General features: G+C 33.7%; 2 protein-coding genes across 7 annotated transcripts; both read left to right on the top strand.

Moving 5' to 3' along the window:
- Window positions 1-8,443: 8,443 nt before the first annotated feature.
- On the top strand, window positions 8,444-47,707 carry LOC121410607 (high mobility group-T protein-like). 6 transcript variants are annotated; one of them, XM_041602810.1, is made up of 9 exons: window positions 8,444-8,639; window positions 10,780-10,842; window positions 17,726-17,791; window positions 20,145-20,213; window positions 32,416-32,574; window positions 32,713-32,897; window positions 37,357-37,467; window positions 38,278-38,523; window positions 40,716-47,707. In XM_041602810.1, exons 1-9 carry the CDS (start codon window positions 8,621-8,623, stop codon window positions 40,983-40,985), a joined length of 1,188 nt encoding a protein of 395 aa, XP_041458744.1. In that variant the 5' UTR covers window positions 8,444-8,620; the 3' UTR covers window positions 40,986-47,707. The 6 variants fall into 6 exon arrangements, with proteins under 6 accessions (XP_041458744.1, XP_041458742.1, XP_041458745.1 ...); XM_041602808.1 differs by having other exon boundaries at window positions 32,695-32,897; XM_041602809.1 differs by lacking the exon at window positions 8,444-8,639 and adding an exon at window positions 9,096-9,117 and having other exon boundaries at window positions 32,695-32,897.
- Window positions 47,708-54,295: 6,588 nt separating this feature from the next.
- On the top strand, window positions 54,296-57,339 carry LOC121410606. Its single transcript, XM_041602807.1, has 3 exons — window positions 54,296-54,384; window positions 54,505-55,287; window positions 57,199-57,339. The coding sequence occupies exons 2-3, from the start codon at window positions 54,582-54,584 to the stop codon at window positions 57,207-57,209; spliced, it is 717 nt and encodes a 238-aa protein (XP_041458741.1). The 5' UTR covers window positions 54,296-54,384; window positions 54,505-54,581; the 3' UTR covers window positions 57,210-57,339.
- Window positions 57,340-59,725: the final 2,386 nt, after the last annotated feature.

The raw sequence follows: 59,725 nt of genomic DNA, 5'->3' as shown, positions 1-59,725 counted from the left end.
GGACCTATATATAAGATTTTCTTATTTCAAAGTCTTCCCTCACAGGGGTCTAGTTGCATAAATGTTACCATTATGGTAACTATGCCATCGAATGGTATCTACCATGGTAACGCTGATCAACAGCCAATCAAAATCAAGGACACCATGCAAGTTGGATGGCAAATTTACCATGATGGTAACAATTATGCAACAGGGCCCTGATTGTACTCACCCATCTTCTCCAGGTTTCCTCTTCTTTTTATCCAGTCCTTTCCCTTTTTTCTTTCTTTCTTTCTGTCTGTATTTCTTTCTTTCTGTCTGTCTTTCTTTCTTTCCTCTTTTTATGCCGCCAATAGGGGGGGGGGGCGGCCCCTTGAGCCCCCTGGATCTAATCTGCTGTGCAAATCCTTTACTCTACTTTGGGGTCTGAATCTTCAGCCTAAGTGCCTTGCGTACTGAAGGCCCCGTCGATCAGGATCGAAACAGCAAGTTTTGTATGTGCTAGTCTTTGCGTGGAAACCCATTTGTTGATCAGAGTTTCAGTCAGGATCTGTGCATGCACACTACCCTTAATCCGCCTATGACATCACAGATTTGCATTGTCAATGTGAAGATTAGTGGTTTCGATATCCAACTGATGCTCCTAACTTGTCTTGTCTTCTTATCGCACACAATCATGCAAGTTGACTATTGCAAATTCAAAAGCGTATAAAAAGAGTCACAAAAATAGATTGGCCCACACCGACGAACTTTTTCATTCTAATAGAATTTTGAAAATGAATGACCTATATCACCTTCCTCTTCGCTGTTTTATGTATCAATTATCAACCCTAACCCCTATGCCAACAGTGGCGTAGCTACGGGGGGGGGCCTGGGGGGGCATGTGCCCCCCCCCCCTGAGATGTGGTGTGTCCCCCCCAGGTGCCCCCCCAGAAAAAATTGGCAGAGCAACAAAAAAAGGAGAAAGAGGAAAAGAAAAAAAGGGAAAAGAAGAAGAAAGACAGAAGAAAAAAGAAGAGGAAAATAAGAGGAGGAAGACGAGTGAATGAAATAATGTTAGGGGACGATTGGCAAAAAAAAATCTTTCATGTTACTATATACAATTTTTGCTTGCGCTTCGCGCCAGAATTGCCTGTTCGATGAGATTCATATCTTGCTCAATATATGGAGCAAGTTTTGAAGTCAATATACAAAACATATTTTAGCTCGGACATCGAGCTTTCAATATTTTTTTATTCATTTACAAATTTAAGTGCTCTGTAAAATATCCGTTTTATGGTCTACATATCAGCATTTTAAGCTCACGCTGCGTGGTCACATTGTGTTTGATTTGCCAAGTTCATATTGTCTATGTGAATTCCATTCAACGAATGTTCCATTAAACGAATGTATTCAGAATGCCCAGATTCTAGGTCTAAATCTAAAACATGCGCGATAGCCTGCATGTTCTTTATTTAAAGTGTACTTAAATTATCCAGTTTCACATCAGAATATCAATAATTGTCTGCTCACGCTTCACGATCGCATTATTAATGATACCCAATTAACTATATCATATTTTATGATTTACAAAATATGAATAGAGTGTCCTGTTTTTAGGTCTAAAATCTCAATTTTCTTCCTCTCGCGCTTCGCGCTCGCATCAATTGTTTAGTTACATACCTATCCCATTTATTAATGCAAAAAGTGCTTAGAATTACCATTTTTTAGGTTGGAATGTAAAAAAAATTTGCTCGCGCTTCGCGCTCGCATTATTGAAACAAATACGTCTTCGTGGGTAACTGTAGGCAATCCTTAACAGGTCCCTTTTCGATATTGCTAGAATAATTAATACAAATTTCTGCTCATGCTTGGCATTCCCAGTAACCATCTAGTTACGTACAAATCTTGTTCAGGATCACATATAACATTGCCCAGAATATTAAATTTTCAGGACAAAATACATGAAAGTAAAAAAAAATCGCTCGCGCTTCGCGCTCACACTTTTTATGAGGCTTATGAGATTATTTCATGTTTATGTTGTTTTATAAGAATAAAACTAAAAAATGACTGATCGGGGAAAATATAGGTGAAGATAATTTCGGGCCCCGTCCCTTATTGGCAAAGTCGGATCCGCCCTTGTGACACATACACACACACCGGAAAAAATGGCCGGTGCCCCCCCTGAAAAAGCAAGGACCCCTTAGTGCCCCCCCAGGAAAAAAATCCTAGCTACGCCACTGTATGCCAACCCTACTAGGTTTATTATCTAAAAAAAAATCATTTCCATAGCTATCCCACAAGACATTTCACCTTCTTTTGTTGAGAAAATTATTTAAACAGAAAACTATCAATTACACTGGTCCTCATTTATTCAATTCTTTGGATGAGTCTTTTAAGCACTCATTTACTTTCAAACGCAAACTCAAACGTAACCAAATTAATCGTTACAATGTAAAATCTTGACTGAAGGATATTTAGTTGTCTTTCTCAAGTGTTGTCCTGTTCCTTGTTGTTTTGTATAGTGTATCCTTTGTTATCATTCTTTATATTTTAATGTACACAGGCGGATCCAAGTAACCCGAGGGGCTCGCTCCCCCCCCCCCCCCATTGGCGGAGCAAAAAAAAGAAAAAAGGGGAAAGAACAAAAGAAAGAAAAAAGGGAAAAGAAAGGAAAAGGAGAGAGAAAAAAAGAAGGGGAAACATAAGAGGAGGAAGACGAGTGAATAGAATAAAATGAGGGGAAGACTTTTAAAATGATTTTTTTAATATTTCATGTCACTATATTTTAGCTCGCGCTTCGCATTGCCTTTTAGATGAAAAATATCAAATTTAGAATATACAAAACATATTTCAGCTCGGTAATCGAACTTCCATTATTTTCTTTGATTTGATTTATGGTCTGAATATTAATATTTAGGATTACAAACATTGCCTAGAATGTTTAAATTTTAGGACGCAATATATTGTTTTAAGAAGTCTTGCTTTGCAAGCGTTTGCACTATTTAAATAGGGCTTAAAAGATTAGCATATTTATGCTGATTTAAAAGAATAAAGCTTAGAAGTGACTATATAGGACTACCCCTTTAAAGAAACGAACAAAAATCAACTTCGAGCAGCCGATCGGGGAAAATGTGGCTGAAAAAATTCCGGACCCCCCCCCCCCCATTGACGAAGGCTGGATCTGCCCCTGCTTATATAGACGTGACTATTAGGACTACCTCTTTAAAGAAAAAAAAATCAACTTCGAGCGGCCGATCGGGGAAAATGTGGCTGAAAAAATTCCGGACCCCCTATTGGCGAAGGCTGGATCCGCCCATGATGTAAATTATCAAAAACAACGATATCATTATCTATGCTAAAGCATGTAAAGAGGACCTGCTTCACAAGCTTTGCTTTCACACGTTGTCCTCCACATAACAGCTTTTATTAAGTTATTATTTATCTGCTTTCACGAATGTATTGTTCTATTTATCTCAATGTAATTTAAATTGCATCTTTTCCATAATGATTTTCAGATGTACTAAATGTATTTACTTTTCTATTATTTAGGAAATAGTAATTATGAAATGAATTATTATGGCAAGATGAATAAGAAAGATCAGTTAACAATATACCTGTCCTGCAAAGTTTCAAACCAGAGATCTAGTATCACCCCCTCTGCTTACTTTCTTTCTTTTTTCTTCCCCCCTTTTTTGTCTATCGCCACTACACTTGCAAACTCTCGATACACATATGTCAAGACAAGTTGTCGCCATCACAGCTTTCATGTTCATCCAATGGTTTGTAAAACATTATATTTACATGTCATATTATACATTTTTCAATTTGTCAAACTTAAAAAAAAATGGGGCGATCGTCCCCTTGTTCCCCAGGATCGTCGCCTGTGCATGCCCTCCTCTCATATTCGTCACTTTTCTTCTTTCTTTCATTTTTTGTTCATGCTTTTATTTAAAACAGTTTGATTCGCTTCAGTTTCAAATATTGTAATACACTAACATCAGATTTTGCAAAATGACAGTGTTATTCTATTTTTTTATTTGTTTATTTTATTTTATTTTTTGGGGGGGGTCTTGCGTCTCCCAAAGTACACCCCTCCCTTAGAACCATGCACGCCTCTGTAGCTTTTGTATGACAAACTTGAACAAAGAAATTGACGGCGAAAATTAATGCATAAAATGGGAAATACAATGAGAATGAACTCACCCCCCCCCCCTCTTTTGTCATGTGGGAGATAAATATTTGGGAACTTATGAATTTCACTATTTTTCTATAGAAAGAAGACGATGCGTATAATTCTAGTCACTATGGGGACATGTTCGGCTAATGTGTGTCACAGTTATTATTAATTGCTGGATAGGAATGCATCCAGTGAGTGCACAAAAAGAAAATTAACTTGACAGATATTATCAAAATTTAACAGAAAGGAGTCGTCTTATTGACGAATTGATTCAAACTTACTGTAAAGTTATTTCGAATATATTCCCTATTCTTTTCTCACAATATTTTTGCCTCTTTCCCCTCCGTTTTTACACGTTTAGATCCTCTAAAATTTGGATAAAAATCACCTATCATCTTAATTTTGGAGAGAAACCCATTTTTTCTTTCGATTTTTTTTAAACCAGCACCCCTCTTAAAAAATAATTCACTGGCTCCTTCCTCTCTCTCTCCCTCTCATGTAAATATCACACATGAAATTAAGCTAATTGTATAATTCCGTAACTTTTGAACATTCGACTTAATGAAGTTTTTAGTCTAATGTCTTCTTATCTACATAATGTTATTAAAATCTAAGTGCTGTTGGATTGAACATGACAATTGAAATGAAGTTTCAATGTGAAATTACATGTTCAAATATCCTCACTTTGGTGAAATGTAACTAAAATAATCTGAAACTTTTAAAAGAAAATGATAATCAAGCATGAATCTTAAAAAATTATTTGTATTTATAAAACACGAGAGCAAACATTGGAGGAAAATATACTGCCTCAAAAGAAAAGGCAAGAAAATAAAAGCAGCAGGGTATATGGATTTATTTTGTTTTGTGCAGTTTCTGTATTATAAATTCCTCAGATTTAACCGTCCATATATCGTAAGAAAATTAGATTGATTTTAAATGGCTTGTAGAGCTTATTTTTCACTACAATATTTAGGAAGAAAATTATTCATGACAAAATCATAAAATATGCATATGCTTTTTCTTCTCCTTTTTTTATCCTTTCGAATATGATCAACGAATACCAAATCCTGTGCCCAAATTCATAATTTACGTTTGCAATAAATCCCTCCATTTCTCTGTGCCCACGTATTATCTCATATCAAAATCATAATGAAGCTAAGTATACATTATGATTTCTGATTTTTTTTTTTTTACAAGGGTTTTTTTTACATTAAGGGTAGGTGTAGCTATAACTTAAAGGAGAATGAAACCATTGGTACAAGATAGCTTGTGTGAAAACAGAAAAATCAAAGAAACAGATCAACGAAAGTTTGAGAAAAATCGGACAAATAATGAGAAAGTTACGAGCATTTGAATATTGCGATCACTAATGCTATGGAGATAGCAAATTGGCAATGCGACAAAGATGTGTGATGTCACTAGTGAACAACTCTCCCCATTACTTTAGTATATATTTCACTAGAAAGCCTCTTTTATCACATCTATCCATAAATCATGTGTTCTGTCTACATGAGGGCATGTGATACATATTTTTTAAGAATACATCATGGATAAGGAGTTTGTATCATCATAAGAAAAAGCAAAAAGAGACATTTTGAGGGTATTTTATAGTCCACCAAAGGGAAAGTTGTTCATCAGTGACATCACACATCCTTGTCGCATTGCCAATGTGAGGATCTCCATAGCATTTGTGATTGCAATATTCAGATGCTCATAACTTTCTCACTATTTGTCCGATTTTTCTCAAACTTTCTTTATTCTTATTCTTTGATTTTTCTGTTTCTACACAAGCCTATTTGTTCCAAAGGTTTCATTCCCCTTTAAGAAATAGTGTGTTTTTATCATAAATTATACAATGCATCATTGCTCGTATGAAATGATATTTTTTAAAAGTAGTGTGGAGAATATTCTTTATATTTTCTGCTTGCGTAGGAGTTTTAATGAGGTGAAATGCAGTCATCTATATTCGTATTAGGATTATCACTAATCTTCTTTCCATGCTTATGAAGTGGTATGTGAATGAAGTGGAGAGGAGGTAATTCTGTAGTGATATCGGGTGACGTTCGTTATCCGAAGGTTCGTTATTCCGAAGTTTCGTAATTCCGATGGGATCGTTATTCCGATGGTTCGTTAATCCGAAAACGTAAAAGGGTTCGTTAATCCGAACATTTGTGGCGTTATTATTCCGAAGGTTTGATAATCCGAAAACGAAATAAGGTTCGTTGTTCCGAAAGTTCGTTAATCCAAAAACGAAATGAGGTTTGTTGTTCCGAGGGTTCGTAAGTCCGAAAACGAAATAAGGTTCGTTAATCATTTCGTTTTCGGAAATACGAACCTTCGGAAATACGAACCTTCGGAATAACAAACCATTGGAATATGCGAACCTTCGGAATTACGAATGTATGCGTTTCTTAGGTACCATTCTATTATTTTTACCTCAGCCATTTTACCTCTGCCATTATTACCGCTGCTGTTTATTCCTCTGCCATTTTTACGTTTGCCATATTTACCTCTGCCATTTTTACCGCTGCTGTTTATTCCTCTGCCATTTTTACGTTTGCCATATTTACCTCTGCCATTTTTACCTTTGCCATTTTTACCTCTGCCATTTTTTTTACCTCTGCCATTATTACCGCTGCTGTTTATTCCTCTGCTATTTTTACGTTTGCCATATTTAACTCTGCCATTTTTACCACTGCCATTTTTACCTCTGCCATTTTTACCTTTGCCATTTTTACCTCTGCCATTTTTACCTCTGCCATTTTTACACCGAGCCGGGTAATGATAATCAAATATTTCTCTCCATACTAAGGTTCATTGAACGATTTTATGCCGGTATCTTTATACTAAAAACGTATGGCGGATGATTAACGATAACGCAGTACCAATAATTGTGATGATGACCCGGGGGCCATGCACTTCCATTCACGAGTGGATACCATGCCCGACCGTGGGGTCTCGAAAAGCACCCTAAACACGTTTTTTCCATATATTGAAAATGCACCCCTTAACAAGTATTGTCGTGTAAAACCCTACCCTTAACAAGTATTGGAAACAAAACGATATTCTTAGCATGAAATGAACCCCTAAACAAGAACAGCCATATTTTATTGTTATGTCACGGGTCCTTCGGTCGTCGGTTTTACCTGTACACATCATTTGGCTTATAGTACGACCCCACCTTCTACACCTCGCGCAAATCGGACTCTAAACACGTAGTGTTGGGGCAAAAGGACATCCTTTATAAAACATTTTAACTTTGTTTGATCATCCCCACAATTTGACCCTAAGTACGTAACTTTCCTAGCGAAATGGATACCCTTTTTTCATTATTTTCGTGTTTTTGACACCCTCATCACGTTACGTACGTAACGTGCCCTATCTTGAAAAAGACATCATTTTTACGTGGTTTTTTGGTCGCTCATGGTATCCACTCGTCAATGTAAGTGCCATGCCCCCCCCCCCCCGGATGATAGAGAAGATGATGATAACAGTAATAATAACGGTGATGCAAGATAAATATAAATGATAATAATCATAACAACAATCGAATAATAATAATAATAAATAATGCAGGATTTGTATAGCACACCTACCTTGCTATATGTGTTCAAGGCGCTCCTATATTACCCTGGCCAAGCTATAATCTACCGATTCTGGTGCACACAGCTTTTTTTAGGAATTACTTCCTGCCGGTACCCATTTACCTCACCTGGGTCGAGTTCAGCAGAGTGTGAATACATTTCTTGCTGAAGGAAAACACGTCATGGCTAGGATTCGAACTCACGACCCTCTTTTTGAATGGCGAGAGTCACTAGACTACGAGGCCCCCACACAATGAATATATATTATTAATGATCACAAAGAAATTATAATGAATTATGATAATAGTTTTATATACGAATGAAGATGAAATATGACGCTGTTACAGTTTGGAAGTATAGTAGAAGAAGAAGAAAAAAAGAAAAAAGAAGGGAAAAAATGAAGAAGAAGAATAAGATATATAGAGAAGTAGAATAATGACCTCTTGACCTACCTTGGGTAAGAAAAATATTGAGCAGAATAAAAAGAATTAAGTAGAATGAAAAGAACATGAACAGGAAGAAGACAGAAGAAGGACGGGGATGATGAGAGTTTAAAAGAAATTGCATAGGGGCAGAAAAAATAATGTTCGGTAGAAAGAGAAAACGTAGAAAAAGTACATTACACAGTATACAGTCTCGACCCGCAACAAAGAGGAAGAACAAAAGAAATATTGTGTCCATCGCCTGCGGGCGGGCTTTCAAAATCTCAATTTTTTTTACCGGAAGACGCACAGTTCCAGCGGAATGTTTTGTTGAAGCTTCACGATTGCTGAGACCTGCCAAACGTACCTGGATATAAAAGTGAACATTTCGCTTTTCAGAGGAGGCTGAAAAGCACTCCATTACCATAAGAACATTTTGATTGACTACAGAGGCTCATATTGCAGATATTTTCAAGATGTCAAGCTTGCCAATGGGTGAGTTTACAAGGAGTTTGTGTTAATATATCTTCTTGTTTGTTATTCATGAGCTGTCCGTAAGCGCGATGCGATTTCTCAATGTAGGAGCGATATGAAGGCCCGATGTTTTCTTATCCATGGCGTGTAGTAAGATTGGTTTTTCTTCCCCGAGTACCAATTTTCCGTCGGGTATTCTCTTTTACCGTTTCATTATTTGATGTCTCTAGCTAAAAAAATGACTTGCATCCGAAAGTCCGCACTCTTGCGGTGCACGTGGATACAAGCAAAAAATGAAGGATAACATAGCTGGCCAAAAAATAAGAAGCAAAATAGAGGCTGCTTTGTATTCCTTTGTTTGGCCGATCTGTGCGCGTTGGGGCCCCTTGCATAGGGTTAGTAAGCATGAAGCGGCCATTAGCGCAGCGAGCCAATCGCAGAGCTGCATTTCTGTTGATTGTTCCAACGGGAAAGCATTCGCTGCGCTGACAAATGGAGGGTTAGGGGTCATGGATGTTTCTAATAATTTTCATATTTGTAAACTGTGTCTGATATTTGTGGCATTTCGCTTGCCATCATTTTTACCAACTGTAAAAAAAAGTTCCCCCAAATTTCATGTCATATTATTTATGTAAAAAGCTAGCACTACATGATGTTTTGCAGCAGCATCCAGGCTTCATTGAGTGAATTTTGTGAATGAATGAAAAGATGAATGAATGAACTGCACAGATGTTGCACTGACTGGAGACTTGGTAACTTGGTGAGAGGAGTCTAAGGAGGAGACTGGACCTTGAAACAGCAGGGAATAAATAAATAAATCATGATACTCTGAATATGTACATGTTGATGAATTATATCTCACAGTTTTCTGGAACATTACTTGTATGCAGCGCCAGCGGGCCATGAATGAAGGGTGGGGTGATGTCGATGTCCCCGGTGGTGGCACTTACTGTTGTTGATGTGCATGCATGATCGTTCCCTTTTTCGCGAAAAAGGGTGCTTTTTTAGCCTGGTTGTAAGTTAATCTGCGAACATAAATGTACGCTATTTTGAAAAAATAGGATGCCATTTTTTTAGACGATGTACTCGATTTCTGTAAAAAGGTATATTTTTTGTCAACATGAAAATGTGAAATCCCAGAATTCTTACCAATTTTCTCTCATATTTATTCCAGTCATGTTTTGCTGTTATCTGACAAATGTTCACAGGAAAGCTACGATTGCTGCCATGATTACAAGCTAGTGTATAATTAAAGTTCTTTAAAATTATAATGATCTTTTGAGTGTATTCTTGAAATGTAAAAAAAGGTTGTTTTTAAAGGTTAATTTCACGTTAATTTGTACCCGTTTTCATTTTTAAAAAGGGGGGTCAAAATTGCTTAAAATGTACATGTACTCAAAACCATGCAAAAAAGGGGGCATTTTTCAACCGTTACGCCTTCGAATAGGTAGTGCCACCACCAGGGTGATGTCAGTGCATCTAACATTTCATTTGAAATCAATAGAAATTTTATTTTTGTAACTTTTACTCATTCCATTTTAATCCCCATTACACCCAGTGAAAACAATGATAAACAATTTGTGTATAAAATGTCAAAATTTTTATTGCAAGAGAACAGTGTATGAAATTTTTAGAGAGGGAAATTGACTTGCCAATCATGCTTCTATAGTTTGATTTAATATACTGTAGAGTTTCATTCAGATGACAATATTGTGAGAAAGCTAGATTGTAAATAAAAAGAATACAGAAAGTTATACTCAGACATACTATCATGAATTATGCTGCTCTCATTTGTTTCATCAAAACACTGGAATGGGGAAAACGTTACTGGAATCCGATCACATCTGACAGATTCTTAAATGTCGTCTATCCCGACCAAGGATGATGAACACTGAACAGGTCATTCACTGCAGCTGTGATAGTACCTATCACATCCAAGTACACTGTACACATACATGAAGTAGAATATTGGACTTTGATTGATTAAAATTATTATTTTGAATTGATCATATTTATTCCATTGATCATATGATCTCTTTATACTATACAGTGGGAGCTATATGGATATTTGAACTTATGAAAATATTTTCTTTTCATATTATTTTCCAATTGCGTTGATATTGATAATTACATTGTATCATCATTAATTTCTTATCAATAGGTCACCATGTAGGCATACCAAAACCACAGCAGCAACAGAATGACCTGGGTTATGCACGGCAATGTGAGACGTTTTATAATTTTTTTTCATTATGTGTTTCCTTTTTTTAACCCTTTATTTTTTTCTGAAATCACTCTTTCTTGATTTTGTTCATAATATCTATCTTTTACTGGTACACTTCCCGTTAACATTTCTTCACCAACTCACCTTGAAGTAACATGCACCAACAGCTCACGGGTATCTAGGTCTTCACTTGAACCTGCTTTGTAATATTTCTTCAAACAAATAACACTCTTTTTGTTTATATTTTTTGAATATTTGTTTTGTTTACATTGCAATATATTTTGTTGCTAGTTATCTGCTTCATTTTGTAATGCTCTTACTATTTTTGTAATATTAATAAAATATAGCAAAGCTATTAGCAGGCCTGAGTCATTACCATTGAAATGCTATTAATACATTTAAATGGCATTTATAGTTAACCAGCAGGGATTAAAAAACAAACCTTTACTATAAGTTGCTAAAACTTCATATTTTGCATCTTAAACTTAATGAAATGGCAATTTGTTTTCCATAGTTCCTTTAATTTTTTTTTATTTGGTTAGAATCTATAAAAAAAAAATATTCACCTCTTCCTTGACTCTGAATGATTGTTTTATGTTGCAACAAAAAAATCTTCATCAAAAGTTGCTAAAATTTTACATTTTGCATTTTAAAATCCATGAAACGGCCATTTTTTTCCATATTTCCTTTTCTTGACTCTAAAAATCATTTCATGATGAAACACTTGGTCAATATTGTACTCTGACATAAGGACTTTCATGCTGTTGCAACATTGTTGATCGTTAGATCATTTCAATTGCTTAGATTGTTTACACTTAGTCAACAACATGAAAATCTACATATGAGACTACATTATTTATGAGCATAACATCATAAAATGATTTTTAGAGTCAAGAAAGAAAGAGTTGAAAATTAATTTTTCAGTAGCTTCCAATTAAATCAAAACAATGTGATGGAAATATGGAAAATAGGTGACCATTTCATGAATAATGAGATGTAAAATTACTAAAATGTGAACTTTGATTGGAAGGTTTATTACCCCCCCCCCCCCCAGCCCTATGCATAGATTATACAGATATAATTACACAGTTGTCAAAATAGGTAAACATAAATGCTTTCAATGGTTAGAACAGCGCTTGAAACATTTTGACTCAGTCCTAGCTATTAGTACTTCTTGCATTTCATAATCTTTACTTCTTTCACTTTAAAATCATTAATATGTTCACATTTAAGGAGCTGTTACCCCCAAAAGGGTGGTGGAGTTACACTTTTCAAAAAAAGTGACAATGTAAACATGCTGTAGTTCATTATGAATTCAAACAGAGCTACTAATGTGAAAAAAAAAATAGAAAGCTTACACTAAAAATGGCAGCAGAATGAATAGCATGTAGTAGGGGTGGTGGAGCAGGCAGAGAGAAGAGGTACAGTATGGGGAAATGTGTACTAACATGACTACAAGTAAGAATAAAAACAAATTCAGTTGAATTTTTCAATACACATACTTGTGCACAAGAGAATTGCAAAATTATGTCTGAAATTTTTGTTTCATATTGCGGCCTATAGATGGAAAACCTGACCACTTATTACCTACATGTAGTAATACCTAAACAAGGGTGATATTTGGTTAAAAACTTGTTCGAATGAAAAAAGATGACATTGCCTACATGAATTTTGCCCATGTTGAATATGTAACCCAATTACACCACCTTAACGCTTGTGACCATATGTGATCATGATTTAGAATAAGGGGCAAATTATTTTTTATTGGTGAAATGGCAACTAACACTCATTTGGATGTCTTAAATTTTTTTTAATGTTCATGCAATGTTCAGACTTAAGTATATTACTGAAGACTATGTAAATTATCTCTTCTCTTAATGTGTATGTGTTTGAAACTATGAAATATCCTGTGATTCAATACAGTTTTGAATAAAACAATCTACATATTTTACTCAATGAATTAATTTCTCTGTATTATACTAGCATATAGAAATGATTATACTGTACATTACTGTAGGCAGAGTGTACATGTATGTCTGTACAGTCCAAGACAGACCCCCCCCCCGGAAAAAGTGTAGGAATATAAGATTTATTAATTGTTTTTATGTATATGACCAATCTTTAGAGCCTTAGGGGGTTTTGCAAGAAAATATTGCAGTCAATTGCAAATATTCTATTGCAATTTTACAATTACATGTAATAGATCAACTTTAACTCTAGCAAATCAGATTACTGGTACACTCCTTGTTTCAAGGAGCAGATAAGCAATCAATCATGAATTTGCAATTAATTATAAGACATGTGATTGATTTAGAGACCACAAAAAGACTTGCAATTGACAGCAAGTTGCTTGCAACTCCCAACACAAATAATACAGGTAAGTTCATCATTTCAAAAATTTACTGTTAATTTGGAGTGCAAATTGAAATTTTGAAAGATATCTACATTTGAATTAAAATTGAAATTGTTCATGTATTTACTGACAAAGAAAAATTGTTTTTTCCTCTATATTTGATCAGAACATACAGACACAGTGTATCTAAATGTAGGCCTGCATACATTTACATATAGATCCGTGTGTGTTGTATACATTGTAGCTACATGTACCATCCATACTTTGTACTGTAACCCCTCAATATACATGTGAAATATTTGAAAATCTTTAGATTGTTTTATATCAATTCCAGAATGATTTGCAGTGAATTAAAATACTGTATATATGCCTACATAGTACATTGTATTATAAAAAAATGAAGTTCATACATGTTTTATACTCTTGGCTGGTCAACTTCAGGTTGGCTGATGAAATTAAAAATGTTGACTTTTTCATTCCTGTAAAACAGATAAATGCATGCCCTTGATGTACTCTGAATGATGTAGAAAGTTACAGCACATCTTAAATATATTTCAACTACATTATTAGATATTTGCCACAATTTTTTGTTACAATGAGATCAGGAACATCTCAGTTAATGTTTAAGGGAGAGTGATTTTATTATCCAGTAAATCAAAATGGAATATCTGATTATTATGTTACTGTAAACCATTTTAAAATCACTTTAAAACAATGCAAAGATGACAGAAAATCCCTTTGGTTCTTTACTTTCCGTGTAAAAAATCCAGTGAATTTACATAATTTACAAAGTGAAAGAAATGTGTTTATTTACATATAAAACAGAATTTCCACTTGAAACAGAATTACAATTTTTCAGGACCAAAGACAATGTTTTGAAATGGAAAATCAGTGCCCCTGATGTTACCTTATATGTATTTACAATCTAAACAATTTACTATAAAAATCTAGTGTGCACTCGTACTTGGATGCTTACTTAGGACAGTGATTTAGGCTGAAATTAATTATATTACTATGAATAAAGAAGTAGGTGCCTCCTTTAAAACCTGGAATGTGTAGTGAATAATCTTGCCAACCCATACCATCTCATTACCTTTTTGAGGTTGATACTGATCCTTTCCCTTTTTCCAGTAGACTAGCTGTGCACCTGTTGTAGGCTGTCTGATGAAGCCAGGAGCCTATTGATAGCTCTGGGTTTACTATGACTTATTCATTAAGTCTACCACGAAAGGTCAATGAACTCTGTGACCTAATAAGGCCACAGATTACAGTGGTGCAAGTCACAGCCGAATGACCTATTATTTAGTGTGAATGTACTTCTCAGCAACACCTCAAGTATCTATTTTAAACTTGCTCTATTCACCACCCTCCTCCCCACTCTGGCACAGAATCTTCTGAATCTTGGTATGCACAGTGTAATTTGTATGGCATGATTCGCATGAATCACTTTGAGTCTGCTGTAGGTACACTATACACATGTTTGCCAGATAATACTGAGATTAATGACAACTTCAGATATTTTTTAGGAGGTACATGTACAGTACAGTTGTAATTTCACATCTATTCATCTATACATGTGTATACAAACAAAAATCACTGACCTATTGATAATGGTTCTCTTTGATAATTTGTCACTAAATAATGTATTATTTTCCATGAAATGTCAGCCTTATTTATGAATTAAAAATATTCAGGCCTACAGTATGCTTTAAGAACACCCCATGAATATCTCAAGATGAAGTTGCTGTTTTTTATTTTTTTACTTTGTATCCCAATCTTTTATTTGTTAAGTTTAAAATATATTTTTATAAAAATCTGATTCTCTTTTCAAATATTGTTTCTGCTTGCTTTGGAATCTACTGTAAACTTACATATAGGCCTTACAGATATGTAGCTCATCTAATCCCTTTCTTGTCTGACTGTTCTATGTCTTCCACTCTCTATCACTCTTTATCTATCTAACCCTCTCTGCTCCTGTTTAGAGACTCATCCACTCTCTTCATGTAATTGTATAAACTCATTTTCATCTGTTGTGAGAAATAACTCATCAAGAGTTTTCAGGCAGGTGGTAGAAAGAAGGAAGAACTCATTAAGCTTGTTGAAAGTGCAGCACTTTGAAAAGAATTGTGTGTGTAAAGCTGTAATTGCCAAAGTGCTGGGGTAAATTGGAACGATTTTTACCCATGATCAAACATTTCTGTTATACATAGGCCTAGATGCAATTGATACTGTGCAATAATAATGCTTAAAGGGCTTATATATTATCAATGATGCAATATTTCCATATGATAATGTACTGGATGTTGTGATCAACATAATGTACTACTACAATACTTAACATTTATCTGAATGCTGAATAAAAATTATGTTGGAATGGTATCATTCTGTTTTGATCTAGTCTTTGTTCTAAGTCTCACATTGCAAAGTTGATCTCATTCAAAAGTCAGACAATATGGCTACTTGTTATCAAGGAATTTCAGATTTGATTACTTTTCATTTAGATATTTTAAAAGTCCAGGAAATTTATAGATGTACTGTGATTTGATTAGATGGTTTGATGAATGCTTTCCAGTAATGGTAAAGGGTCTTTGCAATTCAGACATGTTAATGCATTATAAGAGAAGAAATCTCATTTCTTCTTGCTTTACGAAATGTATTCATGTTATTTCTTTAGGTTTCTCCATGGTTTCTCCAACAGCCATTCACCTCTTTTCTCATGCTAACTAACCTATTCTCTGTGACATTTGCACAAAGAATCGCCAAGATGGGGGAAAAAGCCTGTGCAATGTAATACAATATCTTGTGGCTGGCTGGGTGGCTGGCTTGCTTTCTGGCTTTGGCTCTGTTCACATCCTCCATGGATTTCAAACTGATGTTGTATTTATGTACTGTTTATTTCAAGTATTGACAAAGGCTGCATGATGTAAATGTACAATACATTTCCTCTAAAGGTATAATGTACATGTAGGTATTTACGTTAAATGAAATACAATTAGTCCATTCATGATGATAATACAGTACATGTGCACTAAATGTGCATGAGCACACCGCACCTTAATGTTAGCAAGCAAAGCTATGAATATGGAGAGTATTGTATATTAATCCATCACTTGCAGTTAAACTAGTTTGTAAAACCCAAAACATTTGCGTGGCTAACATTGTAATATCCTGATAATGTCCTTAATGATAAACATTTAGTTGAAAACATTGTCATGGTCATCTTAAATCAACGTAAAATTCAAAAAGATAAATTTTGATAATGTCAATAGGACTACCTTATGGTAACTGGGGGCTGTTTCATAAAGCTGTTCGTAAGTTAAGAGAGACTTTAAGAACGACTGGTGATCCTTTCACGTTAAACCATCAACCATTTATTATACCATTTACATGTACCACAATAAAGGATCACCATTCATTCTTAAAGTCGCTCTTAACTTACGAACAGCTTTATGAAACACCCACCTGGTAGAGGGATGAATATTAATGGGATATGAGAAGAAAAAAACAATTTTTTTACAAACACTTTGACTAGGGCATATGTCTCAAAATTATTATTTTTTATGTTGAGTGGTACTTTTCCCCATCTAAGTATCACATGAAAGATTTATTTATTACAAAATTTACGAAATTGATTTGTAACTTATTAATGGCACTTAAAGGATGTATTTGGAGAAAGTAATAAATATGATTCTAGAACATCAAGATGCATATAGCGTAAAGTAATAAGAGGCCAGTCAGTGTCATACATGTACATGTATAGAGGTGTTTGAATATCAGGAGAGAAAATACTTTCATTTGTTTTGTTTTCACCATTAAACAAGCAATTCAAATTGTATTTCTTGCATGATACATAAGTTCATTACCCTTTTTTTCAGCAGTACATGTTCACTTAGTTTGATATAATTTCTGATTTGAGTTCATGGGAATGTGAACAGGGTCAAAACAGCGCTGCACTAAGCAATGGTCTTTTCTCTTGGTGTTGTGTATTACTGTAGGAGCACCTGCTAATGCTTTATGTGGAATATACAAAAAAGTGTCTGCACTATTTTCTTCATTATAAATAGTGTATGAATGGCAATTTGCACAAGAGGGGACTGGTCAAAAATGATGCCACCCAGATTTCTTTGTATTTTATAAGATTCATTTATCTGTGTTGTATTAGAGTTGATTTGATATACTTTGTTTTCCCCTCTTTTTTTTTTTAATTGTGTACTACATGTAACTCCATGTATGATAAAGCCCAGCTGAAAGTTTGGTAGAGGTTCAAGTCTTACAAACTCTTTTCATCCATTAATTATTTTTGAAAATTTTTGTTTCACATTGAAGGATATTTACCTGCCCACTCTTTAGTATTTTTACTTTCTGTTTAAAGGGCCCTTTGAAGTTTGAACATTATCTTACAAATCTAGATCTACAAAGTAGAAAGCTGCAAAGATTTAGATGTACATGCAACTATATTTCATTTTAAAACAGTGCACTTTTAATCACTTGAATGATTTCTTCATGATTTATTTTCTCATACCCTATTAGATCATGATAGTATGGTTGGAGATCATTACACCGCCTCACAACTTGGGGCTTACCAAAACTATCAACGTAAGTATAATGGTTTACTAAATTAATTTTTTAGGAATGTACATGTATTGTCAGTTTCTATTTGATGTAGTTTTTCCTTTTTATTCCATCTTTACCCCCTCAAATAATTATTGATCATTTGAATAGAGTTATTTTGATATTTATTTTGTAATTTGTTCACTCAATTCATGCATATTCACTCACTTTTTTAGCATTTATATTTCAGATTATAGTTCAAACAATTGATATATTTCATTTTTTATGATGAAGTTATGGTTAATTCCATAGATACATGTAGTTACTTTAAGGAATTTATGTGACTATTGCAAAGACTCAAAACATGTTACATGTAATTGAAATGTGTACAGAACTGTATACAACTTTGTAAAAATGTAGATACAGTGGGGTGTTTTTAGATTTAAGTATGACTTAGGTCACACTTAAATGCCAGCGCGTAAATGATATGCAACATGCAATCTTATTGATCAATACACAGTGCGCGTCCTCTTGGCATGATCTTACCAATACTGTCATGCCTTTTACATAGCGCAGCGAGACAATTAAGTGGGACTCTAAGTCATACTGAAATATTTGTGAAACACCCCCCGATCATATATAGTTTATCTGATTTTCTCAAATCAATTCCTTTGTAGAAAATGGAATATGTTCAAATTTATCCTACATTTTCATCAATGAAAAATATTTTCATCAATCAAAAAAAATAATTTTGAAAAATCCTTGAAACCTGTGTTTTATATCATGCCTACTATTTAGATGAGGATAAAGCCATTGCTTTCTCTTGAAAATTTACTTTTCCACTAATTATATATGTGGTACAGATGATGACTCACAATATGATATGACACAGAGCATGACCATTTTGTTGCTATCTGCATGTGTTCTTTTTTAATCAGTAATAATTGTATGATTGTTTTCAAGCTGCAATGGATTATTATCAGCTTTTAAATCCATTTTTTATCTCTATCAAATCTATACAAATAATTGTTATTCCTTTTCACCTATCCTTTGCAATCACACATTATAACAAGATCAAAACAATAATCATAAGTCCACTGTTGCTCTTTATAGATTTATTTTTCAGAACAACCAAAACGGATCTAAGTGGAATTAGTGAGGGGATAGAGATTTTCCGAATATATAACAAAATAGGTCAGCTTTAATTGGGCACAGCTGTGATTATAAAAAAATGTTGCAATAAAAATAGATCAAAATTTACCATTTCCACATACAGGAAATTAGCCTTAGGCGGAACAGGTTTTCAGAGCTTTTGATCTACAACCGGTAAAGCTACTGTAGCAGTAGAAGTGATGAACAGAATTGTGTTCAATCTCCTTTTTGTCCATTATTTTATTGATATACGATGTAGATCATAATTTTTTTTGTATGAATATACTATAAATATGATTATCAACAAGAATAAAAATTCCACAGCTCTTGATCAGGAAACATGGCAAAGTCCAATTTGAACTGTGTTGACCCAAAATCAATTTGTGCTGCACTTCTTTTAAAGAACCTTTTTAAAATTATGTGTAAACCTGAATTGTCCAACAACTAAAATGGCTGGCTAGAGATCTATTGTTATGTGCTACTTGATGAATGGCTACAATCAAATGCAGAAGAATAGACGGGAAGTGAGCATCATCAACAATGCTCAATGCGATATTCCAGTTAGAATCATTGCTTCTTCCACAGAATCTCCCCTTTATGTATATTGATATTTCATTAAATAAACAAACACATTATAAATGTTACTTTTTCCTTTTTTGAATTGATGTATGTATTTATTAAATGAGTGATCTTCACAAAGGGTCAGTATTAAGAATATTAATGAATTTGTAATTTCCAAAACATATATTCCACAATATATCTATTTGAACAATTGAAAAAGTTATTATCCTCATCCTGCTTGAAGCATTTCATATACTTTTTAACTTTGATTTGCTTGCTTCATTTGTTTGCTCTGTTCATTGCATGTACATGTATGGTTTGCTTTTTTTCATTTAATTTATTTTTGCTTAGCCCTTGCGTCATTCTTTCTTGTCTGTTAATAAGCACTCACAAAAATGAAATGAGCAAAAGATAAGAAAATCTGTTTTTGATTCATTATAATAATTTCCATATAATGAAAGTTGTGGAGTAGAAACTGCATAGCTCTTAAAAAATGTCTAATTCAAAATGTGGTGAAAGCGCCAGTATCCTTGCTTCTAAAATCCATGCAAAGGCTTTTTTTTAAATATGAATTTAAAAGCAACCATCTTTCCAGAAATGACAATGTTTAAAATATTTAATGTCTTTCAAGTTAATCTGACACATTTTTACAAATAATTATTTTATCCATTCTTTGTAATTACAGATAGATTAATGTACAATACGTTAACGGCCCAAGCCAATCAGCCGTCTGTCCCCAGGACAATGCATGGAGGTTAGTAGTGTTATTAGTGATCTTGTTGAGTCATTGAAAGAAACAACTAACATCATCGATTAACTTAATTTTCTCTTTTTTCCAAGTCTAGTCTCGTGTGCTTTCATGTACGTGTATTTGTAGTTGATTTGCATTATGTGTTAAACTTGTTTGAATGTTGTGCATATGGTTCCCATTCTATTTATTCACAGATTTGTTTACCCTTTATTCATTGTCCTTCTTGTGAATTGTCTGGTCTTTGGATGTGAAGTCAATCTTTAAAAAAAATTAACTTCTTTTGTGTAGGTTGATATGAAGCTTGGCTCTGTGTAGATTTGTTTCTCCTCTAATACATGGAATTCATTTTCCCATTTTCAGTGCTTGTATATTTTTGCTTGGAAAGAAACATACTTTTTAAATTCAGATACATGTGCTATTAAATCCATGATGTTCATTCTCTGACATGAACATTTAGGTTGCTCTCTGGTGATGAATTTGTACCCAGAATCGTGACTTTTAAAGGTCTTAATTTAAAAAAATGAAAAGGTTAAAAGAGTTAGCAGGATTCAGAATTTTAAAAGATGAATTTGTCAAAGAGAATTTTTTTTTGACATCCCACTCAAGTATTTAACTATGCGTAAACCTAACCACTAATCAGAAATAGAGTATCACTTCTGCTATTCAAATATTTTGCCCACAGTGAATAATAATTTTGATAATATTAAAAAAATTTTATATGTTAACAGTCATTGCCAATTGGATTCAGTACCCCCACCCCTCCTGCAAGTAATATATCTCAAATAATAAACCAATTTATGAATCATTTTATGTATTTACAGTTAATGCTATAAACTTGTTACTATATTCTCTAAAGATATGAGACTGTTGACCTTTGCTTCAAATATTGCAATCCTGGCAGCAGTTCCAGATACCTTGAATCACACTCCTACAGTGTCAAATGCGTTCATGAATCTGATGTTAACCTAATAAGCAGCGGTTAATTTCAGGGAGACAGAGGGAGAAGAAATTGAATCCAGGGAATCCAGTAATATGGCCTAAGCTGCCTGTTGGTGTTGAGCAAAAAATAAGAACAAAAAGAAAATGGGGGAAAACTAAATCATTAAAGGTCAAGTCCACCTCAGAAAAATGTTGATTTGAATCAATAGAGAAAAATCAGACAAGCACAATGCTGAAAATTTCATCAAAATCGGATGTAAAATAAGAAAGTTATGACATTTCAAAGTTTCGCTTATTTTTAACAAAATAGTTGTATGAACGAGCCAGTTACATCTAAATGAGAGAGTCGATGATGTCACTCACTATTTCTTTTGTTTTTTATTGTTTGAATTATACAATATTTCAATTTTTACGAATTTGACGATAGGACCCGCCTTGCCTGAAGCACAAAATGTTAAAATAATTGAATTCCACGTGATCAGGGAGGAATGAAACTTCATTTCACATGACAATGACAAGAAAATAAAAATATTTCATATTTCATATAATAAAATACAAAAGAAATAGTGAGTGAGTGATGTCATCAGTTCCTCATTTGCATACCGACTGAGATGTGCATATAACTGTTTTGTGAAATGAAGCGAAACTTTAAAATGCCATAACTTTCTTATTTTACGTCCAATTTTGATGAAATTTTCAGTGTTATGCTTGTTGGATTTTTCTCTTTATTCAAATCAAGTTTTTGTTGGGGTGGACTTGTCCTTTAAAAAGGGGGGAACTCATGAGGAAAACAAAGAGTGAATATAAAGAGAGACAGAAGGGGAGGGGAAATAAAAGAAGAGAGCAAGTGCGGGAATTCAATTTGAAGATCTAGAGCACCATTTTTCATCCTCAAAGTCTAGCACCTGAAGAAAAATAAGAGGTTTTACGCCATCCAGATTCAAATTCATCACCTGAGAGATTTTTATACCGCTATGACAATCTTCGAGAATCACATAACATGTTCATCCGCGAGTTTATCTGTTTCTGAAGTTTGTGAGTGGTTGAGAGATGACTCTGTCAATGTGATATAAATTCTAAATGAAATTGTGATATAGTAAGTAATTAGCTGGTTACCAGCTCCTGGGAAAATTGCTCCTCTGCTGACTTCTCTGAAGGTACATTACATGTATACATAAGATGAGGATAAGCATTGTGATAGGGTTTGTGGTTCAGAATCATGTGAGGATTAGAATTAAAGTTAGGATTAGGTTGAAATTTGGGGTTATGTTGGGCTTAATGTGTAATTTTTTTATAGCAGTTTCAGGAGTAAATGTCATGGTTCCTATCAGCTTGCTACTAAATATTTCATTCAGTCCTCTTGATAAATATTAGTATGTTTGGGCATCTCGAGTACAGTGTTATGGTTCAAAATGTTGCAAATAGGTAAAGAATGATGTACCTACAATTATCAAGGTATGTTATTGTCTAAATATTTAGGTGTCTGGATTATCCTCTATACATGTACATGTATGTACATGTAAATAGTGCAAAAAATAAAGTCTTAAAAAGGAGAAAGAAATGATGTTAAAAGGTTGAGTCAATTTGTGGAAACTCTTCTTGTTACTGCACTTTGATTTTTACCTCAAAGATACATGTAAATTCAATCCTGTAATTGTAGGAGCATACACCTGTACAGTTTTTGTAGTCTTACAAATACAGCATCATTTTCATGGGACATTATTAGGGCTTAGTCATCAATGTTTTTTTAAAAACATAAATAATTGGGCAGGGCAGTTGCATTTAAATGTTGTAAATGGGAGAAAAAAGTTCAAACATGAAATCACTGAAAAACGCCCTTTAAATTGCCAAAATATTCCCGAATTCACACCATACTGTTTTGAAATGAAGAATGTATATTTCAGTAATAAATATTTCTGATTTGAATGTGAAATTAAGTGAAACTGTGGTATATTTCCATTGAAAAATAGAAAATTTGCATTATCAATTCTAGATCTAACACCAATGTGAGTATGTGGGGACAAACAAAAGTCATATGGTGTGGCCTTTGATCGTTCAACTTACATGCTGTCCTGAAATGCAGATAAATTGGATTGCCTGTCAGTCTTTCCCTATTTCATGACAGTTGATGAAAATATTTACTTACCAAAGTAAAAAAATATATTCCAAAATCATCACTTGAAATCAACTTTTTCATGCAAGCAGCCATCTTGGAATCTGACATCGATTCATTCAATGTGAAGCTTTACTTTAAATGAATAAAATTATTCTTCCCCATGCATTGCAAATGCAATGTTAAAGCCTATCCAAGGTAGCAGATTTATTCAGCAGATTGTGATATGTAGCCCCTGAAGACAGAAAATTAATATTTTCCCATGCCCCACCCCCTAAAAAAGTTTACTTTAGCATTTACTGCACCCTTAACATGTTTAAGGAAAACTTGGTTATGAGAAAAGGGTATTAGTTTTCAGTTGTTTCTACTCTGTCTTTATTCAAATTTTCATGTATAATACAATAATATGATTTACAGTCACTTAGCCTTGTATTTGAAATTTGTAGCTGATCAAATATTTCGCTCTTCTTTTTTTGTTGTTGCTGGTAGGGAGAAGGGATTAATGATGATTAAAAGAGAAGAGCTAAAATATGTGCTTCAAATAGCTGAAAGAGGGAGAAAAAGGGAGATCCATCTATAGGACTTCATTCGTGTAAACTACTGCGAACAGATTTTGGCAATGTAATACAACAATGTCCCATTTTAAATTGGGAATTGATTAAAATGCCATCGTGCAGTACAATGCATTCTTTGTAGATTTTGGCCCGTCTAGCAGGCTTGCTGTGCATGTACCAGCATATATTTCTTCTCCATCATAATTGATGAACATGAATGAATTGATGATGAGATTCAAAGTGCGCTAGGGATACTTCATAATGCATGAGCGTCACATATCTACTGTAGTATATATTTTCTACACAGAGGTGAATAATTCATGCACAATGTGTTCTATATATAGTAGCCCCTCTCTCATCCTTAACTACAATAACTTGGAGGAACAATTATTGAGAGTAGCCTCCAGAAAATGGTTATTGGTATATTTTATGCTCTAAATTGCACATGCATGTGTTTATTCCCCCCCCCCCCCTCAGTTTTTTCAAGAGCAGTGACATAGTTTCATGAATGCAACTTGATAAAGATTTTTTTTTTGCCTTTGGGGAGAAGGCTTACTTAAGTAGGAGGCAGATATTTTCCTTCTTATACAGACATGAATACTAAACAGAGCAATACATATACAAGAAACATTTACCCGGTAATCAATTGCAAGTCATTGTACATCCCAATTACTTATAAATCATGAGTCTTGCAATAAATCATTTTTGTATTCAAATGTTGGTCTGCTTCTTTGCAGTAAAAACAAATTCCAACTTTATTCGCTAAAGAATTACGTAGGTTGATCTATCAATTTTGAATTTGAAATTGATTCTCAATGTCAATTTTGAATTTATAGTTACTTGCAACACCCCCAAAAATTTTATTGTCAATAATATGAAAAGTGTTATATTTTCATGTATTTCTGGTACTTAAGAGATACATGTATGTAGATGTTGTAAGATATAATTGTAGAATATCTCATAAAGACAAAATGAATGTGAGGCAAATACATGCAGGGAGGGAATAGGGGGGGGGGGGTGGTTAAAGACCTACATTGGTAGGGTAGTTTGGTTTCAAATATTTCTATCCTCTATCATTGCTATTTTGTAAGATTAAAAGTCATGAGTAGGTACATGTATTTGCCATCATACATTACTGTAATAATAAGCCAAAATCAGGTTAATTCTAATTGTTTTAAAATGAAGATATTAAATATATCAGAATAGGACAGACTTATGCTGTAATATACACAGATATATCAAGAGAAAAAGAATCTATTGTACATATTCTAAATGATTGAAAATCAACTCCAGAGGAGAGAGAAAGAGCTCCAACAGTCAAATTAGAAAAGTTTAGCAATAATACCTTGAATTCGTCAGCTGTGAATATATGAATCATTTTAAACTCATTACCAGTATCCTTTTTACATGTAGGTGAAATTTTTGAACCTTTCATAGACTGCATTTACCTTTAATTTGCATGATGAATCATCCCAATTTGGAGGTATTACTGACGAGTAGATGAGATACAGAAAATAGTGAAGAGTAAGTCTAAAAATTGTTTGGAGATGGGTTTGAATCTCTCACTCTTCAATCATCTGTGTGGCCTTCTCCTTGAGTTTGCAGCTGTCCAGCTTTGCTGATATTCACAAAGGAGGACATAGACAATATACAATTGGGGAGTCTTGTTTGATTTTCATAGCAAAAAGAAATGGGGAAAAGTGTCAAGATTAGACAGTGAGTCGGACCATTGTTTGGAAAGAATAGGAAATAGGAAAATATCTTGAACATGTGGCATTTCTTTCTATGCGAAAAATACAAAATTAATGATTGTGAATGAAATATAGAAAAAGAGTGTCATTAGGAACCTTGTAATGTAATGACTGTTAAGTCATGTACACGTATGGTTACCTGCCTTCTCTGTAGTTATGACAAAACATTCACTGAACTAAAACCTAGGCTCCGTAGCACAAAATTTTGCAATCAATCGCTAAATACCAATCACCAAATGAGATCATCATTGCATGTGCACTCTATTCAAAATAATGACTGGGAACCAATCAGTGCTGTTTCATAATTCTTCACAAACCATTGTGTTACAGAACCCTGAATGCTGAATTAATGATCATGACTTTGAAGTTTGAATACTAGTACATGTAGTTTGAATAGAGGAAAAATTTATGAATTGGCTTTCAATGAATAAAACCACTTTTTTTCACTAGCATACACTGTAGGTTAGCCGTAATTGATGGAATATGGAGTTAACATATATTGTATATGTAGGTTAACCATTTTTTACAGACTGAAATATCAAAAGCCCTTATGCATTTATGTTGATCATGAGTAATATATAATTCATAATTCATGATTTATGTAAATATATTTAGAAATAATTCTGTAAAGAGCATTCATCTGAAGAGTGATTTTCATGCAATTCTAGTTCTGCATTCTTGCTGCATAATTTTAGTTTCATCTCATGAATATAGGTCAACTTTAACAGAGGTTTTAAAATGCAAAGTTCCCTCTGTTTAGCAATGTGAACTTTTGAAGTCATTTGTTTGAATATCACTGACATTTTTTTTTCATATAAAGGAATTCATGCAATAATGGTTCTGACATGATAGCATTTTGTGTTAAATGCAAAGTTTACTATTCTAGGAGATATGTATTAACTGTAACTATTGTATTAGCTATAGGAGTTTCAAAACAGTTATTTTAAATCCCAAGATTTGTTGCATAATGAAACCTGATAATCTTGATTACCAAACGTCATCATAAAGTAGTTGTTACCTATCTTCCCTGTATATGTAAGCGTTGTACCACACTAATCATTTCCATAATACATATTGAAAATTGATTAACTTGTAACTTGTTAAGAAATTATGCAAATTAATAACTATATTTATTAGTGCCATATTCAATGATCAAGTGATTGAAAGATTTTGTCCCAAATTACCTTAAATTTTTATTTTGTGAGTACATATTCTTAATACCCATAATTTTTTAATGCTAGAATAGTTTTTTTAAACGGGTCCCTAACCTGGCCTGGGTGAACTTTTATGATTTCCCCCTGATTTTCATATTTTAGTGATGTTAGCAAGTATCTATTTCAATCAGGTATTATGTATACCCAACTTATATAGATTTTACTTGTTTTTATCTATTTTCAGCAAATGATATTTCAGAATAAAATTTCTTTATATTTGATGTCATACTTTGCCAAGTAGTCCCTACTTATTTTAGAAACAATGCATATTACGGCATGAGAGTTTTTGCAAACACATTTTCATTGTATAAAATAAAGTACTATAATTCTCTTTTCAGTTTAATTTCTTTAAAAAAATCACCCTGAAAGGAGGAACATTGCCTCAATATTGAATTATTTTTAATCTTTTAAAGCTAGGAATTAAGTGTGCGGGATTTAGATGACCCTGGCAACTGAATTCTTTTGTCACTTGAAGAACAAGATAATATATTATTCAATTATGACCTATTTATAGAGAGCCTCATGATAATTATGTGAGATAGTGGATTAATTATTTCTTTCATTTGTACTCTGTTATCAATGGAGATTTGAATTAATTGGGACTCCATTTGCATTTTGCCTTTCATATTGCTTTCAGCATTAGTGATGTTTTTGTTACTAGCCAGCTTTATTTTAAATTTATAATTGAGAAATGAACAGTAGTGAGGGTACTGTAATGTATTATTCCCGCATTAGGAAGTATGTTAAATCATAGATTGCTATCGTTATACTGTTTTATACGATCTCAAGGATTATTGATGATTTACATATCAAGCCTATAGTTACAGATTAGTAATCCTTTTTTTTAGGTCACATATTTTCAGTAAATTTATTGATGTGAAACAAAGCTGCTTAAAAACAATCAAATATGGAAGGAAATGATCAGATATAAGCTTCAGAAAAAAAATGGCATTGATGAAATGAGGAATTCATTTTGGGTTAAATTTCCTTTGTTGCATTTACGTTTTGCTGCCAATTTGCCATTTTATGTGTATTTTGTTATGAGTGTGTCAGTAGACTCTACATAACATGTATAAATTGTGTGTGTGTGTGTGGGTGTCTATATTGAAAATGCATGCCTGTTGGTGTACTTTGATATCTGCGCATCAAGGCACACACACACAAGCAACACCTACACACAGAGTACATGTAAGAATATAACAAAGAACCTGCCTTATACACACGCGTGAGAGCACATAGAGAGAACCTGGTAAGCATTCTTATCAATGGAGAGAGAGAAAAAAAATATCACATATTCATGTGAGGATAATTTGGTAAGGAAGGAAAAATACAACCCTTAAAAATCCTTTTTTATTTGAAAACTTTCATTATTTTGGTGGTTTAAGAATGCCCAAATTTAGCCAACTAGACTGTTTCCTATTTATTGTGAATAAATATTTGTGATCTGTGTGTAGAGATTTGATTCATGTGTCCCTAAGTCTTTGTGAAAATGTCATGCATATTTTAACCATTCATTCAGACTTCAGTTCAGTGATGGGATTCTCTCCCCCCCCCCCCCACTTTCCGTCTTAACCTATTTCTCTCTCAAACGCTCTCTTTCTTAAAAGCTTACCCTCCCTCTCAATTTCTTTGCAATGCCTTACTATACTTCCTTCACAGTCCAATTACTATCTTTTTCATTTTCTCTTGCTGTCTTACTCTCTTATCTATTTCACAACAAGTCCCCCCAACACTCTTATTCCTTTATTAATTTTTGCTACTGCCATTACGCTCTTCATATTTTTTTTTCTCTCTTTTCCCTCTCAGTCTTACTCTCTCAATGTAGCTTATGAGCTTCATATCGCTGGCCTTATTGCTCTGTCTAACAGCTTTTCTCTTACTCCCATTCTCTATCTCTTTCCACCTCTCTTGTAACCTTTATCATCAGCTTATGTTTTTTTTTCCTCACTGCCTCACTCATACCTAATGAATGGAAATAGGATATTTTCTCAGTGATGGCTGATAGCAATGCATACATATGATGAATATTATTTCCACTTACATCCCTGTGTCATCCTGCTATGTATTTGAGTCTTGAGAAAGATGTTTTTGCTGTCTCCCTTGCTCCCCCCTCCCTCTCTTTCTTTAGCTCTCTTTTACTCAGTTTCTCTCTGTGTCTCTCTGCCACTTTATTGCTTTTGCATGATTTGTAAGAAACAGAAAATTATTATTTTGTGTGATTTATTGCGAGCTAGATGTCATCATTTAAACAAATACATACAATTACAAATACAATTAAAATGGCAGCCAGTAGAACACTTGAGTGATATTCACCATGAAATTCCAATGAATAATGCTAACACTGTTGCCTGTACCAGGAATTGAGATTACTCTAATTCTCATTATTTTTCTCAAGATAATATTTTTTTCTTGTTTATTCAATAATGAGTATTCATAGAGTGGTGTGTACAGATTACTTGCTGTACTACTTTCTTGCTCCTATAAGAAATGTTTTTCTTTGTTTTTTGTGTGTGCAGTTTTTGTTCACACCATTATTCATTCCCTTCTTCCCACTCGCACTTCCCCTCTCCCTCACTCTCTCCTCTCAAGTTGTTTTTCACAAGTTGGTGTTTGTTACATTCTCAATCGTAGAGATGTGATGTGAATATTTTTCTAGGTCCTTGCATTGCAGTAATCTTTCTTTCTTCAGGCAGTTGATTCAAATAGAAATGAGAATAATGAATATTAATTTTTGTGCTGCATTCAAACAAGTTAGCTTTAAAAAAATAATGGTATAAAGTAAAGATCCATATTTTATTATTATTCATGAGGAAAACATGATATTAAAAAAACACACACATTTGAATGAAGTATTGATACATGTACATGTAGGTGCCCATTGAATAGCATAGTGTCTACAGTGTTATGTATTGCTCATAATTTGATACACTAGCCAAGAAAAATGTGTTTTGGTTCATGTATATTTTTGGTCATTGTTATTGATTTTTATTAAAGGAAATGGGTGACAAAAGATAGACAAAACCTCAAGAAAGGGAGTTTTTGAAAAGCAAGAGGAGAAAGAAAAAGTAACAAAAATAGACTCTTTCCTGACATAGCAATATAGGCCCATTAAGATTCAAACAAATAAATCACAAAATCACCATGAAAAGTAAGGTTTCCATCCATTTGAGTACTGAATATTTTAAGCCCTAAATTACAAGATACAGTGCATATGAAATCCTGAGGTGGTATTCTGGAGAGCTTTAGTTGTTTTTTTTTTGTCATAACTTTTGTAATTTCTTTTCAAGATAAGACACCATGTTACATTGTCATAAATCAGTTTTCTGAAGATTGTCTTGGTGTTCTTGAAGAATGTTATTTTACGTAGGAATAGCTCCGATTATCGGGCTTCGAAATAAGCTTAATTATTCTTTTCACCCGCCTCAGATCTATTATGTCATTCTTTTTTTAAAACATTGTTTGATTCCATAGGTTTGTTAAAACCCCCCCCCCAAAAAAAAATGGTTAATATTTTTGCTTCAGATTAGGCCAATACATTTGATTCTCTACACTTTTACAATGTATCTCATAGAAATATAATATCTTTTTCAAGCTTGAATTTATGAAATCTGCAGCTGTGGCTTGTTTTTGCCATACAAGCATTTTATTTCCTGCTTATTTGGTGCAGCTTTCCATTTTTATCTGCATTCAGATTATTCATAACTTTTCCTGACATAGCAATTTATGCCAATAAGATTAAAACAAATAGATCGCACAAAAAAAATGAAGAGTAAGGATTTCCATCCACTGAATAATTATCAGTGTCATTTTCCCCTGCGAATTGAGCGAAATTGGAATTTATAATCTGGAAATCCAATTCTATATACAAACCTATGGAATCACAAACTCTGACACAGTGTGTGTGTCACATAATTTAGGCCTTAAAAGGCTCCATAAAGTCTATTGTCAAAACCCGGTAATTTGAGTGTTTCTTCAGAAAATTACTTAGCTGTCAAGCAGTGAATATGCTTAAAGGACAAGTCCACCCCAACAAAAAGTTGATTTGAATAAAAAGAGAAAAATCCAACAAACAACACTGAAAATGTCATCATGAAAATGTCAGATGTAAAATAAGAAAGTTATGACATTTTAAAGTTTTGCTTAATTTCACAAAATAGTTATATGCACATCCTGGGGCCAGTTGCAGGAAGAGTTTCAATCAATCGCAACTCTAAAAATCATGCGAAACTTGATTTTCAACCAATCACCAGTGCGCACTTGGGACTTGTGATTGATTTTGGGGCTTGCGTTTAAACACAACTCTTTCTGCAACGGGCCCCAGGTCGGTATGCAAATGAGGAGACTGATGACGTCATCCACTCACTATTGCTTTTGTCTTTTAATATGTGAAATATGAAATATTCTAATTTTCTCCCGATTGTCAAGTGAAACAAAGATTAATTCCTCTCTGAACATGTGGAATTAGCATTGTTTAATATTGTATGGTTCAGTCAAGTAAGTTGGTCCTTATTGTCAAATCTGTAAAAAATCAAATATTGTGTAATTTCAACAATAAAAAACAAAAGAAATAGTGAGTGATCATCGACTGTCTCATTTGCATGTCACTGCCTTGTGCATCACTGTTTTGTGAAAAATAAACGAAACTTTAAAATGTCATAACTTTCTTATTTTACATCCGATTTTGATGAATTTTCAGCGTAATGCTAGTTTGATTTTTCTCTATTCATTCAAATCTACATTTTTCTGGGGTGGACTTGACCTTTAAACTTCCATTGTTGCACTATGTACATGTACATATAGCTTATGTTTTTCCAATTTTAGCTCTGGTATATGGGTCTACCGTCTTGTAACAAAAGTGACTGTAATGTCCCGATACGAGACTACTTGTATCACTACCATACATTGTCCTAAGGGGATATATATAATTCTACCAAACAATGATCAAAGGAGGTATAAGAATGCATTGTTGATTGAACAAGCTTGCAGATGAAACATCTTTGGTTCTTCATCTTCATTGCTTATTTCCATTACTTATGCAATCTCCTCTATTACTCGGTCTCGTCTCCAATTCAGCATCCACCTTTCATTCAATTCACCCTATTGAAAATCTTTTCTATTCATTTTCATTTCAGAGGTATAGAAAGAGAGCATCGATAATTAATAATCAGCCACAACGCAAGATAAATAATATTTTACAATTGACTCATAACATTTCCTATAGATTTTCATATAAATGGTGCTTAACTCCATTAACCTAATATGGTCCTGGCATGGCCAATAAATGAGATCAGGGGAGCGTTTCATCAACATTTGTCTGACAAGTTGTTAGATCTGACAACTTTCAATGATGTTGATTGGCTAAGAAGCAGTGTTACTGTGGTTACTGTCAGATAAAATGGGACTTGTTGGATAAAACATCCGACAACTCCTTTCATAAATTGCTCCCCAGACCATTTCACTTGCATTGTCACATTCTGCATGTTAAAGGCTTCAGATCAAGCAAGTCTTATGTTCAATTAGATTGTATGTTCCATTGTATGTTCTAACTGTATGATCAAACATTGAATGCTGACATGTTTAAAATGTAGATTTTTGTGCCAGTTGACATCAATTTATTTATTCCCCTAATACTAGGGAGATCAGCTGATGCACAAGTTTATAGTATCAGTGAAGCAGGACGTGTTCCAACAATGTCTGACCAGGGAGTAGATGTGGTCTATCCTAGATATGGACCAAGACCCACCCAAACAAACCCCCAGGCAGTGGCGAAGAACCTCATGGTATCATCGCAAGGTAAAAATGCATGCTAACATACCAAGGTGGTGGGACACTCTCTTTTTCGGCACAACCCCCTCAAAATTTAATCCCAATCGCCTCTTTCCCCCAACCATGGGGCATATTCATCTCTTGCAGAGTTTCTCCCTTTGTCAGGAACGGACCCCTCAGCGATGTACTTCCCCAAGAAGAGAGGGCGCAAGCCTCTGGCGGATAAGGGCAAGAAGAGACGAAAGAGGAACAGGCCTGGATCCCACGTGAAGAGAGCAAAAACAGCGTACTTCTTCTTTCTTGACACGTTCCGCAAGAATTATGTGAAGGATGGTGACCAGATCCCAAGGGTAGGTATCCTCCCAAGTGGAATTATTTCTTTGCCAATTCACAGATTTTACTCATTTCATACTTTCCTGTTTGTATATTAATAAATTCAGAATTGTCCAAATTAATTTGCAATGTTAAAATGATTTTTAATACAATTGAAATTACATGAATATGTTGATGATAGTTAAGGGAAGTTCTGATTAATGACATTCTTCAAGATTTTTAAGTTTTGGAGCTTATATGCTTTACTGCTCTGTGGTTATATACATCTGGTAGTGGGTATCATAAGATGTCTAATGGAAAATGTTGAGATTAGTAGAATTATCTATTACTATTATTGTAGCCAATCTCCCACCCCTTTCCCCAAAACAAATACTTCATGTTAAAATGTAGAAGAAATACCTAAAGATTTATAGGATAAATTTAAATTGAGTTTTTAAGCACCTAGTGGCTTGATTAATCAAATCCAGGCTGTTGAATCTGTCACTCAGTGTACATTGACTTAGCGGATGGAATTGAGGAAGTAAGAAATTACACTAGCTGTAGTTGCTTCCCGCCAGATCTCAAGATTTGATCAATTATTCTACTTGCTGATCCAGCTAAATGCCTCCGTAGGGAATCTCAGTGAAATACAGATTTAGAATTTTGTCGTTTCTCTGGCTTTGTCTTCTTCCTCCTGAAAGAGCATTATTTATTTTATATGTGTATATATATATATATATATATATATATGTACATGTATACAGTGCATGTAAAAAAGTTAACACTTAAGTTAATAATCCTGTAAAATTATATATTTGTAACATCCTAAAGCTTTTCCTCATTTAAACATTGGTACAGATCTCTTTAAGTGAATGGCGATATAGCTGTAAAAAAAAATGCTTCAGTGAGCACCATTTGCTTTAAAAAAGTTTGTAAATAATGATCTGCACAGAACTTGGAAATAGGTGAATAAAAGTAGACATATATCATGAAGAACACATGAATCTTAGCTAGGAAGATTGATTTTAAGATATCTTTTACCTTTTTTACTTGTTTCATTGCCCAAAATACTTCATAGAGTTCCATTACCCCCCCCCCCCACCTCCCCACACACACACACACCGAGGTAATCGTGATGATATCTGCTATAAAAGGAGCTGCGATTTACATAAAATGTCTTAGGCTTGTTTTTTGTTTTGTTAATCATTGTCAAGCTTAAGAAAAGTGTGGAGAACAAGTATCAAATGAAATGTGAAACCACTTTATATAATAGAAACTAGAAAGAATGCAGATGTCTGAAATTCAATTTTTCGTGAACATTTAGTTATGTCTTCAGATCCAGCTAGCGCAAAAAAGGTTGTGCTTCCCAATGGTAAAAATGTTAATTTGGGTGGCAATTTTTTTTTGCAAAATGTAACAACTTAATGTTTAAGTGTATCTGTTTCATTTCTATTGGCAAAACTTGCAAGAGAAATGTATGAGAAATGTTTCCGCACTGTCAAATTGTTTTTGCCTTTTTTCTTAACATAGCGCAAATCAAGCATTTCAGCCAAACCAATTTTTGCGAGCTTTACAAAAATGGACAAAAAGTGGAACATTCTGTCAAAATGTATACTTTCATTTTATAATGAGAACCAAACCCAAGAATATCTGAAAAAATTATCCCCATGGTGTATATTTTTAAATTCCCATGTTTTTTTTTCAAAGTGTAAACTTTTTATTGATATGCACTGTACTGTATACATGTATAAACACCTATTTTTAGCAGAAAAGGAATATTAGGGCAACAGGTGATTTTACCCCATGACCTAACTATGAAAATGGCTTGTTCATTTGATAATTTAGGGACTTTTATATGACAATAGATGCAAAAGTGGGCAATTATTGCATGGAAGTTACTACTGTATTGTATTAACTTCATTTAAAAAATATATATATAACTTCCATTACTTTTTATATTGAGTATTGTTTCCAATTCCACGTTATTATTTGAAAACAAATTTCCATAAAATAAGTTTTTCTGTATTCATGGTAATTACTAGTAAGTCAAAGCTGAGAAGATACTGAAGTAATAAAGACTAAAAAATTATTTTAAAATCATGTGAAATATGTGATTAATTATTATCAGTTCACCTCTTGTCTTCATTACATGAAAAAGATGGCAATTGATTTCTAATATTTAGAACCATTATCTCTTCAGTCATTTCAGACATTAATTGCAGTTACAATGGCAATTGATTTTTTTCAGTTAAAGAAAATATTGATAATGTCCCCATATTTTCATTCTTAAATCACAAGATGAAAAATATTTTTCATTTAAATCTTGCGAGGATAGAGGAATTACAGTAATCATTACTGCATGGAGTTACCTCTGTTCAATTTCTGTTAATCTAGTATCATGTGGCTTGTCATTGACAGTTGAGGTCAGTCAGTCTTCCAGTTGTTCTTTGAAAGAAAGCAATCAAATCAACTTAAACAGATGATGGATTATATGTTTCATGAAATAACCTTCCAAATTTGTTTATCTTTTTTAATAATGTTTGCAGTATTGTGAAAACACATGCTAAATTATCTGAATTTTCAGGAAAATAGATATGTGAGTTGTAATCAGACATGTCTCTGAATATTTAACCAAATGTAGTTGATATTATTTTGTAGGGACTTAAACAGAAAAATTAAATAGAAAATCTATGCAGAGGTACTTACCTACAAATCCATTTTCCTCACTTTTTTTGTGTGAATAATTCATGTCATACTTTCTGTCATATTGAGTGATGTCATATGACAGATTGAATAGTAGCTTCCATAAACCCTGTGGACATGAAAGCTATGTAGTTTCACAGGCTATGGACTGGCAACATTTTGTCAATTGCAAAGATGTCATTTCTATTCTTGTGAGAGACATTTTAAGCACCCCACAAGAAGGACCTGACAAGAATCTGGAGTGAAGAATCCAATGTAGAATATTAAATCACAAACTGAATAGATAATTATCATAAGGAATTTTAAAAATGAGATAAATTGATTCTTTTTATTTTTTTATACATAAGGGAACATTGTGAGTATATAATTGGAAAAGAAATATAACAAAAAAAAACAAAAACACCTGAAACAAAAAAAAAAAGATTGAATGAAATGTGTTGGATAGGTTAGGAATGTTGTCAATATTTTCTCATCATGAGACATGGCTGTTGAACTTGAAAGGATCAGTCATTGGTATCATTAATATTGTTTTCAAAAATTTGATTTTTGTGATTTAAATATATATATCTTATTTGATATTTTGAGACTTTCAGACCGGTTTGTGTAAAAATATAATACCCTTTTCATACCCATCCTCCAATTAGCCGCCTAAGAGTAATGCGGATAATTCAATAAAAATTGCATTCACAAACTCCGAAAATAATCTGCACTATTTTTGCGAGCGCCCGTCCTGAAAAAGGCGGATAATCATGACAACTGGACACGCCCCCTCCGATGCGGTGGTGTTGGAAAGGGTGACCTTGTGACCGCACCATGGCAATTATCCGCATTATTTGGAAATGCGTTCATAAAGTCAAAATCTGGTCCCGATGGTGCTATTATGCGGATAATATAGCAGCATCAAAATAATGCGGATAACTCTGGTCCTCCTTCGATTTTATGACCAAATTATGCTGCTATTAGCCACATAATTGGGTTTATGAAATGGGGATATAACTTCAATTTTACAAAATTTTAAAGCATAAAACTCAACCTTTTTCAAATCTAATAAAGAAGTCTGGACAGTTACAAGAACCAGAAGTGAAAATGGGATATCATATTGCCTCGGATATTTTGCTACTTCTCATGTACATTTTGTAAATTACAGTTCTTTTAGATTGTTACTTTTATCTACATTTCATATGTTCATACTATTTTCAGGTGTCACGAATGCACAATGATAATTTTAGAAATCTAAAATGTTGCCCAATACCCGATCACTTAAATTCACTATTCTTTTAGCAAGTGTTTCCATAAAGAAATATGTAATACATGTATTTAAAGAAAAGAGACAAATTCATGAATACGTACTTACTTGGATATGTTGTAATTCAGTTGTTAATACAGGTTGATCTTAAAAAAATAAACTTCTATTGATGCTATTTTCAGTTCGGGGGGTGGGGGGGGGGGTTACAAAGCAAGTGTAACGAAAGTTAATTCGTATAATTCTTAAATTTCTTGATGCATACACTATCTACATGTAGCAATATCATATCTACATATTTTTTTCAATAATGCTCATTTCACGATATTGTGTATTGCATACCTTAAAACTACATGCCCATTTAGCTTATACACACTTTAATTCATACTTCTCTTAGAAAACCTACCGGCTTGAAAATATGGTTGATTTAATCCAAAGGAAAATGCGCTTTTTGTACATTTGCTTATTTAATGTGTGAATTCATTTTCAAGTTTTAGGTTAATGTATGTATCTCATGAAGCTCATATCTCATCTTATTGACACAAATGCAGGCAAGTGAGATCACAAAGGCATGTGGTATGAAATGGAGTTCGATGACGGATGCTGAGAAGGGACCATACCAGGAGAAAGCAGGCATTGACAGAAAAAGATATGAAGCAGAGGTAACAATTTGTTTGCCTTCATTTTGATTATTTTCTACATCAATTTCTGTCCAAAATCCATGGATTTGAAAAAAAACTTTAAGAATTGATTACTCATCTCAAAATTTAATGGTTCTTTTGAAGGTCTTCTTTTGATAAGTTTTTAGTTAGAGTGATTGCAACACTCAATGTTTATAATTGAGATTTGTACATCAATGTATAACTGATTCAGATGCGATCAGTGAATTGACTTCCTCCATATGAATTCAGTTCATTTATATTTCTTTGAAATTTGAGAATAGGATAGGTACAAGTGATCAAAAATAACTTTCACATGAAAGAACATAAAAAATTAATCATTTTAGCTCAAAATCAATACATTTTAGCAAATTATTTGTTGCATGGTAGTAGTTGGCCCAAACTTTCAAGTATGATATATAACATGAATTTGCCATTTATATATGGTTCATAGCATTTCTCTTCTGTACAAAATATGAAATATCTAGTGCACATTTGAGCTAAATTGCCAGACAAGTTATCCACATAATGTGTCATGTGGTCCATCATATTGAATTAGATGAGATAAAATTATTTCATTGAAAAAATAGAAAAATACAGCAGCATTAACATTTCCAGGTTAAAGGGCCATGTTTAATGAAATTAAAATTATTGTAGGCATGATTTGTATCGACATAGCCACGATTTGAGGGGCATATATTTTCATTAATTTCTCTGTAAACTTTAATAGAAAATGATTAGTCTTTTGACACATAAAGAGCTAGTAGACTCATTTCACTCTGGCTTGTATTAAATGCTCTCCATCTTTTCCAGATTTCTGTGTACAGGAAAGTACGTGACCCAGACAAGCCAAAGAAGCCACCTACGGCGTACTTCTACTTTCTCACGGATTTCCGTGAACAGATGAAGGGTAAGACGATAGAGAAAGGACGACGTTTGACAGAGATCTGTGGTGAGGAATGGAACAAACTGACAGATGAACAGAAGAAACCTTACCTGGAGAGGGTAGCTACAGAATACAAGACATATCAAACTGCTATGGAGGAATGGAGGAAGAAGGTATAGAATTTGATTCAGAGGTGCCTCTTTTCTGAAATTCTAAAATTTTAATCACTTCTGTTTGTATATTGTATACTTCAGAATTATGAATTAGTGCAAAAATTATTTATATATTATGCATAATAGTCAATGAAATCACTCATTTAAAAAAAAATTGGGGGGGGGATATTGATTTCAGATAATACATGCAATATTGTAAATTATGCCATAAGCAACATGCTTGCAAGTCTTTGGTGTGATTGCTTGGTCAATGATAGAAATCCTGAGGGGCTGTATGATCTACCAGCATTTGTTAGGGTAAGAATAATTGGATGATGTCAACCAGGATCTCTGTTTCCTGACCTTTGGTCTGGTTACATTAAGCTAACTAATTGATTGTAAAGTTGATTTGTATGATTGATTACATAATAATTAGTGTTTTCAAGCATTAAAAAAAATCAGCCCTTTCATTAATCACAATTTTTTTGTTGTTGTTGGACCCTGTTATTTATCACAGATACATTTGATCCTACAGCCTTTGGGTAAAATATACTATTTTGTCAGGTTATGCCCAAATTGAGTTAGGGAAGATGGAAAGTAAGGATACAAATATAAATTAATGGATAAACATGATAATGATAGTGAGGTTACAAACAGAAAAGATCTTGTTCCCATTTGTTAAAGGTCAAGTCCACCCCAGGAAAATGCTGACTTGAATAAATAGAGAAAAATCAAAGTAGCATAGTGCTGAAAATGTCATCAAAATCAGATGTAAAATAAGAAAGTTATGACATTTGACAGTTTCGCTTATTTTTCACAAAACAGTGATATGCACAACTAGGTGAGTCAGTCGATGATGTCCATCACTCACTATTTCTTTTGTTTTTTATTGTTTGAATTATACAATAATTCATTTTTTTTATAGATTTGACAGTAAGGACCAACTTGATTTAACCATATACCCTTTTTGCACAGGATTTTCTTAGCCCCGGACTATCACTAACCCCGTACTATCCTTAACCCTGTACTATTTTTTTTCCTTTTCACACATGCCAAATTATTATTGCTAACCCCTGATAAGGAATTCTTGCTTTTCACACACGAAACTCGCTAACCCTGGTCTAGTGGTAGCTCATGAATATTCACGAGCGTCGATGAGGAATGTATTATTAAAACACAAATTCCAACTCGCTGACTTATGGCGCGCGCTTTTTCTAATTGCCGTCTTCGCTGTTCATGAATATTCATTATGCTTACCTCTGATTGGACAACAGGGCCGGCTCCGTTGCAGGGCATGAATGGGAGCGCTTAGCCCACTTTCGTTTTACACTAGCGATCTTAACCCAGTACTATCGCTCTTAGCACCGCAATTGCTGGGATAACCCTGTATTTTTGCAGGGCAAAATAATCCAGTACTAAAGGTGGGGTTAGCCCACTTTGCAAAAATGCTGTGTAAAAAGAAAGTGGGCTAAGCTTAACCCCGTACTATAGGTGAGGCTAAATGGCAATTTAGCCCCACCTATAGTACGGGGCTAAGGAAATTTTAGCGTGTGTAAAAAGGGTAATATAGTATTAAACAATGCTAATTCCACATGTTCAGGGAGGAATTAATCGTTGTATCACTTGACAATGAGGAGAATATTAGAATATTTCAAATTTCATATAATAAAATACAAAAGAAGTAGTGAGTGGATGACGTCATAGTCTCCTCATTTGCATACCAGCCAGCATGTGCATATAACTGTTATGTGAAATTAAGCAAAATTTTAAAATGTCATAACTTTCTTATTTTACATCCAATTTTGATGAAATTTTCAGTGTTATGCTTATTTGATTTTTCTCTTTTTATTCAAATCAACTTTTTGTTGGGGTGGACTTGTCCTTTAAAGTAAAGATGTTTCTTTTGGGGAATCACCGCTTACCTCTTTTATAAATCACCCTGCCTATTGCCAGTGAAGGGGAGTTTGTCCCATAATCACTGGCAGAGGACCTGGGTTTATTATAACTTCTCTATTTGACTATGAAATAAAGATGATTTATATGTATCATATTATGTTGAATATGGTACCATGCTGTTCTAGGTTTGTTTCTTTTCTTGTTATTTTCGTACTATTCCTCTGATTTAGATCATGGCCTAATATAGATAATTACAATCCTGCAAGCAATCTTGCTATCTGTATGATTTCATACTGTATTTTTGTCTGTTTTAACAGAAGGGTCTGGTTGCGGCTACGAGTACCCCAAGACCGGCACCACAGCCCATGGCACAGCCACCAGCAGTTCAACATCATGCCCCACCTACTATGGTCCCTCACAATCCACAACCAGGCATGATGGCAGGTATGGCCATGGCACAAGCAGCTCAAGCTAGCTATAATGGTGAATTGCAAGGCCCATCCTCTCATCAACAGGTTCTCTATGATGATGAAGGCGATGAGGAAGACGATGAAGAATATGATGATGATGGTGATGAGTATGAGTGATCATCCACAAGTCAAAAAGCCAACATCACCAAAAAAAAAAATGAGGAGATAAAGTAAAGAAAAAGTGAAATACCCCTTAATAAGGGGAAAGCAAGGACTGTATTATAGCTTCATTTTAACATACACACAAAAAATACAAAACATGCCATATGGGAAAAAAAATTGTTGTTGGTAAAATAAAGTAAGAGAGAAAGCAAAGCTTAGCAGGCTACTGTTTAGTGCACTAGGCTGACTGAAGGTGGGCTGGTGCTGTAAATATGGTGTAAAAAAGCCCCCATATAGTATGAGCACAATGTGTTGCAATTGGAAATATATTCCTATCTTTGGATTTACAAATATTTTGGATTCTCCCATTTTAAAACAGTCTCCTGTAAAGGTTATCTCCAAAGTCTGTCTTTGGAGATAAGCAATGAGAAAACTTCATTGCAAACTATTCAATACTAAAGTAAAGAGAATTTAAAACTCAAATGAAGCCGATTTTGTATTGGGTGCTTTCATTGAACTCTTGTAAGTATGTATGATACTGATATAAACTAAATTGAAATGTTTGTGACAGCATTTGGTTGGTTGATCCAACAAGTATTTTTTGACTGTCATGATGCACATTTGGAAGAAGTTCTTGCTCTCTTACTCTCTTTGTTAAGATTTTATCTTAAAATCAATGTTGGAGAACTAGATAACTTCAAACCTTGTATGCAAGATATCTGCATATATTTGATGTACAGTAATAAACTTATTTCTCCTCTCCATGGGTTGAAAATGAATATATTTTTGTCTACTTCCATAACAGGAGCACAGAAAATCATGGAAGAGTTGATAACCCTAAGATAATTGGAAGCAGGAATTTTGTAGATTACCATGAGTGAATAATTGAGCTGTACAGATCATAAAAAATGGAAAGATAAATGTAATGCGACAGCTGTGTGCAAAAAAGTAGAAGTAGCTCTCTCATTGGTTGGACAGATGTGACCAGCTCCATGCAAACAGGACCTATTTCCTTTCCAATAACTTACAGTATGAAAGTAAATAATACACTACCCAATTAAGGTACATTCCAAGTATTACAGACAAGTTATTTTTCCCCTTTTTAGAGAAGAATATAGAATAATCTTAAGTTTTTTTTCTAAGGAATTGCCAATCTATAACATTCAATTTATGATTGGTAATGTATCAAATTTGAACATTCCCTATGTAATGATTTTTAAGAAGCATTTTATGTTTACAAAGTACTTTGTAGACAAGTATATGATTTGTATTTCCAACATCAGTAACAAAGACCAATACATACCAACCAACGCTTAGAAACAGGTTTTTGTATTGTAGAGAAACAATAATGAAAAACAGTTAAATTTTGATTGCTTGCTACTTAAAAATCCTTATCCTTATAATTTACAGGAAATAGTCCATTTGACTGAAGCTGGTCACAGGTTTTCATGAGAAATTTTAAGACATCTGCATGCCTTGATGTACATCTAGTGTATTATTTCTATGGTTATTTCTTATTTACATGGTTACCTTTGTTTTCATCCAACTGTTATGAAATGGCTTGTAAGTACAAACAGAGTGTGTAGACTTACAGCGACATATGAAAAAGACCTAAAGATACCTGTAAAGAGATATTAGTTGAAAATATCCAGCACGTCGGTGTACATGTATGTTATATTGAGTGTGAAAGAGTACAGTCTTTAGATTGTAAGAGAAATATCAAGGATTTCAGTGGCTATGTCTTAGTCGTGGGCTTCAGATATTGAATCAACATATAAAAGAAATTAAAGGCGTCCAAAAATGTGAGAACAGTATTAGTATTGTATTCAAGTTTGAATAACCATTGCGTGGAGTAGTATCTGCAATTTGAAGTAACTAATTTCTATCACTTATCTCTGTTTTTTTTTCTTTCCTTTATGGTCCTGTAGTATTTTATCTTATTTAATTGATTGATGATGTCTCTGTACAGTGCCAAGTTGTTTCACTGTGATTGCAATTGTTCTTGAATGCATGCTTTTGAAGAGGTTTTTGTGTGTCTCCGTTTAGATGAAGGTATCCGTTGAAATCGTCAAATCATGATGATGATGATGATCATGTAGAAAAGGTGCTAGTTTACAATATTCACTAGTAGAATTTATTATGGCTGTTCGAAATTCTTTTTTTTTCTTCTCATAAACTCTATACCTTGTATAAGCTTTATATTAATGTTTATAACTATTTTGATTGTGCCAACCCATGTTTTATTATTATTTTTATTATTCTTCAACTCAGCCATGAGGCAGCTTTTATAGAATTGCATTCCTTTCAATCTCTGTTCATTTCTCCCCTTCCCCAATCTTGCTGTCTATTGCCATTTTTGCACTCTGCATGTGATTATATGATTTTAATCTATTCAGACAATTCATAGTTTTACTTATAATTTTATTTATTTTAAGATACATGCTAGGTCCCAAGCTATTCAGTTTATTTGACTCCCAACTCTATAATCTCTGCAATTGACAAGTACATTTTTAGTTGATACTGCTATTGTATTGAATTCCACTTTGAGTCATAGATTTTTTTTTATGACTTTAAAAGAGAGTTAGTATTCTTTTTTCCCCCCTAATTTTCTTAAAGAGTACTGCTTTCTTTGAAAGATTCTACAACTCTTGCCATGATATCAACTCTTACAAAAAGGTAGGATCAACTTCAAGAAAAGCATTTAGTTTATAAACTTTTTTTTAAATAATTGCAAGTCATTTTTCTCCAACTTCTCATGAAATTACAAATATTTTTGCAAATACTAATACCCAACATTTCCTCTTTAATTTCATTTTCATGGTTACTTTCATAAGATTGTTTAGTATACATCTCCTTTCATGTAATATGGCAGTCTTGTAGTTATAAACACTTCTTGGGTTGCTGTGAAAATTACTAAATTTGCTTTGTGTTTAGTAATGATATTGCAATATATATATATTAGTCATTCCATTCCATTAATAATTCTCTTATCTGGTTTGAGCTGTGTGTGTCCCAGTATTTTATTTTTTATTTCTTTTAAAATTTGAAATATCCTCTGTAATACAAATTGAAAATACTAGGAGCACTTCAGCAATCTACAATATGGTTTGAAGCTAGGGCAATACTTGTAGTGTTGTAAAGTAGTTGGTAGCTTGCATCAAAATTGTAATCTCACATGTGAACAAAGTTCTCTTTAATGGTTTTTTTTAATGCTTTATGTATATTAGAAATACAGCTCATATTTGTTTTAAAGCAGAAAAACTCCATCTGATGTGACTGTATCTTCATGTTAAGGGACTCTTTGGCAGTCCCCCCCCCCCCCCCCCCCCCGTATTGAAGTATTGTTTCAAAAGACACCAGATAACCTAGTAATTAGAATTATCAAATTCTTTTCTAAATATTGCTTTTATTTTCAGTGTCAGAAATCTGTATTACTTCAAATTCTTTTGAATGAAGAGAAAATGTGATCCTTATGCGACAAAATGTATATCTTGTATTTTAGTTTGTCTATGGAGATTATTTGCACCCTTGCATGCACCCAGCTTTCTTTCCAAACAAATTATCATCCCCACCTTTAATTGTTTTATTTTCATTTAGTCATTTCAGTTAAGAATGAAATGGAAGGAATCTCCTGGTGTAAAGAGTGGGTCTCTGTAAGAATAAAGAGTTGTTTGGGAATTATTCCACTTAGTAAGGAGAAAGAAAATTAATTGATTATTTGATGATCTTTGTATGAAATATCATGCACAAAAATTTAAGCCTTTTTGGTAGCATAACCATGTAGATACAACATGACTACTTCTAGTTCTTCCAGTTAGAAATAATTTTTGAAGAGTAGTGTCCATTTGGTTTATAATGTATGTCACTTTTGTGATGGCACGTGACAAGAAAATATCCAACTTGAAATTATTTCTATAGGAATAAAGTTGGCAACTTTCATGAAATTTAGAAAAGAAGATATATTACAAAATCTTCTTTTTTGAGCTACCTGCCAAATGATTCCTATTCTCTTTACCGATCCTGTATTGTTATGAAAGTATTTGCCAAATAAAGTAAGTTATTGGCATTTTTGTACTATTTATAAGAAAAATAATGCATTGACTGATGTATTAAATCTGGTCAAAATTGAGATGTAAGGTAATAACTTATGTTTTCTTGTGTATAAAGTATGTCCATGTTTGTTGTATTCATAATGAAAGAAATAAGTCCTTACTTGATGAAGACCAACTTGTATACAGCATTTTTAGCCTGAAGTGCCAGACATTATATTTACAAAGATTGTCTGCCTTCTTTAATAACTTTTGAAATAAACTACTTTTTTCATGCATTTTGATGATCTGAAAATATTACCTTTGTAAGACGTACAAATTATTTTCAGATGCTAAAAATGCACTTTTTCTATTGTAGAGGTTAAAGATAAAGGCCTTTTCCTTGTAATGAACCCTAATGTTGTTTGCATTCTCTTTTAATGTTTTCAATCAGGTTGTAGCATTATTTTCCTTGTCCACATAAATAATTAGTTACGCCAGACACTGACTCACCTATACATTATATTGTGTTTCTTTCATTTATACTTTTCCTTGACTGTAACTTATGTACAGCACAGGGTTGTTTAGTACAAATATTATAATTCAGTTTGAAGTCTTATATTGCTATGTTGGCTGTTCAATTGTATTTTTAAGTGTAATGAAATTTAAGAAACCAAACCCTGTAATATGGTATATTGCTGTATGTAATGCAGTGTAGTTTATTTATTTTTACAGTTCATGCCATGCTCATTGTAGCAAACATATGCATTGTTGTTGTATATCATTTCCATTCAAAATATGTTTGATATAACATTGTCTGATTGTAGCAGATGTTATTGCCTTATTCTTTAGATTCAGTTCTTCAAACCACCTCAGATTACAATATAAATCAAATTTGTGATTATTTGACATTGCTCTTCATTTCATTTCAAACATTTTCGGTGCAAATCAGTATACATACATTTGTGATATAAGAGGGTGAGTTTATCCAAACATTTTGCAGTCGGTCAAAATTAAAAATCCCTTAAACCAGTCCTCAATCAGTCAAAATTCAAAATCTAGTAAGCTAAGAATTTGCTTCCTCATCTGCTAGCTTACAAACAAACTAGAGGTTTGATCCATGTATCCACTCCTTTGTATAAGCTCTAGGCCCTGTTACATAAACTATGTGATTAATAGTACAATTGATTGTAACTCTGTGGCAAATCATGTACATAACGGTACTATCAATTGTAAATACTTGTATATTTTTGCTACAATACCCTTGATAGGCATTGATGCCTATGCTTTAACACAAAGTGAAGTGAATCCCCTTCTGATTCTTAGTTGACATTGTTAAGAGAACTTGCTATCCATTGCAAGTTACAAACTACTGAAATCATGCCATATGATTGGCCAATATGGAATTTGGTAAGAATTCTAACATTTGTTATTGATAACAACTTATGTGACACAATGTCCTGATCCCTTTCAAAGAGCATTATGGAGACATATTCATTTACCCTAGCTCTGACATTTCAAAGATATATGGGGGGGGGGGGTTGTAGTTGGGTAGCATAAAACTGGCTGAGAGGTGTTTTGTATTTTTGTTTCCTTTTACAAAGGCATTGTAATTTTGAGAAATAAGTTTCATTCAAGTAAAAAATGCATGCATCAATTACCAGATTGCCAGACAAGAAATCGTCCAAATCTTCCCAAAATCCTTCAATGTACCTTGAAATTTGGTCTTTTTATTTACATCAGATTTTGAAATAGTATTATATAGCATATCTCTCCCCTGTACAGCAAATACAAAAAAGGAGAAAGAAGTATGCACCATGAACATCATGTACTATTAAATTTTGGCTCACCAAATATATTTTTCTGTAAGGCATTCCTTGCAAAAATATCAAATATTGTAACGCCTGTTTTATATCAGAGCCGTAACTAAGTAGTTTTTGTATAAAATGAGTTTTTTTTTCTTGTAAGGGAGTGATTTACAAGAAATGTAATTTAGCGACCAGTATTTCTATGTTTAAATAGAATAAATCAATTTCAGTCTGTTTTCATTGAACTTTCTTTTACATTGTAACAGTTTACGTTACAAATATATGTTTAAATATTTCTACCATGATTATTCCCAATAATTTTTAAGAAATAAGAATTCTGTCCTGCAACAACAACTGATGCATTTTAGTCTATCCAATCGTTCAAATATTGGAATTATGTATTCATGTAAATCAATTTTTAAATATCTTGTAGCCTGTTGTCATGTGAATCTGATGAATTTATAAATGGCCATTTGTATCATATATTTTAAGGTCTGATTAGGATATTGTCTTTCTCAGTACACCATAGTTCAATGAAATTCACCACAGATAATAAGTATTTCATCTTTCATATCTCTTGATTTGATACAATCATTACAAATATTACCGGTAATGCAAATCATTATTCATATAATTGACTACATAGTTTTTATATGTACTACCTTTGATTCCATTCATAATTGTCCTTGTTAATATCAATGGCCACAGTCCTAACAAGATATATTGTTAATATCTGTTCATTGTCGCAATTGCTTGTCAAATTTGTTAGTAGCTAAACTGTAGGTGTACGTATTTGCCATTCTTTTTTTTTAACTTGATGTTCTATACCTACATTTTTGTAGTAGAGTGCTTATCATTTGTACTTCCCAGTGAGAATTTTTAATAAAGATGTCAAAAATAACCACTGAATCTATGCTTCCTCCTTCACAGTTTTCAAGTGAATTGTACTATGATTCGTAACGGTGGCATTGAAATACCTTTATCATATTTCAGAATGTTAAGGCCTATTTTTTCCTGTAATAATTGTAATTTTCTTTGAACATGTTTCGGTATTGCTCAAAATTAACTATGAATTTATGCATGACCCAAAGCCCCAAAGGAATACCCAGTATTTTTCTAACATGTAATTATGTTCCAATTATAGTTTGACCCAAACTATCTCTTGAATTGGATATGCTTTGGCTCATAATTATCAAAATATTGTGTTTCAGCTGTTGCAACCTAAGCTTATGTGATTAAAACAATTGATTTGAGTTTGCAAGTTGGTAAAGTTATTATTACTTGATACACAACTTTTTAAAATTTCCCTCAAGTGTTGAGTCAGAAACACCATGGTATTTCATAGTTTTGATTATTAGACTGAAAAGTGACATTCCACCAACTATATGTATTTTAGTATTGCTGCTCAGGGTGGCCCATATGTAGTTTACTGGTCAAACCCACCAATGAAAATTCTTTCAGGAGGACCTCATAAAAAGCTATTCCAGCTGTTATTGAGGATTAACCTAAATAAGACTTTTAGGGTAATATACACATACATAACTTAATCAAATGCAATTCCTTAACACTTCTGATTTCATTTTGATTTTCCATTTGATTTTTGAGTAGTGTATAAGTATGCTTCATACAGCAATAAGTCGAGTGTGTTGCAACAATTAAAGGTAGTCTTCAACAAGCTTATGTGCTAGAGGGATAAACCTTTGATTAAAATAAAATACTTTCAAATGATCATCCCCCAGAAAATAACTTCACATTTAAGGTTATATCACCATGCATCACTTCGTGAAGTTAATGGTTGTTGGCAACAATACCAGCATTGTTAGGATTTCAGGAAGTGTTTTTTTTTTTAGTTTATGCTATTTTCAGATTAGTAGAGATAAATCATTAAGTATTCTATCATGATAATTCCAAAATAATTGTGCAGTCCAGTTGCTATATCAGGCAACAAATGCTGATTTGATGTATCATCAAATAAGTTGGGGCTAGATGAAACGCCAGAGTCAAAGATATATAGGACAGTGGATGGAGAGAGGTTAAGGGAGAGAGGAGAAAAAAAGGTTATCAATTTATGTCATTTGGGTTTATTTTCACAGGGAGACATTTTCTATGTCGTCTTTCTGTAATAATTCCCATAATTTGTGATTTTATCAAAACCGGCACTCCTAAAAATGGAAGCAAAATTTGTATTTCCACGGGAGATGTGCTCTAAAGAAATGCCCTGAAGAAAAAAAATAGGAGGTAATAGCATCCCCAAAAGTTCTAGATAAAAATATAAGATTCTCTCTCCCGTATTTCCTTCATGGAAAGCGTGACTCAGTATTAAATATAGACTTCTTTTTCAAAGAGCAAGGTACGATGATATATCCCGATAGTGAGAGAGAGAGAAAGTAAGGGAATAGACATGACAGATGCACTGATGCATCTTGGTGAATCAATAATTACAATCATGTCCGTTCGAAAGGCATTTAATTATTTTCATATTCTTACGCATCATTTTAACATTCTGAAAATACAGTTGAATATTACATTACGTGGATCATAAAATAAATCGTACATAGGCTTTCCAAAATAATGAATAAGGCAAAATAATTTTTGCAGATTGGACATGTAAATGAATATTTACTTTCTACGCGGTAATGACTAACTACCAAACAAAACCAAAAAAATAAAAGCAAGTCTTCGCATTATCACGCAGAACGATTTCTAGAACACAGTAAATGAATTGCAAATGACAATGAACAGCTGGGAGGGTCTTTGTCAAAAATTGGTGAAACGAAACAGCAGATAATTGCAAAATATGCCGTTTGGTTAGAGTCCACACAGGACCCTTCTTACAAAGAGTTACGATTGATCCAATCAATCATGACACTGATGGATTTCCATAGAATTACGATTGATCGGATTGGATCAATCGCAACTCTTTGTAAGACAGGGCCAAGGACGAAACTTGTTTCTAATTCACCAATTTTTAACAGAGACTTCTTGGTTGCTCATTTTCATGTATATAGGCATTTGACAATACATTTTCTATTTTCTTGAAAGCGATCTACATCGCGTCGCAAAAACCCAAGAGTGAAAATTTATGTTCACACGCAGGTGATTATGAAAAAGGGTATACCTTTCTGTGTATACCTGCGATCAGCCGCTTGTCACGGAAAAGTGTTACATAGATCAGAAAAGAACAAGTGAGTATTTCTATACAATGTATTTTCGAGTTTGGATTATCATATAACTGTTGTAAAAATATAGTTGTATTAACGCTTAAGAAGCGTGAAAATACGACATTGTTATTAGAAAGCGTTAATACAATTTTATTTCACAACAATATGATAATCCAAACTAGAAAAATACGTTGTATAGAAATACTTGTTCTTTTCTGATCTATGTAACACTTCTCCGTGACAAGCGGCTGATCACAGGTATACAGAGAAAGGTATACCCTGAATTACCATTATTTAATTTAAACTCTTCCTTTTCATAATTTTCGGAAATTCGCTGATCATTTCGCAAGGTTTGTAATTGCAACACAGCCTGATCCGTAGAGAAGATAAAGTTTTAAATGAGAAAAAAGAAGGAATAAATGACAGAAAGAATGAAAAAGAAGTAGAGAAAGTGAAGAGAAATGAATAAAGAGGAAGAGAGAGGGGGAGGGTGGTCTGGGGAGTATAGAAAAAATAGTGGTTGAGAAAGAGTGGAAGAAAAACAGATAAATGGGAAAAGAGGATATAAGACGGAGACGGGGGTGAGTAATTAATGATAGATAGAGTGGTAGAGATATAAGGGTTGTGTGGGGGTGGGGTGGGTGTGTGTGAGAAAGAAAAGAAAGGGAAAACCTCTGCTACGCCGATTTGCATTAAAATCATGATTAGGGGGTGACATTGAGCTTGATGATTTTTTCATTTATGTGAAACAAACACACACATACACAAACAAAAATATTCTCATACAGTTATTATGAAAACTTTCGTAAAGTTTATTGCAATGAATATTAAAACAATCTTATATGCTATAATTTGAATTATTTAGTATTTTGTCACATAAACCCTAAATTAATCTAATAAAACGTTCAGCTGTGTGTAACTGTTATTTTAGTCATTTAAATAGGGCCTAATGTGAAATTTGACTAGAACACGATGATTTGATACAAATTTATGACTATCAGTTGCACCCAGCTGATCACATATCTATAGTTTTTTTTAAGAATAATACGATTTTCCTGTATTTTAAAATCTTTACATAATTATGGTCGGGTATCAAATTGCAATTCCTTTAAATTTTCTGAAACTGCAGCAAGTTAAAAACTAGTAAGACTTTACATAGAAGTACGTCCTCTTGCGACAAAATGCAGTATAATTCATTTTCTGAACTAATGAACATGCTTGGATGGAAAGATCATCTAATCTAATTGAAACATGCCAAAATACCCAAATGCGAAAAAAGGAGAGAATGATTTAAATGAATTACATAATTATGTCTATCAGAGAATTTAGAAAAGAGATGGGAGATGTGGGTTGGTCGGATACAATATGAAGACACTTTGGAATCAATGACTTTATTTTTTATTATCATATTCTCGAAGTAAAAGTTCAAATTCTAAATAAAGCCTTAAAACTCGATATTTGAGGACAAGGCCAGTTTTCACATTTTTATTTACAAAAAAAACAACAACAACAGCACAAAATATAATAGGGAAAAGGATATAAACCTATTCAGTTAAGACCAGTGAGCATGGTGAGAGGTGCATTAAGGTCAGTCAATAAGGCCAGCATGGTCTTGGATTAATTAAAGTCCTGCAAGTATGTCCCATCAAAACGAAAATATATAACAATGAAAGGCTAAAATGCTACACCCGCAGTTCAGACTATATTTTATTGTTCGAAATATTGACACATTAATTTGGCCCGATATTCTGAAGTCTGGCATTTTAAGTTGTGTGGAACAGCATAGAGGTATCAGCTCATTTGACTCCCAAAACATTATTAACTGCCTGGAAAGGTGTGTGTGTGTGTGGAAAGGATGAATATAAAAATTATTTTCACCATTAAATAAAGAGCACAGTTAACATGAAAAGCATTCACTGTATACTTTATAAACAAAATTTTTAAACGTTTGGCTTCCCATGATTTTAGCACAGAGTTAGAGTATGGTCTAAGTAAAGGCCTGGTCACACCGCCCGAGCGTTGTTGGAGCGGTCGTGGTGCGGAGAGAAAAAAATCATCACCTTTTATTTAACTATTGTAAAGAAATGGATGAAGAGAACAATGGTAGGCGTAGCTTAAATCAAGGTTCCCCAGAGCTGAGGCATGGCGGCTTGTCATTGTTCAAAACCCACCTTCACCCGACAAAGGAAATTAAAATTGGTACAGTGTCGAAAATCTGTCTATTTGACGGTCAATTGAATCGGGTCGCCCTAACCATTAACCCGTCTCTGTGGTCTAGTGGTTAAGGCACCGGCGTTCAAAGCTGGGGGCCCGGGTTCGATTCCCGGCAGAGACATTTTTTCGGCATCACCAATTTTTCCAAAGGGTAGATAGCTCTGGGGAACCTTGATTTAAGCTACGCCTACCATTGTTCTCTTCATCCATTTCTTTACAATAGTTAAATAAATGAGTTGCCAAAGCTGTTGTACATGTATAACTTTACACAATCATTTATATATAAATATATCATATCATATATATAAATCATAATCATAAATCATAATCATAAATATATAATATATATATATATATATATATATATATATATATATATATATATATATATATATACTGAATATATCATTTGCAAGTGCAAAATGTTACCAAGCAATATCATATTGATATCGATAATGATGATGATGATTAATTGATGATGGTGATGATGATGATGACTATGACTATGATGATGACGGTAATGATAATGTTTATTCTAAGTGACATGGAGAAATGTTAGGAAAATGAGGCACTTTGGAAGATATAAACAGGGCGTTTATCAAAAGGGGAAATACAATGTATATCTAGAATGATTTTTTTTATTGTTTATCGTATGCAGTAGAAGAGGGCAATTAGTTTGAACGTTGGTCTTATGGTCCTAATAGTGGTTTTGTTATAAATTGCACTGTTGATTTGATTTCATTTGAATTTATTCTCGTATTTCACAAAATGAATAACATAATCAACAAAATACATTATCAAAAAATAGAAAAAAGCTATTTTCAGGGGTAGATAGGGAGTCTTATCGAATTTTCAAATGTGGATTTTTTCAAATATCAGAATATCAGAATTTAGGAATTGGTTGAAAAGAAGAAGCAGAAAATATGTTAAGAAAATTGAAATACAATTTAAAAAGGGCACTTTACATTGCTTGGAAGAAAAATGTGCACTTATTTTACAAAAATAAATTTCTATTAGTTGAAGAGTGCGTATATTGATAAAAAGTGAAATAGGCTATATAAAAAATATTCTATACATTTGTATAGAAAATAAAAAAGAATGAACACGAATTTGGCAGGCAGTGGCCTTTGGTTAACATGTATACAACCCGGGGGGGGGGGGCACTTACATTGACGAGTGGATACCATGCGCGACCAAAAAAAAAAAAAACACGTAAAAAGGATTTTTTTTCAAGATAGGGCACGTTACGTACGTAACGTGATAAGGGTGTCAAAAACACAAAAATAATGAAAAAAGGGTATCTATTTCGCTAGGAAAATTACGTGTTTAGGGTCAAATTTGCGGGTATGATAAAACAAAATTAAAATGTTTTATAAAGGATGTCCTTTTTGCCCCAACACTTTGTGTTTAGAGTCCGATTTGCGCGAGGTGTGGAAGGTGGGGTCGTACTGATGTGTAAAGGTAAAACCGACGACCGAAGGATGATATAACAATAAAATATTCCTCTACTTATTTAGGGTTCATTTCACGGAATATTTGCCAAGAGTATCGTTTTGTTTCCAATACTTGTTAAGGGTATGTTTTCACACCCCAATACTTGTTAAGGGGTTCATTTTCAAAATATGCAAAATACGTGTTTAGGGTGCTTTTCGAGATGCATTGTCGCGCATGGTATCCACTCGTCAATGGAAGTGTCCCCAACCCCGGGGGTATACAAACGGGAGCCCATAACAAAACCACACACACAAGGAAAATTACCACCTTTATAGAATTTACCCTTTATAAAAAGATGAAATGGGCCTATAAAAGAGGATATTGAGTCGCTATTTTAACATTTTAGGAGACCAGGGGTGGATTCATGATTTTTCCAGGGGGCATTTTGTACAGAAAAAATAACACCCCCAAAATAAGTTCCTTACGGGTTCCTCATTTGCGGATGCGCGACATATTCCCTTAATATTTTTTATGGCTCTCTGGGGGGGGGGGGCGGATGTGCCACTATCAGGACCCACCACTGTGGGTGACCCTAAAAGTCAATATAAACATCCCAATAAAAGGGGGAGAGAAAAAAAATCGTCTATTGGACCGACATAATAATCTTGATTTCGCCGCGCCTTGAAGAGAGAATAATTCAACAATAGCGTATGCATGAATTTTATGGTGGATGGAGGCTAGGCAAGACAAGTGAATACGAGAGTGCAAAGTGAGTATGAACACAGACTATTATGGTAACCAACTAACATGTGTTGTATGCGGATATTCCTAGTAATGTTATCAAGATAATTATTGATTAATTGACACTATCGCTTTGTTTTATTTCCAGCCATTCTAGGCCACCAAACTTTATCACCAGAGACAGAGGAAGTGTGAGGCGAGCAAGGCGCATAGGTCGCGGAAATAATGAGTGCTAAGCGGCAGGCAGCTGCAGTTGTGACGGCAGCTCCCGCCGCAACGCCATCCACATCACTACCAGCTGAAGGGCCAACGGTCACTAATGACTCTGTCAACAACCAAGTCCCCTCAAGTAATCGGGGACCAATTGGCAACATAGCTGCAACCTCTTCCAACTTTGTTGTCAGTTCCATCGGGGGAATGTTTAGCAAAATGACAGAATATTTTGAAATGCAAACAATCCCAAATTCCAGAGGATCATTTGAAGAGTCATCGGACGAGCTTGAGTTTGATGATGATTATTATTCCTCGTTAGACCATCTGGAGGGGCATCCTGTGTCCAATCCCAATAACAACGGTCAGAGAAGAGGAATTTTTGCTGGATTAAGCAGTTACTTTCAACCGTGGAAAAAATACCAACCTGTGCCAACTCACAATAACGATAACAACAATAGGAGAAACTCCTCCAGTGTAGATGGAGATCTTAACAATTCGTCTTTTTCATCGTTTCAAGATCACACATCATTTTGTGAACCCTATCCTCTCATTGATGAGAGTGTGAACGGGGAAGGAGTTTATATAGACAATGGAAGAGAAGGAGATGCAGGTGAAGGACACAAATTTGTGCCAACACAATTGTTGAATATTATCACGTGGTGTGATAAATGTGGAGAACTTATCTGGGGATTCTATAAACAGTGCCTTCGATGTACATGTAAGTATGGCAGCAGCAGGTATAGGACAATTAGACATTGTTTGTCATTGAGTCAAATTAATTTCTAAGTTTTGGACATTACAGGTAAAAAAGTTTTGATAAGTAATGTTCAAAATTAATAATTTCCATTACGTTTTTTGTTCCTGAAAAATATAACTTAAGGTCCTGGTCAGTGGTATTTTGTTCTTCAAAGCATAGCATCTTTATTCTTGTAGGAATGGAACTTCAATTCTGTTTTAAATTGGATAGTTTTAAGCCATTATTATTTGGCATTTTGCATAGGAGTACATGACTAAACACTGAAATACGTGTCTGCAGTTTTTGAACATTTCCTGATTTTTTTAAAATAGTTTTACTGCTACACAGACGGAAGTCTCCCATAGGACTTGTATGTTTTGCCAACGCCTAACTACATGTACAGCGTCTATGGAGAAAGGGTGCGCTGCTGTATCATCTTTGATTTCTCTTTAATTCCCCCTTTTGATGGACAAACCAAAAGATGTGAATGATAATGAATATTTTAAGAAAATAATCAGTTTACCAGTTTATTGAAATATTAAGATCCGAAAATTAAATTTCAAAGAGCCTTTGTTGGGTTCCAACGATCGATCATCGTCATGTGTCTTTTGTAGCTTGAGCATACAAATGTGCCAGCCATTGAATCACATTCGTGTAACCATATTTAATTCATCATGGTAACATAAACGTGATTGATTGGATATGCTCAAGCTGCGTGGGAACCCAACACCAGCTGTTCAAAATTTAATTTTTGGATCTAAAATCACATATTTAAAGAAACTGGTGAGCTGATTGTTTTCTTAGATTGTTCATTATCATTCACAACTTTTTTTGTTCATCAAAAGGGGGAATTAAGGAGAAATCAAAGATAGTACAGTAGCGCACACCCTTATTTCCATAGACGCTGTACATGTACATGTAGTTAGTGTCGCGCAAAGCACTGGCTCTACGAGTTCTGTGTGAGACTTCGGTCTATTGATGGAGGGAATGCCGCAGAGCCAGAGTAAGTCTCATCGGAGCATATTCCTGACAGAAATAGACCGATTTTCGGTCTAATCATATTGTATTTTTTTTATTTCACTTCATGACCTATTTAGTTGCTGCATTTACATAAATTTACAATTGGTATTGCAGAAAATTGGAAACTTCTTTTTACATAATTTTTTTTGGTTAAAGATTATAGGTGATTTCTGTGGCTTGCTTCCTAAGGAAAAATGGTAGTTTCTCCTCTCACAGTGATGTGCATATGTACATGTACAATAAACTATTGTTAAATTCCTATCCTAAAATCAAAAGGAATAGTTGAGCTATTTTGAATGCCTTGAAACTCTTGTCTTCATTTTATAAAATGATTATATTAACCACATGTACATTTAGTTCTAACTTTAAAAAATCTGCATTAAACATAGTCCTGATCAAAATGATTGTTCTACATAACTTTGCCCCATACATCATTGCAACATATACATGTAAATAAATTATTTTTACAGTTATATGATCGTAATTACATAGGGAATGATTCTTTAGAAACTCAATTGGCTATGCATGCCATACATGTACATGTAATACTATATTATAGATGTGTTGGCATTGACCAATCATTAGCATGAAGTCTTGTCCACATTACCTCATTAGTCTTTATAAGCCAATCAATTAAATCAGCCCTAATTGCTAATTACCTGCAGGTAGACAGGTCCTGTTCAGAATATTGCTTTGTTAAATGAGACGGTGATTACCATGAACTGATGGTACAATGTATACTGGTCAGTTTGTGCTTGGTACTTGGTACTTGGTAGGAATCCTCCAAAAGACGCCATAAAGGTGTTTAAACTGGAGGTGTGTCGCGTACGGTCACCAACTTAATAAGGTTCTGATTTTCTGTTTTTTTTTTAGTGCTGACTTAAAAGTTGCTAAGGATGGTTGGGATATAACTGAGGAGGGGAGATGGTTCCAGTCTTTGACAGTCCTCGGAAAAAATGAGTTTGCATGTGTGTCTGTTCTGACATGTTTAATGTAGAATTGTTGATCATGACACCGTCATGCTCGATTTTCCTTCAGAGAGATGTATTCCTTGTAGTTGACGTCCATTAAACCGTGGATCATCTTGAATAAACTGGTGATTCGGGAACCCTGTCTTTCCTCTTGGAGGGGGATCCATTTTTTTTTTAGTACATTTTACAAAAACCTCAGTGTAGGTCTACATACATGTACATGTGTACATTTACATTATTTTGGGCAAATTATCTTTCAGGTGTGTTTACATGTGATCGGCTTTTGCATCGGCTTTTTCATAGCGTGTAAACGCGATTAACTTGCATTGGCTCTCGGTTCCAGAATCGGCAATTTTGCACTACCAAAGTAGTAGGTTCAGAATCGCAAGCTGATGCAGAATCAGCTTTTTTACTACGTGTAAACAGAAAGCCGATTCTGCATTGGCAATTGGTGCGCATTTCATTTACTTTACAATTGTGACATAATTGTTCAAGCGCACGGATCCAGCTTTGTCTTTATTACGATGTATATTGTTGGTGTGCGTATCATTTCAGATTTTTGACACGCGAGCTGTAACAGCGTGTAAACGCAGTGCAAGATAAAGCCAATTCTCCATCAGCTTTTGGTTCTGAACCAAAAGCCGATCACATGTAAACACGGTAATTCTTGATAAATGTACTTTTCAACTTTGGTCTTTCACACATGTACATCATGTACATGTACAGTGTTTATTACATGTAAAATCGAAAGAGTATTCGAGTAACACATACAGTCATGTAGATCTGGAAAATGAAATGAGGCTACAGGAATATCATATTTTGCCAATAGATCTGTATAAGTGACTTTCTACACATTGTATTCCTGTGAATCAGTGGAAAGTCCTTGGGTCACTATGATTTTTTTCTTCTATTTTTATTACTAATCAAAAACTTACTTCCTCTCAGCAGTCCAATGCCAACACCATCACATGACAAAACTGAAAATACTTAGGGTGCGTTTATTCGACACTTTTTTACCCTAGAATCATGATTAGAATCATGATTCAAATCACGATTCTGCAGAATCACGATTGCGTTTAGTCGAAAGTGGAAATAAACGTCTTTCAAATCACAAACATGAAACACGGAAAAAGGGGCGTTTGGAAAGACGTTTCTGTAGAATCACGAACGAAAAGGGTCGTATAAACGATATCGTGATTTGAATCATGATTCTATGACGTCATTGTGTCGTGCTTCTTCCGGGTTCGACTCAAAGGCGCGCGCTGTGTTTCGTGCAGGTTAATTTTCGTGTAGCAGATTGCCAGTGTACTAGTACCGGTATATGCCAATTGTCATGTGCATTTAGGAATTATCATTCTGTGTATTGTACCCCGGGGTTGTACTGTAGCGTCATTTGTATATTTCACTCAGGGTGACCAGATTTTACAAAATGAAATACGGGACAATTGACAAACGAAGATCAACAAAGCAGCCCACACAAAGTGTGGGCTTCTGAGAATCCATAGTATAATTATAAGACTTTTGAAAAAAATATAAAGAATTAGAAGGGAAGGTGAACGAAAGAATGAAGGAGAGAAAGAAAAGAGATGATTGGGAAGGAAAGAAAATAAAGGAAAACAGAAAAAATAACAGAAAGTTAGAATAAAAGGATGAAAGAAATAATAAAAGAGATAAAAAAACGGTTTCCGTCATTCTTTGAAATGAATATAGAAAGAAAGAAAGGAAGGAAGGGAAGATTAATAAATGTCTCGCAAAATAAAGGAGACAATTAAAGGGGGAAAGGTGAGAAAAAGAAGGAGGAAAGAAAGAATGAAGGAAATAAACATGTTTCCTTCGTTCTTTGAAAGAAAGAAACAAAAGAAAGAAAATAAAAATAAGGGAAAAGAATAAGAAGGGAAAAATGAAGAAAGGAATAAAGAATGGAAGGGAAGAATGAAGGGGAAGAGAACGAAAAAATAGAAAATAATGGAAGGAGAGAAAGAACGAAAAGAAACAGGAGACGAAGAGAGAAGGAAGCCAAGGTAATTATAAGGAAAGAAAGAATGAAGGAAATAAAAAAGTATATTGGATAAAGAAGGAAAGAAAGAAAAATGAACAGAGAGAGAGAGAGAAAAGAAAATGTCGAGGAAAGAAAGATAGGAAATAAAGATAGATGGAACAAAAAAGGGCAAGCAGAAAGGATAAGGGTATATATAAAATAAAGAAAAGGGAAAAGTTCAAACTTCAATTAAACAAAAAATCCAATCATCTAATAAAAATCACAACTTTATTTGGTGTTTTTTTAAATGTATTTTTAAAATTTTAAACATAAAATGTTTTAGAAATGAATAACATTTCAAAGTGAAACATACTGTCAAACTTAAAAATTAGATGAAACATCGCGGCATCGTGCACACCAGGACTAAAAACGAAAGCTGAAACAACTAGAT

This window comes from Lytechinus variegatus, chromosome 3, assembly GCF_018143015.1.
Source record: "Lytechinus variegatus isolate NC3 chromosome 3, Lvar_3.0, whole genome shotgun sequence".
Lineage (NCBI taxonomy): Eukaryota > Metazoa > Echinodermata > Echinoidea > Temnopleuroida > Toxopneustidae > Lytechinus > Lytechinus variegatus.
Note: the sequence above shows the minus strand (reverse complement) of the source record. Positions and strands in the feature narration are given on the sequence as shown.

Bases quoted from the DNA above. Each gene is read 5' to 3' on its own strand.
- LOC121410607 (XM_041602808.1), top strand. The intron at 10,843-17,725 runs GTGAGACGTTTT...ATACCCTATTAG, and splicing joins CCTGGGTTATGCACGGCAAT to ATCATGATAGTATGGTTGGA. The intron at 37,468-38,277 runs GTAACAATTTGT...CATCTTTTCCAG, and splicing joins GAAAAAGATATGAAGCAGAG to ATTTCTGTGTACAGGAAAGT.
- LOC121410606 (XM_041602807.1), top strand. From the start codon at position 54,582: ATGAGTGCTAAGCGGCAGGCAGCTGCAGTTGTGACGGCAGCTCCCGCC.